This window comes from Mustela nivalis (genome assembly GCF_964662115.1).
Source record: "Mustela nivalis genome assembly, chromosome: 18".
NCBI lineage: Eukaryota > Metazoa > Chordata > Mammalia > Carnivora > Mustelidae > Mustela > Mustela nivalis.
The window spans coordinates 52,055,308-52,113,624 of NC_139037.1; the positions used below are offsets into that span (position 1 = coordinate 52,055,308).

Here is a 58,317-nt window from a genome sequence, read left to right on the forward strand (position 1 = left end):
GTTATTTTAACCATGTCATAATGTATACATATATTTCTATTTTGTTACTTGAGTAACTACTCCATCTTCAGGAATGGAAAACAGGATTCTAAGTGAAAGACTTGTGAAGCACAGGATTTAATGATAAAAACAGAAATGAAGGCACTAAGATACATAGTCCTTTGCTCCCATTTTTCTGATTCCCGGTTTTGGGAATTGTGAGTACCAGCCCTGGAGAGATGAAAGGAACAGCTGCTCAGAATCTGTTCTCTAATCTGTCCTGGGAAGGGAGGAGCTCCCAGAGCCAGAGAGACAGGGACCCAGACTCAGAAGAGGGTATATCTGGTTTGACCTAGGGAGGGAGTGGGCTGTAGGCCCTTATCTCCCTGCCTCAGGGATATTTCCATCTGTGTCATTCCTAAGCCTATCCAAAGAAGATTAACACACAGAATTCATATTATTTAAATCTATTTGGTCTCTTTACTTTCTATGTTAGAAAAAAAAAAAGCAACTTAACATGAACAGAATTTTCTGGGACAATTATATCAGAAAGCTTTTCTTAAGAAGAATGTCAAATCAATGCTACTGTTTCTGCTAATAAAAACTCTCTGGTCCATGGATGACCCATCAGGGGTAACACCAGAACACACACAACAACACAGACAAGGAACTGACCCCACTGAAACAAAGTTCCATGTAGACCACTCTTCCTCCTCACATTGACTCCACAATCCCGAATTCAACAATGTGCCCAATTATCCTAACCTAAAAATTCCTGGATGGTGTGGGTCATGACTCTTTATCTGTTTTTCTAATGATGGGATGCTATGGAAATAAAGTTTCTGTTTTCATCTCTATACTTTCTCAGTGTTCTTTACCATAGTATGAGGAACCCAGAGGGACTCCCAGCTGGGTACCACGAAGAAGATTCCCTCTATGGAGGGAGAAGAGGACCCTGAATAATTCATTCCTCTTTCTTGGAGATGAAAGCAGATTCAGATTCTGATGCCAACCTAACCCCAGTCTATAGAGGCCATCCCTATGTACTCCCAAGAGTCCCTGGTCCTGAAGAGTGTGTCCCCAGTGAGACTGTCCCCATAGGGATCCAGGGAGCAGAAACCTTGGGCTGAGTCTGGACCATCAGGTAGAGCACAGACCCGTCCTGGTGGAGCAGTGTCCTCTGATGCAGGTGTAATATTTCCCATGTCTGAGCAGGGCTCTCTGCAGTAAGTAGCCAACATGGGTTACAGGTAGCTGTAGTTGTGGTCATGATTTTAGAACTGCTGTGGATCTTAACTTTGCACTGTTAAAGAATCTACCCCCGCTCCTGAGGCTGCACTGAGGCAGAACCTAATGTGGCAGGTTTTAATGCCTATACTTGTTGCCATGTAGACATTCTGCTCTGACCATCAGGTGCACCAGTTTCTTGAAGGACCATCAAACTTGTTAACCACCTCTGTGGAGCTTTTCTTTATAACCCAACCCCCAGGTAAATGGTAGGCAAATATAACATCTCATATTGAAAGTTATACATTCAAAGACATTGGAGTATCTCTGCATTCTTTCAAGAGAAACTACTTCATCATTGATTGGACTCTGACCTTATCTCTTGGGACCCTCAATATAACATAATTGTATGGATAATTATATAATAATTATAAAAGGATTCATTCTATGGCTATAGTTTGTTATTTCTTACTATGAAATAGTAAGAATTTACAATTTTACCTACAATGTGACTGTCTTGTCATTGTATATGACACTCTTTGAGGCATGAATATGTAAATGACGTACATGGAGGAAAACAGACTACATTTTGCTCATGAGATGAGGAAGTTTTTTGATTTCTCCAGGATACAGAGAAGGACCTGGATACACAGTGGTCATCACTCAACAGAGTAAAGTTCTGGCAGGTTGGAAACATGCATTGATTAAGACCCAGTTGTTCCTTTCCCTCCATGTGGTTTAATAAAAAAGAGAAATTACAATGATGGCAGAGAGAATATAAAAATTTACAACAGTGCTCCCCAGGATGAGAATGTTTGGGGTCACAGCTGTTATCTCAGGGGAGAATCTAGGTGTGATATTTCCTATGAAGGTGTTGGCCCCTCAGCTTGTACATGAGCAGAATTAAAACCATAATGAGTCCTATGCACAAAACAGTTGAGATACATCTGAATGCTGCATAGAGTAACTATGTGTTCCTCACAAGGTAGAGTAGTAGAACAGGATCCAAAGCTTAATAATGTTTGTGATGTACTTGATCTTCTGGTCCTATACATACAAAGTAACTATGATATTGACCAGCTGAGGTAGAATTCAGCAGAGATTATTGGAGCAGCCAATGGAATGTGGAACCTTTCCTTAATGCTTTGCCTAGCTGGACTGATGGTGATGGCCTGGAAGATATTCAAGAGGTCAGAGTTGCCAGTGGGCAATCTCTGGACACTCTGTGAAACTAGAAAATGATGGAGAAGATGTTTTAAAGCAAAAGCTGCCAAGGTGTCTGGGATTCCACTAGAAGGATGACCAACACTTTCCTACATTCAAATGACTGAGAAATACCTCTCCAACTTGTCATGGTTGCACTGCAGTTAAGGAAAATGATGACACCCAATGTCTCCAAACCCATAGTTGCCCTTCACTTGATGGGCACATGTGCACCACATCATGGTGCACTCCAGAACCTGGCACCCTTTTCACATGTGGAAGATATATCCATCAATGTTTACCAGCTAACCAGAGAGGCCCATGTCCATGGATGCTTCCTACTCCACAGGTAGATATAGTCCCCCAAAATCAATCCCTCTCCATTCCCTTGTTGGCATATGCACGGCCCAAGAGGGCCATCCAAATCATCCCACTTTTGGTTGGATTAGGCATAATGATAGCCGTGGGCATAAGGATAGGAGGAATGGCCTCATCCTATTACTACAAGAAGCTGTCAGAAAATCTTGCAGAAGATATGGAGCAGGTGGCTAAGTCTATGATGACCATATAAGATAAGATTTACTCCTTAGAAGCAGGGGTACTACAGAATCAAAGGGGCTTAGACCTGCTCACTGCCAAAAAGGGGGGATCTCTGCCTCTTCCCAAAAGAGGAATGTTGTTTCTATATGAACCAGTCAGGGTTAGTCAGAGACATGATCTAATGACTACAAGATCAGATTGCACACAGGAGACAAGGGGCAATTGGTATGATGTCTGTGGCTGGGCTGTGTGGCTCCTTAGCCAGCCCTCTTCGCATCCTCCTGTTGGTACTCCTGTTCAGTCCATGTATTATTAATCTTATCACCCTATTCATCAGCTCTCAGTTGGAATCAATTAAATTGCAACTATTGGTAACTCAGTACAGGTCTCTAGATCAACAAAAATCCAATGGAAATTATCGATGTCCATTCTAAGTTTAAAAAGTCATTGAAAGCAGGGGATGAAGAGGAAAATCAGTCAGAGCAGGTCCACCCAGGGTAACCCCAGGCCAGCAAACCCCAGTAGATAGAGCAAGAGATAACTAGAAGTCCCACTAAGGAGCAAGAGAAAACCAGCTGTTTCTGCTTCTGTAAACAGACTTCCCACGACAAGCCCCCTCCACTGCCATAAGAGCCTAAAGCAACCTCCCACACCCCCGGTTTAAATGTACCTCCCAGCAGCTATCATAGCCCTTGGAACCTGACCCCTTATACCCCCCTATAAAAACTCTGTAATCCCACTACATAGGGCCCAGAGCTTTGAGCACTAGCTCGTCTGGGTCCACCAGCGTAAAATAAATTCAAGTTCTCCTACTACTCTGAGTGTCTCTTGGTCTCTTGCCAATCTGATTATTTTCTGTGACAATACAGCCATATCACAAATATCACCTGCCCCAGACTTTGCACAGTTGGTCTCAACCTACAAATATCTATGTAAGCAAAAATAACATTAAAAGCATTTGTTCTGTTTTATAGGTATAAAAAATAGAATTAAACTGTAATGAACAACAACAGAAAGGTTTAAAAGGATGTGCATATCAAAAACTTAGCTTTAAGAAAACTGAAGGAAAATGTGAAATGACTCCTGAGTATGGTGTTTTCATTTTGCAGTGGGAGAAGTAAGGCTTCTGGCTGGGAAGATCTCTCTTGGTAAATAACTTAGCATATGTAACAGCAGAGAAATTTCTTTTTGTGTCGTTGGAGTTTGATCATAAACTCATTTTGGTGAGGACTGGTCCTCTACTAGTTATAGTAATCTACGGAATCTGAGAAGCTTGATGGTTTTTGTTGTTGATGAGTGTGTGTGTGTGTGTGTGTTTAACAGAGAGAGAGAGACAGACAGACAGATGGGGGGGTTGGGTAGAAGGAGAGAGAAACTTAAACAGGCTCCATGCGCAGCATAACTCCACCAGAAGTCAATCACAGGACCCTGAGAACACAACAAGCCACCCAAGTGTCCCTGTTTAAATTGTTTTTTAGCTAGCCACGAGAAACTGTTTCTGATCTAGCTCCCCACTTATAGCCCAATAGGCTGCACGTTACAAAATTAGCTGCAGTTCAGTTATGACTTGACTAAAGGATGATGACTTCATCTTGCAATACCGCATGGCCACAATATGCTTTATGGTCAAGAGAAGCACAGATTGCAGGCCCAGATGCATCTGCCTCTTAGATATTTAAAATTCTTCACAACGCAGCCCATTTAAAGGCTTGATGCATTCTGTAGAGGAGATTCTGAATAAAGACAAAGGACCTTAGCTCTTCTTAGTAGAACCTGACAGAGTCACCTTCAGCACCCATCAGCCATGGCCCGGGGATGACATTCACAATACAAATAATTCAGATGCTCCATCCGGGGAAGCATAGAAAACTCACCACTTAGCACACTGAGTGCTCTGAATTTATGACTCCAGAGAAAACCAGCAGAAATATAATCAACCATCTACAGTGACACCAGAAGGAGCAAGAGGACTCTAATCAGCACATTCAGTCACAGCTAACTCCCCTGAGGTAGTGCTGAGAAATCAACCCACAAGGATGGAAAGTAACCATCACACCATGAAAGAAGTGATAGAGATCCACCTTCCAACAATCTGGTATGACTCATGTTCAATACACATTGGTGACATGTTTCCAAGTGTCTACATTAAATGAAAATTATACTAAGGATGATTTTAATGTTCAAGTGGCCTAAATAAGAAACATTGGAAATAAATAATTTGCATAATTAGGCACCTACCGTGAGAGAGACAACTATTAATCTAAACAAACTAAGTGGGACACATATTTTGACTGGGATTGAGAAGCATTAACGAACCACTGACAAGACAGCAACCACGCAGGAAACAACTAAGGAACCCTGAGAGACAGTGACAACAGCAGAGGTCAAAAATCTCAACTCCTGCAGAAGTATTTCCTACTACTCCACCTTCTTCACATACTTTTTTAAAAAGATTTTATTTATTTATTTGACAGAGAGAGAGCACAAGGAAGCAGAGCAGCAGGCAGAGGGAGAGAGGGAAGCAGGCTCTCCACTAAGCAGAGAGCCCAATGCGGGCCTTGATCCCAGGACGCTAAGATCATGAACTAAGCCGAAGGCAGAGGCTTAACCCACTGAGCCACCCAGGCATCCCTCTTTATATACCTTAAATAGAATGTCAGGAAATGAGGCATTAAAATCAAATCCTCTGTCAGAGAACAGGAATTCTTGTCACCTCAAAGATCCTTCTAGCTAGACTAAGAATCACAATGACATGAGCAGACTAACAAGAAAAAAATCATATTAAATCAGTGTACATATAGGGAATCTGCAGAGACTTGGAAATTCCAAAGACTGTCAAGCAAGATGAGGTACAAATGTCATCCTGAACTAAGACAAACGGGTCAGGGCCTGGAGCTTCTGAGGAAAGGAAAACCCCTCACAGGGTGATAAGAAGAGCACATATTTGGTAACTGGATATTTGTCCTACCTTACAGTTGGGTCATGGAGATAAACTTGGTCTCTGTGACTAACCTTTGTTCTGAGAAAGAGCCCCAATTTAGATTCCATTGTGTGGTTAAGGGAGCAGGGAAAAGCTTTCTTGAGGCTGCAGGTTCTCAAGTGCCTTGAACTCAAGTTACCTCCAGGACAAAGCAGCACATTCAGGCACTGGGGGGATGGACCGGCTGTCTAGAAGCCCTTCAGTTCCCTACCTGAAACTTCCTTATGAGTTTCATACATTAAAATTTCACCCGATAAATTGTTTCCTGTCACTGATCCAGCATTTTAGGCCTGACAATAAATAGGTCAGTAGAATCAAAGTCATTTCAGGAGGCAGTGATGCAGGTGTATTTTCAAAGTTAGCCCTGTGGCACAAGTAATGTAATTAATGAAGTATTTACACTTAATGATTAGAGCAAATGTTAAGCCAGTTTCTGTCTTCTAAGGGTAGCAGTTGACCAGACATCTGGTCAGATGTCAGACTTGAAGTATCTTGAGATAGAGGACAGGTAGCGACCACTGGATAGATCTTCCTGGTTTGTAGTTCAAATACATCTGGCAATGTTTGCAGTGGCCCATGGAGCCACAGCCCTAAAATTGTCTCTCCATGAATGTAAGGGTGATTTTGTTCCATCAAGTCATTTATATTAAGTTTCCAGAGCTTAAGGGAAAAGGACAGCTTTAGTTCTCACATAATTCCATATCAGAATGGGTGGGAGAAAAATAAAAATATTAGTTTAGTGATTTGTAGCCAGACATTGGAGAACCCTAGAAGAAATCAAGATCTAGTCCATTGTATATGAAAACTATTAAAACATTTTATGCATGGGGCACCTGGGTGGCTCAGTGGGTTAAAGCCTCTGCCTTTGGCTCAAGACATGATCCCAGGGTCCTGGGATCCAGCCCCACATCCAGCTCTCTGCTCAGTGGGGAGCCCGCTTCCCTTCTTCTCTCTCTGACTGCCTCTCTGCCTACTTGTGATCTCTGTCAAATAAATAAATAAAATCTTAAAAATATATATTTTATCAACTAAGATGTGTTATTAAAACACAGTTTTGGGGCACCTGGGTGGCTCAGTGGGTTAAAGCCTCTGCTTTCGGCTCAGGTCATGATCCCAGAGTCCTGGGATCAAGCCCCACATCGGGCTCTCTGCTCAGCAGAGAGCCTGCTTCCTCCTCTTTCTCTGCCTGCCTCTCTGCCTACTTGTGATCTCTGTCTGTCAAAAAAATAAATAAAATCTTTAAAAAAAAATAAAATAAAATAAAACACAGTTTTCTCTGGGTGCCTGGGTGGCTCAGGGGGTTAAAGCCTCTGCCTTTGGCCCAGGTCCTGGTCTCAGGGTCCTGGGATCAAGCTCCACATCAGGCTCTCTGCTCAGCAGGGAGCCTGCTTCCCCACCCCACACCCCACCCCCGCCTGCCTCTCTGCCTACTTATGATCTCTGTCTGTCAAATAAATAAAATCTTAAAAAAAAAAAACCTACATTTTTCTCTATAATTACCTGCATTTTTACCAGACATAGAAAAAAACATCAATTTCATCACAAAATAACTCTAGTTCAAGAAAGAAAACTCAGCCTGATTATTTACATAATTCCACCAAGAACAGAGATTTGATTTACAGACTTTAAAACCAGCTTTGCTGGCTGTTTCATAATGAATTTCTAGACTGAACTTTTTTTTAAAATTTATTTATTTGACAGAGATCACAAGTATGCAGAGAGGCAGGAAGAGAGAGAGAGGAGGGCAGGCTCCCCGCTGAGCAGAGAGCCCGATGTGGGGCTCGATCTCAGGACCCTAAGATCATGACCTGAGCCGAAGGCAGAGGCTTTAACCCACTGAGCCATCCAGGTGCCCCAAAACTGTGTTTTAATAACACATCTTAGTTGATAAAATATATATTTTTAAGATTTTATTTATTTATTTGACAGAGATCACAAGTAGGCAGAGAGGCAGTCAGAGAGAGAAGAAGGGAAGCAGGCTCCCCGCTGAGCAGAGAGCCAGATGTGGGGCTGGATCCCAGGACCCTGAGACCATGACCTGAGCTGAAGGCAGAGACTTGACCCACTGAGCCACCCAGGCACCCTAGAAAATGCTCCTCTTTACTGACATATTATGGCTGCTGAGAACTCTGTAAACAAGGTATCAGGCTGCTATTTCCAAGGGGGCATTAATGGCTCCATAAAGTCAATCTTAGTCCCTTAGAGCCGTCCGTCATACGTGGATCTATGCAGCTCTTTCTGCTATGACCTTCCAGTCCAAGCTTTTGTTATATAACCAGTGTTTTTTATCATGTCTTGTCATAAGCAGAAGTTTCCTACTGAAATTATGCAAATACATAAGTTGGCAAAAAAAATTATATATATATATACATACATATATATACATATATACATATATATAATTTATATATATATTTATATATATATATATATACACACACACACATATGCATATATATATGAGTGGTCACCAAGAGTTTCTGAATTTGGGAGGAATCAGAAAAGAAGAAAAGATAAAGATTCCAGTTTCTTTCTAAAGGAGTATTTTTGTGCCACTGCTACAAGTCGGTCAACTTAACACAAAAAGTTTTCTAAATCTGTAAAAACAAAACATTTTTCAAGGTTTTTGTATATATTCCAGTTAGTTAACATGGAAGGTAGCATTTGGTTCAGCAGTACCACAGCGGTTGTACAGTTCCATACAATGCCCCATGTGCATCACAAGTGCCCCCCATAAACTGCATCACCCACTTAATGCGAGCAGCTACCCAGCTCCTCTCTGGCAACATCAGGTTATGATCTATAGTCAAGGTTCTTTTCTTGGTTTGCCTCTCCCATTCTTTTATCTTCCCCACTGCACGCTTGTTTTTGTTTTGTTTTATTTTTAATTCCACATAGGAGTGAAATCATATGGTATTTGTCTTTCTCAGACTTACTTCACTTAGCATAATACTCTCCAGTCCATTCACGTTGCTGCAAGTGGCCAGATTTCATTCCTTTTTAGGGTGATTTAAATATTCCAAACTATATATATTCTATCATCTATCTTTTTTTTTTAAGATTTTATTTATTTTATTTGACAGACAGCACAAGCAGGCAGAGAGGCAAGCAGAGAGACAGGAGGGAAGCAGGCTCCCTGCTGAGCAGAGAGCCCAATGTGGGGCTCGATCCCAGGACCCTGGGATCATGACCTGAGCTGAAGGCAGAGGCTTTAACTCACTGAGCCACCCAGGCATACCTATTCTATCATTTATCTATCTATCATCGATCTCCAATCTATATCTATATCTATATACCCAGTCTTTATTCATTCAGGATTCAATGAACACTTGGGTCTGTTTGGGGGCAGAAAAGCCCACAGCCTCTCCCTGTTGAACAGCTCCTCCAACATCATAGAAAGGACAAAGCCAGAGCAGGGGATATACTCATCAAGGTGTTGACTAAAGGGAGGAAGGTCCCACACAGCAGGAAAGCAGCTTCCCTGAAAGGTCCCCCATCTGCAGTGGATCTGACCTATGCTGGCATTATATAACTGGGATACCAGTGCTCAGGAGCAACCACAGCACACGCCTTGCTGACCCTGCCTATTCCACTGTCTAGCAGGTTACTTCATGACCAACATCTACTCTGCCAAGTGCTATAAAGCTACGCCCAAATGGTTACGTCATCCAATATGCCTCCTCTATTCACTGCCACTGATCTAGGCCTAGGCCATCACAGTCATTATTGTCATCCAACAGCATCTGGTCCTCAGTAACACAGGAACTTGATTAAATCATGAAGACTAAGTAGGACTTCACTACTCCTCAGAAACCCACCATATCTGCCAATTCCTTTTCTCCATTACATGCATTCAACAGATGACCCCACCAAGAGCTGCCTGTGCCTTTGCAGTAACTAAAGGGAGCCCCTCCAGGCCCCTCCCCACATGGGAAAAGTTCTTCACATTTTCTTTTAATAAGACTGGACTCTCCAAGGTTAGTGCCTTCATTTTGTTTGAATTAACACCCATTGCTGATCCATCTCTCTAATCTCAATTAAGTGTTTAGTGAGGACACTCTTCCCACAACTCAGGCAAACAAGAATGGTTGTGGTGCCTACGTAGCTGGCAACAAAATGAGGAAAAATACAACTGGGGCTCTGGAGACAACTAGGAAATAAAAAGAGTAGGAGTCATTTTTTTTCCAATCCAGGGAGTCTGGTATCCAACTCAGGACAGTTGTCTTCCTCCACATGCTAATTCTTCATCTTTTTTTTTTTTTTTAAAGATTTTATTTCTTTATTTGACAGACAGAGATCACAAGTAGGCAGAGAGGCAGGCAGAGAGAGAGAGGGAAGCAGGCTCCCCACAGAGCAGAGAGCCCAATGTGGGGATCGATCCCAGGACTCTGGGATCATGACCTGAGCCGAAAGCAGACGCTTTAACCCACTGAGCCACCCAGGCGCCCCTAATTCTTCATCTTCTGTATTTTCTTTTTTTTATTTAAATTTTAATTGGCCAACATATACTACATCATGAGTTTCAGACATTGTGTTCAAGGATTTATCAGTTAAGTAGAACACCCGATGCTCATCATGTCAATCTCTTTTCTCTCCCCTGGGCTACAATATCACTCCTATTGGGATAGGTTTCTCCTACTTAGGAGGTACCTGTTACACACCCAGCACTGTTCAATGTGCAGGTTTACTTCAGAAACACACCCCAGCAACACCCCTACATGCAAAGAGAAGCACATATCTCTCTATCTGGGGCCGTGGTGCTTTAGAATCCCAGGAAGGAGTCTGCATTAGACTGTTCAGACCAAAACAGGCCTAGGTCAGCTCTGTGGGTGTCTTCTCCAAGGACCCTGGGAGGGGAAAGAATTGGGAAAAAGGAAAGATGGCGGCTCAGAAGGGTTTGCTGGGGCTGTCATATCAGCAGTTACGATTAGCTTGTGACTCTGCATCATGTTGTTTAGAGAACGCACTAGTGACAGGGACTGGAGCCCGTTCAGGGTCCCTGCAGAACGACTGGGCACGCACAGTGGATGCCGAGCAGCAGTATCATGGAGCACGTGAGCTAAAACACCAACAGTACCTCCACATGATCAGCAACATATCCGTCATAATACTGCAGCATTCACAAAGAGAAGAGGATACAATACTAGGGGGACAAAATAATCACACGTCATTTAAACCTTCAGAGCACTGAGAAAATGGGTTCTTGAAAATATTATCCCACTCCATTACCAAATAGGGAATAGATACCATCAGTTCCCTACAATCTTTGGTAAAATGAGATGCGTTCACCTTGGTGCTGGGATATGTCATTCATTACACATCCATGTTAACACTTTAAAAACCATTAAGTTTTACTAATTAAAATACATTAAGTTCACACATAGATTATGTTATGCATTTCAAATCCACTCTGTTGTCTTCAAAATACAGAATAGAAGTGGTTAAAAGCATTCAAGGGCTGTTAGAATGAAGTGGGAGTAGTAATTTCCATAAATTTTAGGACTGATGTCTTTTTAAAAAAATTTTTAAATGTGATTTTTTTTAAAGATTTTATTTCTTTATTTGACAGACAGAGATCACAAGTAGGCAGAGAGGCAGGCAGAGAGAGAGAGGGGAGCAGGCTTCCTGCTGAGCAGAGAGTCTGATGTGGGACTTGAACCCAGAACCCTGTGACCACCACCCAAATGGAAGGCAGAAGATTTAACCCACTGAGCCACCAAGGTGCCGCTCCCCATCCCCCAGGACTTGTTAATTCCATAACTGAAAGATTGTATTTCCCATTCCCATTTCCTCATTTTGCCAATCATCTTTCTCCATTCCACTCTGGTAACCAGCAGGTTATTCACGGTCTTTATGGGTCTCTTTCTGCTTTTTTCATTGTTTCTTGACATTTGTGATAGTGTGAATAGACCCAGAAGGTATTATGCTATTTGAAATAAGTTAAAAAAAGACAAATACCATATGAATTCACATATATATAAAATCAAATCTAAAAACAAGTAAATAAGAGTAGAAGCAGATACATAAATATCTATTTTGTTTTTAATAAAGTCCATGGACAATCTCGAGGACTATTAAAAACTCCAAATTACACACATTTTAAAATGTAACAAGCTGGCCACTCACAATTTTCCAAACCCAGCAGAAGACAGGAAGCTCCTTAAGCAATTAAAAATATAACTACCCTATGACCCTGCAATTGCACTACTGGGTATCTACCCCAGAGATGCAAATGTAGTGAAAAGAAGGGCCATCTGTACCCAAATGTTCATAGCAGCACTGGCCACAGTCGCCAAACTGTGGAGACAACCAAGATGCCCTTCAACAGACGAGTGGATAAGGAAGATGTGGTCCATATACACTATGGAGTCTTATGCCTTCATCAGAAAGGATGAATACCCAACTTTTGTAGCAACATGGGCGGGACTGGAAGAGATTATGCTGAGTGAAATAAGTCCAGCAAAGAGAGTCTATTATCATATGGTTTCAGTTACTTGTGGAACATAAGGAATAACACAGAGGACATTGGGAGATGGAGAGGAGAAGGGAATTGGGGGAAATCAGAGGGGGAGATGAACCATGAGAGACTGTGGACTCAGAAACAGAGGGTTTTGGCGGGGGGTTGGGGAGGAGGGATGGGTGAGCTTGGTGGTGGGTATTAAGGAGGACACGTATTGCATGGAGCACTGGGTATGGTGCATAAACAATGAATCTTGGAACACTAAAAATAAATAAATAAATAAATAGGGGTGTCTGGATGGCTCCATGGGTTAAAGCCTCTGCCTTCGGATCAGGTCATGATCCCGGGGTCCTGGGATCGAGCCCCACATCAGGCTATCTGCTCAGCAGGGACCCTGCTTCCCCCTCTCACTCTGCCTGCCTATCTGCTTACTTGTGATCTCTGTTTGTCAAATAAATAAATAAAATCTTTTATAAGTAAATAGATTAAAAAAAAAAAAAAGACAGGAAGCTCCTAGCAAAGTACAAAGTATGTTATGGCTCATGACACAGCGAAAACCATTAACTTCTCCATCACACTAATCTCACTTGTCAGCTCCGCCACCTACAACTGATACAGGCAGATGCTGCACATGCAGTGGTTTTCATTCACATCTGTAGACCATGAGCATAGGGAACTCCAAGAGCTTAAATGTATATCCAGTGTATCTACCCAAACCACTGCCATGGAAAAAGGCATCCATTAGTTTTCCTGAAATATATTGGGAGTGGAACTCTTTCAGAAAGGGTAGTGGGGAAGTTATTTTTTTTTATTTTAATTTTAATTTTTATTTAGAGACTTTTTTATATTTTAGAGAGAGGAGGCGAGGGGCAGGGGAAAGGGGGAAAGAATCTCACAGTCTCACCTCTGAGTGCAGAGCCAAAAATGGGGCTCCATTGTAGGACCCTGAGATGACAACAAGATCAGAAATCAAGAGTCCAAAACTAAACCGACTGAGCCACCCACATGCCTCTCTATCATATTTTTTATAATATTTTATTTATTTATTTGATAGAGAGAGAGAGAGACAGAGAGAGAGGAACAGAAGCTGGGGGAGTGGGAGAGGGAGAAGCAGGCCTCCCACTGAGCAGGGAGCCCAACGAGGGGCTCCATCCCAGGACCCTGGGATCATGAACTGAGCTGAAGGCAGATGCTTAATGACTGAGCCATGCCGGTGTCCCCTATCATATATTTTTTAAAAGATTTTATTTATTTATTTGACACATCACAAGTAGGCCGAGCAGCAGGCAGAGAGAGAGAGAAGGAGGAAGCAGGCTCCCTGCTGAGGAGAGAGCCCGATGTGGGGCTCAATCCCAGGACCCTGGGATCTTGAGCTGAGCTGAAGGCAGAGGCTTTAACCCACTGAGCCACCCAGGTGCCCCCCATCATATTTTTAGTAGAGCATCTTTTTCACATTCTCAAGAACAAGACTCACACTGACACCTATTTGCAGTCTGAAAACGTTGCCAGTTATTCTAGACCTCATATCCATCATGGGTATTTGTGTGTTTTTTTGCTTCTGGGCTAGAGAGAGCTGGTAAAGTATCCAGGTGGGACCTAGATGACGTTTTCCTTCCCCAAGATCCCAGGAACAGACTTTGGCAGCAATAGGAAACCTGGACTCACCACCTTCCCCTGCAGATCTGTCACCGAGGAGTATTTTCAACACACACAGGACTTTAATTCAGTGACAAACACTGATGGCCCTACTGGAAGCCTGGCTGGAGACACGGGAGAGAAGGATCTGGGATATAGGCGAGAAGTGTTCTAAAGACCTAGCCCTGAGTGTCATTTCTGGAGAGGTTTTATAAATAGGTGAAAACATGATGCAGAAACTTAAAAACCAGAGGAATCAACATATGCAAATTATTCTTTTTTTTTTTTTTTTTTTTTTTAAGATTCATTCATTTATTTGACAGAGAGAGAGAGACAGCCAGAGAGGGAACACAAGCTGGGAGAGTGAGAGGGAGAAGCAGGCTTCCCGCTGAGGAGGGAGCCCGACACGTGGCTCGATCCCGGGACCCTGGGATCAGGACCTGAGCCAAAGGCAGCTGCCTAACAACTAAGTCACCCAAGCACCCAACATTTGCAGTTTCTTTTTTTCTTTTAAGTCTTTTTTTTTTTTAAGGTTCTATTTATTTATTTGACAGAAATCAAAAGTAGTCAGAAAGGCAGACTGAGAGAGAGGAGAAAGCAGGCTCCCCACCGAGAAAATAGCCCAATGTGGGACCCGATCCCAGGACCCTGAGATCATGATCTAAGCCGAAGGCAGAGGCTTAACCCACTGAGACACCAAGGCACCCACATTTGCAATTTCTAATGCAAGGAATTTCAGGAGAAAAACATGACATGGTCTCTGACTTGGGACACAAGACTTACCCAAGAACTGGCCATTTCTTCTTTCCCCTCATCCTCTAGGATTTCTTTCTCACAAGGTATTTGTGGAGAAATCACAAGAATATCATGAAAAAAAAAAAATGCCCTTAAAGATACCAGCAGAGCCTCTTCACGTATAACCTGCTCACCTGAAGACCATGAAATGCAGAGAAGTCCTAGCTTCCTCGTCCATTTTGTCAGCAGCTCCTACTTGAAGACCAATCCCTAACTTTTTCTTCCCTGCTCTCAGGGACCCTCCCCTTCCACAGATGCCCACAAATTCCGCTACAGCATAAGAACTGTGTGCTGCATGGACATGACCCACCCCGACTCTTGTAGGAGAGTCCCTCAGACCTCTTCTTCAGCCAAAGCCTGCTCTCAATACTCAAAAAATAACAGGAAGCCCTCAAGTTTAACACAGGATCACCTAGTCTCATTGAGTATCACCTGGAGCCCCCAATTAACACAACACTGTTGTTTTCACCCAAACCAATTGATAGAACCAGAGAGGGAGGGCTCAGGTGATAATCATCTTTCAAACTCCACACCTGAGCCTATGGGGAAGCGTTTGGAGAGGTGACCAGGCACAGAACAGGAACCAAGTCGATGATTGTGAGCACATTTAGATCCATGCCTTCCTCACTGATCAGATATTTTAGGGTGACAAAATGCTCCTCTTTGGTAGATAAATAGTTATTTTCTTAAGTACCACTTAACAAAAAGTGAAGTTTTGCAAGGTGAATCTACTTTTTACCCTTTCATCAGCAATATGAGAATTCTAATTCATCCACATTCTCACTGAAATTTGGTGTTTTATCCTTTTTCTTTATTTTACCCATTCTAGAAAATGTGGACTGCCTTCTCACTGTAAAATATGAAGTTGTCTTCCTATGCTTGTCCTGGTGACTGAACCAGAACTGCTTCAAATCACGTTGAACAAAAACCAAAATGGCAGTGTGCCTGGGTGGCTCAGTTGGTTAAAGCCTCTGCCTTCAGCTCATGATCCCAGAGTCCTGGGCTTGAGCCCTGCATCGGGCTACGAGCTCCATGGGGAGTCTGCTTCTCCCTCTGACCTTCTCTCCTCTCATGCTGTCTCTCTCTCAAATAAACAAATCAAATCTTAAAGACCTGAATGACTTGGATTAGCTGTTCTCAATTAAAAAACCTGGTTCCATGCAAACTTTGGCATTATTTGTTCCAGCTCTGAGAAAAAAGTTGATGGTATTTTCATAGGGATTGCATTAAATATGTAGATTGCTCTAGGTAGCATAGACATTGTAACAATATTTGTTCTTCCAATCCATGGGCATGGACAGTTTTTCCATTTCTTCGTGGCTTTCTCAATTTCTTTCATGAGTGTTCTATAGTTTTCTCAGTACAGGCCCTTCACCTCTTTGGTTAGGTTTATTTCTAGGTATCCTAAGGTTTTTGGTGCTATTGTAAATGGCATAGAATCCTTAATTTCTCTTTCTTCTGTCTCATTGTTACTGTATGGAAATGCAACTAATATCTACAATGATTTTATATCCTGCCACTTTACTTCCTGATTCAATTCTAGCAATTTTTGGGTGGAGTCTTTTGGTTTTTCTTTTCCTTGAAGATTTATTTATTTGACAGAGATAGCAAGAGCAGGAACACAAGCAGGGGGAGTGGGAGAGGGAGAACAAGGCTTCCCACTTAGCAGAGAGCTCCATGCAGGGCTCGATCCCAGGACCCCAGGATCATGACCCAAGCTGAAGGTAGACACTTAACGACTGAGCCACCCAGAAGCCCCTCTTTTAGACTTTCTACATAAAATATTATGTCATTGGCAAAGAGTTTGATATCTTCTTTGCCAATTTAGATGCATTTTCTTTCTTTTCTTTTTGTGGTCTGATTGCTGAGGAGGGGACTTCTAATACTATGTTGAATAGCAGTGAGCATAGCAGGGCCTCCCTGCTGTGTTCCTGACCTTGGATGAAAGCTCTGTTTTTCATCATTGAGCATGATATTTGCTGTGGGATTTTCATATGTGGCTTTTATGATATTGAGGTACTTCCCTCTATCCCCACACTGCAAAGTGTTTATCAAGAAAGGATCCTATATTTTGTCAAATGCTTTTTCTGCATCAATTAAGAGGATCATATGGTTCTTATCCTTTCTTTTATTAATGTGGTATATCACACTGATGGGATATTGAACCATCTTTGCAGCCCAGGAATTAGGCCCACTTGGTGATGGTAAATAAAATTTTTAATGTATTGCTGGATTGTAGTGGGTAGTGTACTGGTGAGAATTTTTGCATTCATGTTCATCAGGGATATTGTCTGTAATTCTCATTTTTAGTGGGGTCTTTGTCTGACTTGGGGATTAAGGTAATATTGCTGGTTTCATAGAATGAGTTTGTAAGTTTTCCTTTCATTGCTATTTTTTGAAACAGGTTCAGAAGAAAACAAATTAATTCTTCTTGAAATGTTTGGTAAAATTCCACTGAGAGATCCTCTAGTCCTGGATTCCTGCTTGTTGGGAGATTTTAGATTACTGCTTCAATTTCTTTGCCAGTTATGGTGTTCTGTTTCTTCCTGTTCAGTTTTTTTTTTTTTTTTTTAAGATTTTATTTATTTACTTCACAGATCACAAGTAGGCAGAGACAGGCAGAGAAAGAGGAGGAAGCAGGCTCCCCATTGAGTAGAGATCCAGACCTGGGGACCCTGGGATCATGACCTGAGCCAAAGACAGAGGCTTTAACCTACTGAGTCACCCAGGCACCCTTCCTGTTCAGTTTTTTTTTTTTTAAGATTTTATTTATTTATTTGACAGACAGAGATCACAAGTAGGCAGAGAGGCAGGCAGAGAGAGAGAGAAAGGGAAGCAGGCTTCCTGTGGAGCAGGGAGCCCGATGCGGGGCTCAATCCCAGGACCCTGAGATCATGACCCGAGCCGAAGGCAGCAGCCCAAACCACTGAGCCACCCAGGTGCCCTTTCTGTTCAGTTTTGATAGGTTATGTGATTCTAGGATGCACGCATTTCTTCCAGATTGTCTAATTTTTTGACATATATTGCTCATAATATGTTCTTGTATTTATTCAGTTTTGGTTGTGATCTCTCCTCTTTCATTTATGATTTTATTTGGGTCCGTTAGCTTTTCTTTTTGCTCTTCAATTTTCTTTTTGAAAAGTCTGGCCTGGAGTTTATAGACCTTAGTAAATCTTTCAAGGAACCAACTCCTATTTTCATTAATCTGTTCTACTCTTCTTTTGCTTTCTATTTCATTGATTTCTGTTCTAATCTTTATTATTTCTCTTCTCCTGCTGGATTTGAGGTTTATTTGCTGTTCTTTCTCCAGCTCCTTAGGTGTAAGATTAAGCTGTGTGTTTGAGACTTGTCTTGTTTCTTGGGAATGTCTTGCATTACTATTTCCCTCTTAAGATTGTCTTTGCTACAACCCAAAGGTTCTGAATTGTTGTTGTTGTTGTTGTTTTTAATTTTCACTTGTGTCATGATTTTTAAAAAAGTATTTCTTTAATTTCCTGGTTAACCTATTCATTCTTTAGTAGGATGCTCTTTAACCTCCAAGTCTTTGTGTTCCTTCCAAGTTTTCTCTTGTGATTGAGTTCTAGTTTTAAAGCCTCTGAAAATATGCCTGGAATAATTCCAATATTTTGGTACCAGGTGAGACTGATTTTGACACAGTATGTGATCTATACTGCAGAATGTTCCATGCAAACACAGGAAGAATATGTATTCTGTTGCTTTAGGATGAAATGCTCTGAATTTATCTGTGAAGTCCATCTGGTCCAGTGTGTTGTTTAAAGCCCTCATTTCCTTGTTGATCTTCTGCTTAGATGATCTGTCCATTGCTGTGAGAGCAGTGTTGAAGTCCACTACTATTATTGTTTTATTATCCATGCGTTTCTTTTATTTTGTTATTAATTGGTTTATACAATTGGCTGCTTCCAAGTTAGGGGCATAAGTATTTACAGTTGTTGGGTCTTTTTATTGGATAGACCCTTTCATTATGATATAGTGTCCTACCTCACCTCTTACTAGTCTTTGGTTTAAATCTAGTTTGGTATAAGGATTGCTACTCTAGCTTTCTTTCAATGTCCCTTAGAATGATAAATGGTTCTTCAACCCCCCACTTTCAATCTGGAGGTGTGTTTGGCTCTCATATGAGTCTCTTCTAAGCAGCATATTGATGAGTCTTGTTTTGTTTTGAATTGAATTGGCTACCCTGTGTCTTCTAATTGGAACTTTTTAGTCCCTTTACACTTAGAGTGATTATTGAAAAATAGGAATTTAGCACCATCATATTACCTATAAAGTCACCTTTTTGTAAAGTGTCTCTGTTTCTTTTGAGTGTTTCTTCTTTTGGACTCCCTCGTTGGTCAGAGGATCCCCTTAATATTTCTTGCAGGCCTGGTTTAGTGATCACAAAGTCCTGTGGTTTTTGTTCCGCCTGGAAGCTCTTCATCTCTCCTATTCTTAATGTCAGGCTTGCTGTATAAAGTATTCTTAGCTGCATATTTTTCTCATTTAGTAAATTGACACTATCATGCCAGTCCTTTCTCACCTGCCAGATCTCTGTGGTTAGGTGTACTGACAACCTTCTCTTTTTACCCTGGTAGTTTACTCACCTCTTGACCTGAGCTGTTTTCTGGATTTTCTCTTTATCTCTGATTTTTGCAAGCTTCACTATTCTATGTTGTTGACTTATTTTTGTTGATTTTGCGGGGGGTTTCTCTGTGCCTCCTGGACTTGAATGTCTATTTCCTTCCTGAGATTAGGTAAGTTCTTAGCTATCATTTGCTCAAATAAACCTTCTCCTGCCCCCAACCCCGCCTCTTCCTCTAGGATCCCAATTATACTAACTCGTTTTACGTTGTGCTATGACTGATCTCTTGAATCCTCACTTTGTGATCCAATAGCTGTTTACCTTTTTCTCAGCTTCCTTATTCTCTATTTTGTTTTCTATGTCACTGATGCTCCCTTCTACCTCATTTACCATAGCAGTTAGAGCCTCCTTCCTAAATTGCATCTCAGTAATAGCCTTTTAGGTTTCAACTTGATTAGATTTTGATTATTGCTCCGGTTAAGAATTTTCTTGTGTCATTTTGCTTTTTTGAAGCCCAACTAGTATCTTTACAGTTGTTGATTTGAATTCTACTTCTGTGTACTTATATCCATATTGATTAAATCCATGGTAGTGAGTACTGTCCTTTCTTCTCTCTTTTGGGATGAGTTTTTCCATCTTGTCATTACATCCAGAAAAGAATAGATGAATGAGGGGAAAAAAATACAAAAACAGCAATAATGATGCCAGAAAAAAATGTACACTTCAAAAAAGGAACAAAAAAAAGGGGGGGGGGGGTGAGGAGAGAAAATAAAATCAAACAAAAATTAGAATAGAAGACAACTAGATCCAGAAACTAGACCCTGGGTTTATTTTGGTTGGCTTGGTAGAAGAAAATCCAAAATAAGAAATAAGAAAAGGATGGGGCCCCTGGGTGGCTCAGCGGGTTAAAGCCTCTGCCTTTGGCTCTGGTCATGATCCCAGGGTCCTGGGATCCAGCCCCGCATGAGGCACTCTGCTCAGCAGGGAGCCTGGTTCCTCTCTCTCCATCTGCCTGCCCCTCTGCCTACTTGTGACCTCTGCCTGTCAAATAAATAAAATCTAAAAAAAAAAAAAAGAAAGAAAGAAAGAAGAAAAGGATCCCAAAATAGGAAAGAAAAACACATATACACAAAAATAAAATTGAATACAATGAGAGGAATCAAAAAATGAAAACTATACATACATATATAAGATAAATGTAAAAAAGAAAATTTAAAATGACTTAAAGAAATAACTGGTAGCAGCACCTGGGTGGCTCAGTGGGTTAAGCCTCTGCCTTTGGCTCAGGGTTCTGGGATCAAGCCCCATATTGGGCTTTCTGCTCAGCAGGGAGTCTTCTTCCCCATCTCTCTCTGCCTGCTCTCTGCCTACTTGTGATCTCTCTCTGTGTCAAATAAATAAATAAAATCTTTAAAAAAAAATCAACTCCTGTAGAAATACTTCCTACTGTTCCACCTTGTTTTTATGCTTTAAAAAGTAAAATACCAGGAACTTAGGCCTTAGAATCAAACCATATCAGAGACCAAGAATTGTTGTCCCCTTAAAGATTCATTTAGGCTGGACTAAGAAACTGTCAGGAACAGATAAAGAGGAGAAAATAAAATTAAATCAGTGTACATACAGAGAATCCACATAGACATGGAAATTCTAGAGACTGTCAGGCTAGTTAAGCTGGGTGCCTGGGTGGCTCCATTGGTTAAGCCACTGCTTTCAGCTCATGTAATGATCCAGAGTCCTGGGATGGAGTCTTGCATCAGTCTCCAGCTCCACGAGGAGTCTGCTTCACCCTCTGACCTTCTCCCCTCTCATGCTCTGTCTCACTCTCTCTATAAAATAAATAAATAAATAAATAAATAAATAAATAAATAAATAATAAAATCTTTTCAAAAAAAAAGAGTTACAAGTGTGATCCTGAACTAAGGCAAAAGAACCAGGGCCTGAAGTTTCAGCACACAGGAAATCACTTTTATAGGCTGATAAGAGCACATAGTTTGTAATGAGATATTTGTCCTACCTTAAGGATCAGTCACTGAGACAAACTTTTCTCTAATAACCCTAATGCTGGGGAAGACCCCCAATAATTCTGTTGGGTGCTTAAGGGAGGGGGAGAATGTTCTCTTGAGCCTAGAGGTTCTCAAGTACCTTGAAGTCAAATAATCCATAAACCAAGGTGACACATTCGGGGGTTGGGAGGACAGAGATGCTGTCCTGACTCCCTTCAGTTCTCCCATCTGAAACTTCCTTGGGAGTTTCACATATTAAAAGTTGAACTTGTAGATTGTTTCATATCAATGATCCAGGCCTGACAATAGGTCAGTTGAGTCAAAGTCATTTCAGGAGGCAATGACACAGGTGTATTTTCAAATGTACCTTATGGTACAAGTAATGTAATAAAAGGAGGCTTTTAGGGTGCCTGGGTGGCTCAGTGGGTTAAGCCGCTGCCTTTGGCTAAGGTCCTGGGATCGAGTCCCGCATCGGGCTCTCTGCTCAGCAGGGAGCCTGCTTCCTCCTCTCTCTCTCGCTGTCTGCCTCTATGCCTACTTGTGATTTCTCTCTGTCAAATAAATAAATAAAATCTTTTAAAAAAAAAAGGGAGGCTTTTATATGAAAACAAAAGAACTGTGATTGATGATTGGATTGAAAGTTAAGGAGCGCCTGGGTGGCTCAGTCAATTAAGCACCACTTTTGGCTCATGTTATGATCCCAGGGTCCTGGGATCAAGCCCCGAGTTGGGCTCCTTGCTCAGTGGGAGCCTGCTTCTCCCTCTGCTTGTGCTCTCTGTGTCAAATAAATAAACTCTTTAAAAAAAAAAATGTGAAGCCAGATTCTGACTTTTAAGGCTAGCCCATTGAGCAGACATCTGGATGTCAGACTTGAACTATCTTTAGATAGACTGAGGGCAGGTAGTGACCACCAGTTGGATCTTCCTGGTTTACAGTTCAAATGCATCTGGTAATGTGTTTAGTGGCCCATGGAGGCACAGCCCTAAGGCTGTTTCTACATGAGCTATTAGGACCATTTTGTTACATTGAGTCCTTTGTACTAAGTCTACAGAGCTTCAGGAAAAAAGGCAGTTTTCATCCTCAAATGATTAAAGTTAGAAACTTGACAGAAAGATCAAAATACTTGGGGATTTGGACCCTGGCATTGGATGACACTAGGAAAAAAAAAAAAAATCAGGATCTATTCCACTTTATAATGAATGTTATTAGAATCTTTTATCTAGACACATGTATTACTGAGACATATTTTTCTCTATAATCACTCTCATTGTTACCAAAAAACACAACCAAATGAACACAAATTTTATTGGAAAATAAGGCTAGTTCAAGAAAGAAAACTTGGCCTGGTTATTTACGTAAGTGCCCCAAGAACAGATGTTTGACTTAAAGACTTTAAGAGCAGCTTTGCTGAATGTTTCATATTGAATCTCTAGATGAAACTCTTTTTTTTTTTTTCAAAGATTTATTTGACACACACACACAGAGCACAAGCAGGGGGAGCAGCAGCAGGCAGAGAAAAAGGGAGAAGCACGCTCCCAGCCAAGCAAGGTGTCCTCTGTGGGTCTCAATCCCAGGGCCCTGGGACCTGAGCTGAAGGCAGATGCTTAACTGACTGAGCCACCCAGGCACCCCTAGACAGAACTCTTAACAGCCTCTCCAGGCCAGAAGACAAGCCAAATCCTTGCCACCGCACAATGTGTGGAACACCTATGGATTTGGGTGAGCTCCTCTCTTCTTGGAGTCCCTCAAATACTAGGTTCCTGTAGCTGTTAGGAAACGATCTTCTTGACTCACACAGTAAGTCTGCTGGGATCTCTGTCAAGAAGGTCTCATGATGCTCCTTCCAAGGGGGCTTTATTTGTTTCATAAAGTGAATCTTAATCCCTTATAGTTTTCGAGTCATGCCTAAGTCTATGCAGCTCTTTCCAACTAGGACATCCTACAGAAAGCATTGGTAATATAACCAGGGTTTCTTAAATTGTTTGTTGTAGCATTTTATTTGTTTGGGAAAGAGAGAAAGAGTGAGCATCCAGCAGGGGAAGGGGCAACTCCCCAGTAAGTAGGGAGATGAACACTGGCCTGAATCGTGGGATGCTGTGATCATGACATGAATCGAGGGCAGATGCCTAACCCACTGGGCCACTAGGAACTCCTAAAAGCAGCATTGGTCAGTGTGTCTTGTCATAAGCAGAACAATTGCTAATTGAAATTATGCAAATATATACATGTTGGCTGAAAAATATAAGAATAGTTGGGGCACCGGGGTGGCTCAGGGGGTTAGGGCCTCTGCCTTCTGCTCAGGTCATGACCTCAGGGTCCTAGAATGGAGCCATGCATCAGGCTCTCTGCTCTGCAGAGGGCCTGCTTCCTCCACTCTCTCTGCCTTCCTCCCTGCCTACTTGTGATCTCTGTCAGTCAAATAAACAAATTAAACCTTTAAAAAATACATATAAATAAGAATAGTGAAAAGGAGTCTCCAAACTTGATAGCATCAGCAAGGGAAAAAGGATAAATGTTTCAATTTCTTTCCAAAAGTATATTTTGGTGACCTAAGACACAAAGTTTCTCCCATCTGTAAAAAGCGTTTTTTAAAGGTTTTTCTTTACATTCCTGCTAGTTAACATACAAGGCAATATTCCTTTCGGGAGTACAAAAGTGTACAATTCCATACGACACCCAGTGCGCCTTGCAGGTGCACTCCTTATCCCATCACTCATTTAACGCATCCGCCTTCCCACCTCTGTTCTGGCAACCACCAGCCTGCTTGCTATAGTTAAGAGTCTGTTTCGTACTTTGTCTTTCCTTTTCTTGTTCTCTTTCTCATTGCTCACTTGTTTTGTTTGTTGGAATCTACATAGGAGTGAAATCATCCGGTATTTGTCTTTCTCTTATTTCACTTAGCATAATACTCTCTAATTCACCCATGTTGAGGCAAATGGCAGGTAAGGCAGATTAATATCCCATGTTGAACTGTTCCTCCAACAAATCCATGTCATGGACATGATGAGGGACCAGAAGGCAAGCTGAGGACAAAGCAAAAGCTGACACCCTCAACTCCCCCTCCATGGGATGCATGTGACATTCCTCAGGGGCTCCTGGCTGAAGGAAAAAACAAATAGTTAACTTATGGAGATCACAATCCTGCAAGACATGGGTGTCCTGTTCTACAAATGTCCTAGAAATTTACAAAAACAAAGCATTTCTATCAATTACCCAGCATCCAGAAGGGAATGTACATATGTTTAAGTGACCTTAGAGTCTGCAGCCCATTGACAGATGCTTGAAGAGGGCAAAATGTAATGTTCCTCCAGAAAACCCCCAACTGTCTTCATGGTAATGCCTTCCGAAGAGGGAAAAACAACATTAACTTGACAATGGCAAGGCTTCCAGTATCCTGTGAGTCTTCGACATATGAAAATCATTTTGAAAACTCCCTTATTCCTCACATTTCCCCAACCCCATAGTATAAAATCAGCCACCCCTCATGACCCTGGTGGCAGCAACTCTTTCTGCCCTCCTCTCCCCATGCTTTAATAAAACAACATTTTGCACCAAAGATGCCTCAACAATTTTTTCTTGGTCATCAGCTTCAGACTCCACCCCACTGAAGCTCACCTACATTCTAAAACTACAGCAGACAGAGCCAGAGCCAGGGAGGGTATTGAACATGGCACTGAGTATAGACAGGAAGTTCCCATAATGCACAGCAGCAGCTTCCCTGAGTGGTCCCCTATCTACAGTGGCTCAAATCTTGATTGGGCTTTTATCCCTGGGAGAGCAGTGCTTGAGTTCAACCACAGCACACACCTTGCTGATCCTGCCTACCCCAGTGTCCAGAAGGCTCCTTCACTGCCAACAGCTTCTCTACCACGTGACTTTTGAAAGCTATGCCCACATGAGCGCATCACCAATACCCCTCTTTATCCAGTGCTACCGAATTAGGTTTGGGCAATTTCGGTAAATATGATCCAACAGCATCCGATCATCAGTAATAAATAGGAATTCAGTAAAATCATGAAGATAAAGTAGGACTTCCCTACTTCTCAGAAACCCACCATATTTGCCAATTCCTTTCTCCCATTACATGTATTTATCACATGACACCACCAAGAGCTGCCTGTGCCTTTTCAGTGACTGAAGAGAGCCACCTCTGGGCCCCTACCCACAGTAGACACAATTTTTACATTTTCTTTTAATAGGGCTTATGCTTCTAAGGATGGTGATTTCATCAAATTCTACATAGATTCACATGCGACATCCCAGGGTTTAATGTCTGAATTAATACCCATTGGCCTTCCAGCTCTCTAGTCTCAAGTGTTCAGTGAAGACACTCCTGCACAACCCAGGCAAAAAAGATGTTTGTGATGCCTATTAGCTGGGAGAAAAAATGAGCAAAAATATAGCTATAAATCCGGAGATAACTAGGATATAAAACAAATAGAAATTCTTTTTCTAAATCCATGGAGTCCACTGTGCAAATTGAGACATTTGCAGTCTACATGCTCACTTTTTTATTTTATGTATTTTCGATCTGTGACCTGGGCTACAGTGTCACTCCATTTGGGAGGTTTCTCCTACTTCCAGGTTATCGATGACCTATACAGCATGGTCACATGGGCACGTGATTCAAACCAAGACCCCCACCAATAAATGGAGAACATACCTTTATTATGGGTCATGGTGGAGTGCTTGAGAGTCCCAGTTCAAGTCCACTTTTGGCCATTCAAACAAATGCCAGCTTGGGTAAGCTCTGTGGGCATCTTCTCTAGGAGAACACAGTATGGGAAATGTTTGGGAAAAGGGACAGAGGATTGCCCACAGAGGTGGATCTGATTGCCATGTCTCAAGGTGGATCTGATTGCCATGTGACTCTACAGAGTGTTGTCTAGGTGATGAGAGAACAGAAGGCAAGCTGAGGATGAAGCAGAAACTGACACCCCATGAACCCCCACCCCCCATGGGATATATGGGACATTCCTCATGCACTCCTAGGTGCCCTAAAGGAGAAACAAATAGTTACCTGGTAGAGATCACAATCCTGCAAGACCTGAGTATTCCTCGGTTTACAAATGTCCTAGTGATTTGCAAGGAAGAAGCCTTCTTTTATCTATAGCCGAACTTCCAGCGACCCATAACTCAGATTCCTGAAGCCCTAACATCACCCTCTTCTCCTTAAAATTGAGGGAGGTTGAGGCAGAAGGAAATGTAAATAAAATTGAATTTCTTTTAAACCTACACCCTACTAAAAAGGATGGGGTTGAATAGGAGGAATGTAATACTGCTTCCGGAATATCCCAACTATCTTATCGTTAATGCTTTACGAGAGGGGTAAACAACCTTGACAACAGCAAGGCCCCCAGGATCCCCTGAATCTTCTTTAATATATGAATGTTCTTTCTCAAAACCTCCCTTTTTCCTTACCTCCCCCAAGCCCATACTATAGAGAGAAATCAGCCATGCCTCACAACCCCAGGGGAGCAGCGCTTTCTGCCCATGAGTCCTGTCCCTGGACTTTAACAAACCACCATCTAGCACCAAAGACATCTCAAGAATTCTTTCGTGGTCATAGGCTCCAGACTCCACCCCACAGAACCTCTCCTATATTCCAAAACCACATCATAGGAAACACACTAGCGAGCAGGGCAGGTGTCCACTCAAGGTCCCTGCAAAAGTGCTGAGTACACAAAGTGGATGGCGAGTAGCAGCACCACAGGTGAGCTAAAATGTCAACAATACCCCCCACAAAACCTGTAATATATCAGTAATATCACAGTCAGCACAAGGAGGAGAAAATGATACACTAAATTAACTAGGCGGGGAAATCACCCATCATTTCAACCTTAAGGTCACTGAGGGAATGGATTCATAAGAATATTATTCTCTTCCATTACCAAATAGGTAACAGATAACACCAGTTGTGTACAACTTTCAGTAAAATGATATAGGGGCTGCCTGGGTGGCTCAGTAGTTAAGCATCTGCCTTCAGCTCAGGTCGTGGCCCCAGTCCTGGGATCTACCCCTGCATCAGGCTCCCTGGTCAGTGGGGAACCTCCTTATCCCTCTCTCTCTCCCCCTGCTTGTGTTCCCTGTCAAATAAAATCTTAAAAAAAAAAAATGAGATAGGTTCAGCTTGGTGGTAGAATAACACACCACTCATCACAAATTCATGTTAACATATTAAAAACCATTATGTTTGATTAATTGATGTACATGAAATTCACACATAGACTATGTTATGCATTTCAAATCCACTGTTACACTTGTTCAAAATACGGAATACAAGCATTAACCCCCATAGCTGATATCATGATGTGGAAGTGACTTCCTTAAGTTCCATTGCTGCTGACAGTCGCAACAGATGTGTATGTCCAGCTATATGGCATGGTAGGGAAGAGTTAGATAACCTCTTTCTGTTATCGGGGAGGATTTCTTCATTTCAATCGCATCCACTCCTATTCTCTAAAGATCGCTATTACGACGATACATCAGTAGTTAGCTGGTGCGCCACCTTTTTTTCCTTAAAGAGCAATCAGGAAAACGTGGTATGTCTAATATTCAGGAAGTTCTTTAGTTTTAGTAAATGGAGAAAAATATTGTTCTGAACACCTATTTCATGGCAGCTTACATCAATGCTATAACCCTAAGCAGTGTCTCCATTTAGATTTTCTTCGTTCATGTTTTGTATTACACCGTTCTCATCTTCCAAGGAAAATGTGGGATGCGTGAGTCCCCCCGAGGGCAGCAGGGCATCAAATGTCGTTGAAGGAGCACAAATCAGGCTCATGGATTCATGCACCCAGTACAAGTAAGTCAATCTCCAGAAGTGATTTGAGAATAAAGTACATTAATATTTGTTGGTGAAAAACATCAAAAAGGCTCAATATAACAAAAAGCACATCAAAACTAATTGTACCCTTGTAAAAACTCCCCCAATGAATCTTTCCAACGTAACAGCATATGCATTTTCCAAGTGTTTAACTTATCTTTTCCCTTGGACTAATAAGTACTGTCTGAATAGAGGGACTGATACACTCCTTTTACATGATATTTGTGACTTTTATTGACATTAGATGCTCAATCAGAGAGTTTTCTAATTATTTGTATGATTCAATTTACCTTCTTTAGCACTTTCTATGTTTGCAAATGTGTATATTAAAAAGAGGGTCTTTCCACAATCATCATCTTTCTAGTGTTTGAATCTAGTGTGCATTTTGGGACACTGAGTATAGACTGAATTCCAGTTAAAGGTCTCACCACATTCATCACATTTTACCATGTTGCTCCCATATGACTACGATGTGAGTTTCAGGGAGAGAGAGGGTGGACTTCTTTAGATGTGTATAGATATTTCCAGTTATATTGGATGCAAGGTCTGTGATGTAAGGGTTTTACAGTCCTTACTCCTAGTCTTTACATTTTTAAAGTTTCTTGCCAGTATGATTTCTGTGATGTACAGTAAGCGATGAGCTCTGGTGAAAGGCCTTGCCACATTCTTGGCATTTGTAAGGTCTCTCTCCAGTATGAATTCTGAGATGATTACTAAGGTTTGAGTGACACTTAAAGGCCTTGTTACATACTTGACATTTGTAAGGTCTCTCTCCAGTATGAACTCTGTGATGTTGAGTAAGGTGTGAGCGCTGTTTAAAGGCTTTGCCACATTCCTTACATTTGTAAGGTTTCTCTCCAGTATGAAATCTGAGATGATTACTAAGGGTTGAGTGACACTTAAAGTTCTTGTCACATTCTTGACATCTGTAAGGTTTCTCTCCAGTATGAATTCTGTGATGTCGAGTAAGGACTGAGTGCTGTTTAAAGGCCTTGCCACATTCCTTACATTTGTAAGGTTTCTCTCCAGTATGAATTCGGTGATGTTTACTAAGCAATGACCTCAGTGAAAAGGCCTTGTCACATTCTTGACATATGTAAGGCTTCTCTCCAGTATGAATTCTGTGATGTCGAGTAAGGTATGCCTGCTGGTTAAAGGACCTACCACATTCCTTACATTTGTAAGGTTTCTCTCCAGTATGAATTCTGTGATGTCGAGTAAGGTATGCCTGCTGTTTAAAGGACCTACCACATTCCTGACATTTGTAAGGTTTCTCTCCAGTATGAATTCTGTGATGTCGAGTAAGGTATGCCTGCAGGCTAAAGGACCTACCACATTCATTACATTTATAAGGTTTCTCTCCAGTATGAATTCTGTGATGTTGATCAAGGCGTGAGCTCTCCTTAAAGGCCTTGCCACATTCCTGACATTTGTAAGGTTTCTCTCCAGTATGAATTCTGTGATGTCGAGTAAGGTGTGCCTGCTTGTTAAAGGACCTACCACATTCCTTACATTTGTAAGGCTTCTCTCCAGTATGAATTCTGTGATGTTGAGTAAGGTTTGACTGCTGACTAAAGGACCTACCACATTCCTTACATTTGTAAGGTTTCTCTCCAGTATGAATTCTGTGATGTTGAACAAGTGTTGAGCAAATTTTAAAAACTTTGCCACACTCTTTACATTCATAGAGTTTCTTTCCAGTATGGATTTGCCTATGTTTCCTTAGAGATGAGCGGTACTTGAAGGTTTTACAACATTCTTCACATTTGTATGGTTTCACTTCAGTACTCATTTGCTGATGCTGAGATTGGGTTGAGTGCCAGTCAAAGACTTTACCATATCCCTTAAAAATGGGTGTTTTCTCTCCACTAGGGATCATCTTCTTTCTACTTAGTCTTGATGACTGACTAAATGTGGGACCACGTTTAGCGTATCTGAATGGGTTTTTGGCCTCAAGAATTCTCTGATCATCACCAATATTGGAGGACTGCTGAGGACCATTCTCACACTGACTGGATTCATCAGGATTTTCTCCCAAATGGATACTCTCATGTGTAATAAGGTTAGACCTCTGATGAAAGACTTCCCCACATTTATAACATTCATACTGGTTCTCTGAAAACTGAGTCCTCACACGTCTCTGAACACTGCAGCCCTGGTTAAGTGTTTTCTCAGATTCAGGGCACTGAGCATTGCTGTCTCCATTGGAAGGGCTCTGGTCATTCTGGAGGGTCGACTCCTCAGTGAAGCCTCTCTCATATGGATCCCGCTTAACATTTTGTTCTTCATTATTCAATCTCTGATTTTCAGAAGTATCTGATGGGGTCAGTCCAATCCCGTTTTGAAAATGGTTCCAATCATTGTTTTCAGCACAGACTAGATAACTTTCCAGATTGTCCAAACTGTCTTTCTGCAAAGAGCTGTGTTGGAATACTTGAATGGAGCTCTTGCTGACAGAAACACACTGCTTTGTGGAAGCAGCTGACTTAAAAAGGGAGGTTTTCCACGATGTTTTATATCTTTCACTATTCGGGTCATTTTGAGTCTTATTAGATGCCGTTGCCTCAGATGGGCTATGTCCTTCATGGTATCCTTGATGCCCTTCCCTCTCCCTATTACCATCCCAGTCTGTCATTAAGTATACATTTTCAAGAGCACTATTTTTGTATCTACTCATCGTCACTTTTTGGAAAGAAGCTTCTATGCTCGGCTTTTGCAGGAAATTCTGAATGTCATGTGAAGATTTGGCTGAAAGATATCAAATAAGAAAAAAGGAAACTCATTGAACTTACTACTTTCAGATGAATATACTGATGATTTGTAACATACAAGCTTCCAGTCAATCAGAGAGTGTCACAAAGATGGCTGGGAAGGAATCATCAGAATTTCCTTCTTCCATGGACACCCTACCTTGGAACACAACATACTGACCACATACCCTAATAGATAATTCTGTGATACTGTCATGTTTTAGCACAAGTCCCTTCCTGCATCTCAAATAATCTGAAAAAGTGCCACATGAGCGTAAAATTAGAAGGATGGTTATTTAAACATAAAACTGAAATGAACCGGGATGCCTGGGTGGCTCAGTTGGTTAGGCAGCTGCCTTCGGCTCAGGTCATGATCCCAGCGTCCCGGGATCGAGTCCCACATCGGGCTCCTTGCTCCTCAGGGAGCCTGTTTCTCCCTCTGACTCTGCCTTCCTCTCTGTCTGCCTGTGCTCGCTCTCGCTCGCTCTCTCTCTGACAAATAAATAAATAAAATCTTAAAAAAAATAAAAAAATAAAAAACTGAAATGAACCAAATAGAAAAAAATCCAACATATTCAATAGGTCAAGATTGTAAGCTTCTCCTCTATGATCAGAAATGAGGTAATGAAGTAACACTACCACTGCCTTTCAACATGGTACTGGACATTCTAGTCAGAACTGGGGAAGAAAAACCCCATGAAAAGAATCCAAACTAAAAAAAGAAAAAGTAAAATTATCTGTGTTCACAGATGACATGATCTATAAAAGACCCTAAAGAATCTTAATTTAATTTTTCTGTGCTCTTTTTCTATTGTTTGTATTGTTTATTTCTGCTAAACGTTGTCTACAACACTTTCCATTTTCAATTCTTTTTTTATGCAATACATAGCTGAGTTTAAAAAAAAGAAAAAAAAAGAGCTGGAAGGGTGCTTGAGGGGCTTGGTGGGTTAAGCCTCTGCCTCCAGCTCAGGTCATGATCTCAGGGTCCTGGGATCAAGTCACGCATTGGGCTCTCTGCTTGGCAGGGAACCTGCTTCCTCCTCTCCTCTCTCTACCTACTTGTGATCTCTGTCTCTCAAATAAATAAACAAAATCTTTAAAAAAAGAAAAAAAAAAAAAAGAAAAACTTATCTTTCCATGAGAAACAAGGAAAGGAAAAAACTTAGATGAAATTTAGCAGTACAAGGAAGTAACAAAGATAAATCTGAAATAAATAAAATAGAGACAAGAATAGTAACAGAACAATGAATGAAATGCCCAGTTTACCTGAAATACTAAAACTGGCTGTGCTTTAACTTGGTCAGCATTTATATACTACCAAATCAGATAATTTAGGAATAAAAACAATAACAATAGATAATTCCTAAAATTGCACAAGTCACTAAGACTGAATTATCTACCCTCTACCAAATAAATGGGAACTCTTCTTACACCAGAAACAGGAATTTAAGTTATATTTGGAAACAAAACTCTCCCAGCACAGAAAAGCCCAAGACCTAGGGATGTTACAACATTTGATGCAGTCACTGAGTTCCCTAAGTCAAATCTCTCTCTTGCTCAGATTATTTTCCTTTTTTGTGTCCTTGAGGTCAGAAAGTCCTTCCCCTGTTGCCTCCAGCTAGCTGTTTATTGCATCAATCCTGTATTCAATCTCATTTATTGCATTGATTTTTAAATTTTTTTATTATTTTTTAAATTTTTTTAAAGATTTTATTTATTTATTTGACAGAGAGAGAGATCACAAGTAGGCAGAGAGGTAGGCCGAGAGAGAGAGGAGGAAGCAGGCTCCCCGCTGAGCAGAGAGCCTGATACGGGACTCGATTCCAGGACCCTGAGATCATGACCTGAGCCAAAGGCAGCGGCTTAACCCACTGAGCCACCCAGGCGCCCCTCATTTATTGCATTGTTAATCTCATTTATTTTTTAAAAAATTTATTTATTTGAGAGAGAAAGAGGATGAGTAGGAGCTACCGAGGGAGAGGGAGAGTATCAAGTAGCACACTGAATGTCGACACTGACACTGGATCCTAGGATCCTGAAATCACTACCTAAGCTTAAACCAAGAATCAGATATAATTGAGACACCCATATGCTCCATTTTTTCCCCTCTTAACTCTTGCCTCTGTGGTAAAGTTCTCAGCACTCTTTTCTCACCTGTGAGTATCCCTATGATTGTTGCCTTTAATTCTCCATTGCGTATGTTACTGACAACCGCTTCCCTCGATCTCTGACCATGGCCGTATTTTTTTGTTTCTTTTGGGATAAATTCTTCCATCATGGCATTTTGTCTAAGTCTGCCTTCCTCTCTGTGTTAGAAAAGCCAGTGATGTGTCCTGCTACATCCTTCTAGTCAGTGGTCTGCAGAGGCTCTCCTTGCCTTCTGTAGACAGTATTTGCTCCCTGGTCTGAATGTGGTCAGTTTTACCTAGGTGAGCTCTGGTCTGCTTGTGAAATGAGACCTGAAATCACCTTCACCAGAATGGAGGTTGTGCAGAACTCTCTGCTCAGGAGATGTGGTGTGGGCAGGGGCCCACCTTTCTGGGCCTGAGGTAAGCTAGACTGAGATGGTCAGTCCAACCAGAGCACAGGGGACTGGGGCTTAGGAAGCAAGCCAGACAGCCAATGTCCTCACTGACTGGGACACTGGGACACTGCTCTGAGATTATGCTACAGGGCAGGAGAAGGAAATGCTGCCATCTAACTCCTGTGTTCTTAGACAGATATCCCACTGAACGTTTCCTCACAGGGAAACACTCCTAGACTAGTGAATACTCTTCCCACTGTGTCCCCCAGTCATTCTTCTGATCTCTGTCTGCAGGTTGTCTGTACCCAGGTTGCTTGCCTTCCTTCTCTCCAGGAGTAGCACAGCACCTTCTTGGCTCTATCCCAGCCAAGTCTGCTGACCTTTAGAACTCTAGGCAAGGGATTGCTGTGCTAGTTCCAAGAACTCATGAAATTCAACCCCTCTTGTTTTGCACACCAGGGGCTTTGGAGAAACATCCTCCTGTGCTTTCCCTCTGTCATACCACTTTCCCCACAACCAGGGATGCCTGCCTTCCATAGCACTGTAATTCTTCCCTCCCTCAACCATGTCTCCAAACTTTCTGCCATCTATGATGTGGCGTCTTCTCTCCTGTAACTTGGGGAGTATGATCTGTCAGTCTTCATGGCCATCTCTGGAGTACCGAGGGTGATTTGGTTTTATCTAATTGTGTTCCTGAGATGTGATGTGTCTAGTGCCCCCTATTACAAGGCCATTTTCCTCTCCTGGGAATCCTTGTTAGAGCGCTGTGAAAAGAAGTGCCTGGGTGGCTCAGTGGGTTAAAGCCTCTGCCTTTGGCTCAGGTCATGATCCCAGGGTCCTGGGATTGAGCACTGCATTGGGCTCAGTAGGGAGCCTGCTTCCCCCTCTCTCTCTGCCTGCCTCTCTGCCTACTTGTGATCTCTGTCTGTCAAATAAATAAATAAGATCTTTAAAAAAATTAAAAAAGGGTGCCTGGGTGGCTCAGTGGGTTAAGCCACTGCCTTCGGCTCAGGTCATGATCTCAGGGTCCTGGGATTGAGTCCCGCATAGGGCTCTCTGCTCAGGAGGGAGTCTGCTTCCCTCTCTCTCTCTGCCTGCCTCTCTGTCTACTTGTGATCTCTCTCTGTTAAATAAATTAATAAAATCTTTTAAAAAAAAAGAAAAAGAAAAAGAAACCTGTGTAAACTTAAAAAATTTAAAACACTGAAGAATACAAACCCAACACATAAAAAATTTGTTGTTTCTACATAAAAAAGAATTCCAAAAGTAAAGACATAATACATTCAGAGGAACATCCCCCCAAATAAAATGCTTATAATTCAACATAATGATATCAAATCTGGAACAATGAAAACTATAAAATAGTGTGCAGGAATTGAAAGAAGAAATAAGTGGAAACACATCGATGTTCCTCCACTCAAATACTTAAGACTATTGACCTATCAATAAAACTTCAATTGACCTGCAGATTTAATGTGCTCTCTATCAAATTCCCAATGCTATTTTTTGCAGAAAGAACAAAATGCACCCTAACTTTACATGGATGTCACAGGATAACACATACCCAGAATAATCTGGAAAATGAACAGCACACATCATGATTTAAGGCATACTGTAAAGTCACAGTTATCAAAATAATATACTACAGATATAAAGATAAGCACAGAATAAGGGATGAGTGTAGATGATCTAGATATATATTTCTCCAATGTTACTGTGTATGACAATCAACTGAGGCCTTGTTAAAATTCATATTCTGATTCCGTTTTCTGGGTTGGGTCTAAGTTTCTATATTTTTCACAAGTGTGCAACTGATGCCCATATTTTCAATTCCACAGTTCTAAATTCCATAAATGAATGAATGAATAAATGATGGATGGATGGATGAATGAATGAATGAATAAATAAAATAAAAATAAAAAGTAAAATAAAATAAATATCATGGGTGGGACTGCATCAGTGGCTCAGTTGGGTAAGCATCTATTTTGGCTTAGGTCGTGATCTCAGGGTTTTGGGACTGAGCCCCACAGCACGCTTTGTGCCTCTTTAGAGACACATGAAGAATGGAGAGAAATCAAAGAGTAGTTAGGTCTAAGATCATGGCAATGGGAATCCGTCACAAGAAACGACTTGTGTAAGCAACTGCAAAGAAAGTATAGTACATTTTCAGAATACATTTCAATATGTTAGTGATGTTGTGGGGGGAAAAAAGAATAGAAAACCTCAGTAACTGCAGAAACCATATAGCACATTGATTTTTAATACACTTCTGATTGAAATTGTAAAAATAATAAGGTGTTTAGAGAAACACAAATCATTCTATCTCTCTGGGCTTGCTATAAGAAGAAAATTCTGAAACCAATAAAAAAAAAAACTAACCATGAAGGATGAAATGATGAATTAGATTCCAAAAATATTAATAATTTCTTTGCATCACAATCTTAAGAGATAGAAATAGGAGTACAGTGATAGAGGAGACAAAGAACTCATTCTCATAATATATGCAGAACTACAAAGACTAAAGAAAAAAATACCATAACAGAAAAAAAGGGGCACAGTAAGTAAGACACTTTGACAAAGAGATTATCCATAGGTTAATACCCAACTTCATACTAGTAGAGAGTAACAACAAAACAAAAAAGCAAATAAAACCACAACTTAGTAACATCACTTGCTAACCCAAAGCCCGACACCAAAATCACATAAGCTACCAAGTTTTAGAAGGCACACAGATAAGCCAGAAATCCTAGGAATCACTGCTGGTGTGTGTGAACAATGGTACAAGTTTTGGGGGGAAGGGTTTGGTAGTATCTATTAAAACTGAACATATCTAACCTAAGTACCCGGATTCCAGTCCCACATCAAACAGCCAGCAGATATGTATACATCTTCCACTGAAAGACAAATCATAAGATTTTACACGTCAGTACTAGTCATGACAGGCCTGCACAGAGAACCATCCCCCTCCTGTTAACAATAGAATGAGGCAGCTGGTATCCACATAACGGAACGGGATTGCTCCACTCTAATGAATGATGCACAGTAACATGCAGGAAAACCAACCAATTCACAAATACTGAGAAAGAAAAAAAAGCCGAATACAAGAGTCCCCATTGCCTGATGATATTTCCACAAAGTAAAAAAGGGAGCACAGCAATCCCTTGCCTTAGTCACTGAAATGGTGCTGAGATTAGGGGGAAAGTTACTGAGACCTCAACAGGGATTCAGAGGACAATATTGTGTTTCATGACCTCAAAGGCTTATACAGATGAGATCAGTCTGTGATATTCCATGAAGCTGTTTGCTTGTGATCTGCACACGTGACGTGACCTTTCTTTTTTTTTTTTTTTAAGATTTTGTTTATTGGGACACCTGGGTGGCTCAGTTGGTTAAGCAGCTGCCTTCGGCTCAGGTCATGATCCCAGCGTCCCGGGATCGAGTCCCACATCGGGCTCCTTGCTCCGCAGGGAGCCTGCTTCTCCCTCTGCCTCTGCCTGCCATTCTGTCCGCCTGTGCTCGCTCTCTCTCCCTCTCTCTCTGATAAATAAATAAATTAAAAAAAAAAAAAGATTTTGTTTATTTATTTGACAGAGATCAGAAACAAGCAGAGAGGCAGGCAGAGAGAGGGGGGAAGCAGGCTCCCCACCAAGCAGAGAACCCAATGTGGGGCTTGATCCCAGGACCCCGAGACCATGACCTGGGCTGAAGGCAGAGGCTTAACCAACTCAGCCAACCAGATGCCCCAATAAATAATTTGTTAAAAATTAAATTAAAAATAGAAACAAAAGCCATATCATCAAAAACATAGATGTAAGTATGAAAAATATACATATACTGACAAACTGAAATTAAAGTAGGAAGGAATTTCACACTGTGACTAGATTTCAAATGCATGCTTTAAAAAAAATGCATGCTTTTATTTCTAGCTGAAGCAGTATGTTACTGGAAACAGAATGGTCACAAAGAATGAACTGTAGAATTTTTATTTTAAATATGAACACAAGGAAACACAAGAAACAAAGAGTTAAAAAAATAGATAAAGTCTAAGGAAAAACATAAAACAACTCAGTAAATGCAAACCCAACCTCCACTGGAACACTGGACATAAATAAAAAAAAATATTAACGGTAACAGTAAACTCTGCTTGAATGTATTTCACTGGAGTTTTCCTGGAGCATTAACTAGAACACAAGATAAAATCAAAAAACAACACAGAACAAAAATATATTCCACAACCAATCAAATAACCCGCATCACAATATGCATATTGTATAATCTTTAGCATGAAAGGAGTTTATCCCTGTTACTATTAGTTTAATCTTTCAATATCAAATGTTACACTATGTAAATATTCTACTTCATGGATGACAAACATTTGTGTGCATATTTATATACAGAAACGTAAAAATATACACACATAAACACTGGCATATAGAGAAATATGTTTAGCTTGAAACACAAAACCGTCCATCACAGAGGGATGACGACATCAAACTAGCACCTGTCTGCATCAGACCTCCATGGCAACTCTCAGTACTCAGTGGTGAGGCCAAAGTAGCCCCTGAATCCCAGAGACCAAGAGGGTCATTAAAAAAGTAAGAGGAGTGATTTCACTTTGATTACAAGGCTCCTCCTTATGGCCAGCACAGCCCTACCATGAAGGACCAAAACGAACTACAATTGCTCCACCAAGAAAAACCCCCCGTGGGCATCCAGCATTCCCCAAATGGCAGGCCCCTTTCTGGGTGGCCAAATGAGATCTCACGTCATGGGGAACCCTGGGAGGAATCTGGTGCTGGACCAGAGGACCACAGAGACACGGGCAAGGTGGGCAGGGCTACAACGACCAGTGATCAAGGGCACCTCGGGCTCAGTCAGTTAACTGTCTGCCTTCATTTGGCTAAGGTCGTCATGATCCCGGGGTCGTGGGATGGAGCCCTGCCTCAGGCTCCCTGCTCAGCGGGAAGCCTGCTTCTCCCTCTCCCTCTGCCTAGCTCCTCCCACCTATGCTCCTTCTGACAAATAAATAAACCTTAAAAGAATAAAAAGGTGATCAGATCTTGGAATACTGCCAGACTAGACTGTGTCCCGCCGTGCAGTCACACCGAGAGACCCCAGGGACTCTGCTCATGTGCAGGGCTAGATGGAACTTCCTGGTCAAGGTTTGTCACCAGCTAGGCTTGTGTTTGGTCATTGCCAACACACTGCACTAGAGCATTAAGGACATTCTATCCCTCTGTCTGGGCAGGCCTGCAAACAGGCAGTCACTTTCTACTGCTGACCATAGCTTCCGCTGCTATCATATCAGGATGCCTGAACATAGGCCCTGGGCGAGCACAGAGCCCAATTCATATGGCTACTGAGGAGAGCAGTGAGCCAGTAGCATGGCCCAAGTGTGGAGCATAACGTCTCTCTGCAGGATGACCAGTGAACTTGTGTTGAACAGTGAACTGGGGCGGTCTCAGAGCCCAACCTACTGTACTCTTTCTGCAACAGAGAATGGACTTCAGTCCTGCCAATGTCTGTACATAACCTGGGGATCTACCTGACCGGGGACATGCCAGCACTGGCTTGGAAAACACTCGGGCCCACAGCTGCCAATGGGTACATATCTGACCCTCTGTGAACACAGAAAATAACATTAGCAACCAAATTACTGCAAATGTTTAAACTAAAAGTTGCCATGGTCCCTGGGATACCTCTAGAATGAATGACAGATGACTGAGGCTAAAACTTCTCAAATGTGCCTTCATTCCATTCCAGTAAAGGGAAAGGTACAGATAGCAGTGTGAGCAATTCCGCAGGATTCCAGGGACCATCTGAAGCAGACAGACCACTGTAGTTTTCACACGCATGCAGGCTACTCAGCTTTCTTCTGAGGTTCAAAAGCTACATTCAAATGGAGAGCATTCAGCATGGAACAGGACTGCTGGGCTACCTTTTTCATGGAAAATAAAATCTAAAATATTCACCAAAGTCTCACATATTCCTCTGCATAATACCTACAATGTATGTCCCATGGTTACTAATGCTTTATCTATATGTTTTTTTAAGATTTTATTTATTTATTTGATAGAGAAAGAGAGATCACAAGTGGGCAGAGAGGAAGAGGGGGTGGGGACCAGGCCCCCTGCTGAGCAGAGAGCCCAATGCAAGGCTTGATCCCAGGACCCTGAAATCATGACCTGAGCTGAAGGCACAGGCTTACCCCACTGAGCCACTCAGGTGCCAGTTGCTTTATCTATTTTAATGTATTTAATATCCTTAATTCTGTGTGTTAGTGCTAATGTTATTGTCCTTTTACTGGCAGAAATGGTTTAGATACAAGAAGCTTGAGTGAATGTCTCAATATTTGTAGACTCAGGGTTTGACCCTGGATACCCTGCACATCAACACGAGGCACCCCGGTCCAATGCTCTTCCAGAAGGTGACTCATGCTTGCATTCTTTTTCATCTTCAACATGTAGCGGTTGAACCAGAAGCCCTCACATGGAGCAGGTTCCCTAAACTGCGACTTCAAAGTGAAAATTCCAGCTCAAACCACACACATGTAGCCTGAGTGGCTTTCCGGTTGACTACTTAAGACTCAGAGGTCAGGTGTCCAAAGTCAAAACACAGGGAAGGCCCAGCACACACAGGAGTCCACTTTCACACGTGGAGATTATGGACCTGTCCCCTGACTACATTTTGCATAGGCTAATACCCTTTCTGAGGAAGTGAGCTCTAAATGTGTCCCCAGACACTGGTTCTCAACATCTGTTCCCTGGACAGGGACCTGAGAATGCGTAAGAAAAGAAATTCAGGAGTTACACCCCAGACTTATTGACATGGTAATATAGGAATAGGCAAAGCAATCCAAGATTTCCAACTGTCCTGGTGATTCTGATGCAGGCAAAATCTGATTACCTCTGAAGGAAATGTCATGGGTCCTCCCAGAGTTGTCCACAGATAAGTCACTCTCAGAATCCCTCTATGCTTGTGATCATGCTACTGTTGTGACATACACTTAGACAACTCACACACAACATACACAACACACACTTTCTTTTTTCATAAATTAATCTGACTCTAACAAAGACTATCTTGGCTTCCTTCTTTTCCATCTCTGCTTTCTCTCAATACTCTCCTTGAGCTTTCTGGGATCACCCCAAACACACCTCTGGTCCCATTCTTGTATAAAGGCAACATAATTAAAATGAAGGGGCACTTATGTAAATATTTTATCAACTAAGTTATGACATACACACGAGACATTGATACATGTCATGTATTATATTGAGATGGCATCCACCATTTTCACTGTAAATCTGTTGATGATGATTTTTACTGTTAGACCATAAATAATTGCAGGCTTAAGGAGCTCATCAGCATTCAATTTGCATGCAGCATAAAATCCATGTGCATTAAGATTAAGGATACTCTAAATTTTAGCATATTTTTAAAAAACAGTTTCAGTGCAAAGTGTGATTACCTTTCTCTCAGATGCTGTGAACCAGTTCACAGAGCAAGAGCCATTTGCAAACATCTCTATGTCCACCTCTGCTACACTTCCACATTTCTACTTAGACTGACTCCTATGACAGAGTTCTGGTCAACGGCATAGAGGGATTCTGAGAGTGACTTATCTGTGGACAACTCTGGGAGGACCCATGACATTTCCTTCAGAGGTAATCAGATTTTGCCTGCATCAGAATGCAGGCATGGTGGAGTAGGCCTTGGGGAGGATGGCCTTCCCTGAATGAACACGAAGAGGCATGTATGTATACATGCATGTATGTATACATAACACAAAATACACATCTTCTTTTCTATGCATACACATCAGTCTTTTCTTTTTTTTTTTTTAATTTTTTTCAACTTTTTAAAAAAGATTTTATTTATTTATTTGACAGAGAGAGCGATCACAAGTAGGTAGAGAAGCAGGCAGAGAGAGAGGGGGATGCAGGCTCCCTGCAGAGGACCCTGAAATCATGACCGGAGCTGACGGCAGAGGCTTCACCCACTGAGCCACCCAGGTGCCCCACACATCAGTCTTTTCTTGGTAGACCTGACCACAAAGTAACAGGTATTGAAAAATGCATTATTATCCCTCCAATGTTAAATGTGAGGATAACATGTACTTAATCTGATTAGTTTCTACAACTGATGCAAGTCCTCTTTCCACTCAGGTTAGGAGGACTGTAGGGACAGCATGGGCTGTGAAACAACATAGGGACAGCTAGCCCCCAAATTGGGTAGGCTGTCTGAAGCAGAAATGGTCACTGCTGATGATTCCCTTATAACCAAGTGATTCATGAATCCGTGAAGAAAGCATCTTACTTCTCTGAATCCTAGAACACCCTCACCATTCTCAAGTCCCCATCTCTGTCACATTTGCTCATCACAAGTAGCTTCCTAAGGCCTTGCAGTGACCAAAGGGAGCTCCCTACAGAACTTGCCCACATCAAGAATTCTCCATATTTGGTGTTTTGTAGGACTTTTCTTCCTCTCAAACTAGGTCATCATCATGTTTTATCTGTCCTCACAACTCTCTCAGTGCCAAGTGTCTAAATCAATCCTGTGGCCCACTGATGGTGTTTTCCAAAGCTTCCAATGAAGCGGTAATGACAATGTATTTAAATCTGAGATATGGCCTCAAATTATCTTGTTACCAATGATTTACTAATAAACTAGAAAATTCCATGGTACTTCTAAGGAGCTACAAGAGCCTGTGTGACTTGGGGGAGGAAAGAGCAGTGACGATGGTGCCTCCATAGCATAGAAAGGAAGGTCAGCTCTGATGCCTACACATCACCAGAATGGAAATAAGGAGACAGAAGAACTGGAGATGATTTGGAAAGGAAACGAGAAAAATTTACATTTCTAAATTCAGTCAGTAGCACAGCCTTGTTCAAGGGTCCTCTCCCACATGAAGAATTCGTGCCAAAGCTCTAGCCTAGATGTGTTTCATCTCTTACCCTGAGCTACATCATCACTCCCCCCCCCCCATTTTTTAAAGACTTGATTCATTTATTTAACAGAGAGAGAAGGAGAGGGTGAGAGCACAAGCAGATGGAGTGACAGGCAGAGGGAGAAGCAAAGCTCCCTGTTGAGCAAGGAGCCCGATACGGGACTCGATCTTGGGACTCTGGGATCATGATCTGAGCAGAAGACAGAGGTTTAACCCACTGAGCCACCCAGGCGTCCTGAAGTCTCTACGTTTTCACCTAATCAAACTGTTACAGTGAAGTGAGCAACCTGGATGATGTCACTTCCAAGAAAGGAAGATTACTTCTCCAATCACAAAGGAAAGAATGAATGTTATCAATTAAACTACATGGAATATCATATGCTCCCTGGAGAATTACTCCCATGTGCACATTAAATTCTGAACACCAAGTCATTTCATGCAAACTGTTCTTAAAATCCTTGAGATTTTAAGATTATGCAGATTGGAAGAGAAGCAGAGTGGATCCTGCAAGAGTTAACACTCAGGTACACAAGATAGGATTTACATGCAGAGAGTCTCAAACCAAGATACTCGAGATTTAGGAACTATAAGTTCCGTACTATTCCTTTTTTTTTTTATAAAGATTTTTATTTATTTATTTGACAGAGAGAGAGATCATAAGTAGACAGAGAGGCAGGCAGAGAGAGGAAGGGAAGCAGCCTCCCTGCTGAGCAAAGAGCCCAATTCGGGGCTCAATCCCAGGACCCTGAGATCATGACCTGAGCTGAAGGCAGAGGCTTTAACCCACTGAGCCACCCAGGCGCCCCAGTTCTGTACTATTCCTAACATGAATATATAATACTTTTGCTTGCTAGGATATCATCAGTTTTGAAACCTGGAAATGTGCTCCTCAGAACCAATATTCCTTTTCCTTCTGAAGACACAGGTGTGATACATACCTATATGTGCTTCCTCTTAGTTGGTGCTGTTACTCGAAAATCTATCTTTAGGGAGCCTGGGTGGCTCAGAGGGTTAACCCTCTGCTTTTGACTCAGGTGGTGATCTCAGGGTCTTGGGATCCAGCCCTGTGTCGGGCTCTCTGTTCAGTGGGGAGCCTGCTTCCCTCTCTCTCTCTGCCTGACTCTCTCCCTACTTGTGATCTCTCTCTCTCTGTCAAATAAATAAAATCTTTACAAAAATTACTTTCAGTTCAAGAAAGTGTTTCTCTCATGCAAGGAAAATATAATTTCACCAATAGATGATGAAATGAATTCTATTGTTATGACAACTCCACAGACATGATACAACATACACTGACCACTGACCAATGAACTACGCAAGAGGAGTAACATAGTATGTATGCGTAATATTGATACAGACCAATACATACATAATTTTTTGGCAAAGGGCCTAAAAGTGATTTAGATTTGAGGAAAACACATTGTCTTAAAATCTATTGAGTTAAAAATTGTCACCCTATAATAATATAATAAAATAAAACAGGTAAAAAGGAAACCCAGACGACTTTGTGATATGGGAAGTCCAAGACAAAAAGAAGCACATGATCATGGAATTGCAAAACCAGAGTAAGTCCAAATTTAATCCAAAACATTTTACTTAAAAAGGATGAGTTATTTAAAAAGAAAACCACCGTGTAACTGTATTTTTAGACTGTGACTGTGACCCCATAAAAAACAAGCAGTGGAATTATTGGCATGTCTTCATGGACAGTCAAATTGCAATGAATAGTCATTAATATCAACCAGAAAAACATCTAATGAAAAATTTTACCAATAAGGACTTACAAGACATTAAAAATATATCATGTTATTAACAGAGTCCTCTTTTGATGCAGAATGTATAATTCATTCTGTAGAACAGCAAGCAAAATCATTTCATTTCCAGATGAAAAATACCTAAAATATACTGACAAAGACTTTACATAAGTATTTGGATGAATTCACGTATATTCTGAAGAAAGCAGAACAAAAATCTAATGACTGACCTTCCCTGATGTAAAACTACATTTATAAACAGAAGTTTTTCTTAAACATGGGGACTATACTAATGATCTACCTCACTTCTTATAAAGCAAATGCCCATGTCCTATCAGGATTTGGGATTTAAGAAACATCAGAAATAAATCTCGGGGTGCCTGGGTGGCTCAGTGGGTTAAGCCTCTGCCATTGGCTCAGGTCATGATCTCAGGGTCGTGGGATTGAGCCCTGTATTGGGCTCTCTGCTAGGTGGGGAGCCTGCTTCCTCCTCTCTCTCTCTGCCTACGTGTGATCTCTGTCTGCCAAATAAATAAATACAGTCTTAAAAAAAAAAAAAAAGAAATGAATCTCAACTACAACTAATTAAAAAATAAAAACACATGGCAAAGTCACAATAACTATATTTATTTATATTTGTATATATATAAATATATATATATTTATATAAAATAGTCATTTTATATAAAATGAAATTATGAAATGATGCAATTATTAATAAATAAAGCAACAACTGAGACTGTATTATAGGCTACAAATGTTGAGTTCCAAATGTTCTAGCCCCCCATGGCATTATTTAGGTATGAATTCTAGGAAACAAACATACATTACATTACTTCACCACTGAGGAATGGAATACAGAGTGGAAAAATTTCTACTATTAGTTCATACAGAACTTACCTGGCAGGGGAGATACCAGGATCAAGTTCATATGAAGTAAAACCAACTTTTGAAAGGGAGTAAAGGATCAGACCTTGTCATTTCAGGGACGTACTTTCTGATCTGATAATGCTACTGAGTCTCAATTTTGTATAGTTCAGATTAAAGCCTCCATAACATTGGAAAGCATAAATCAAGAAAACATGGGATGTCTGTCTCCAGTGCTCCCAGCATTCCTGCACCAAATCCCATTATGCCCACCACTACCCTCACATGTACCTCCCATGAGGCAAAACAGAACTTACAAAGGACTCAACACTAAGGTTTTTAGAAATAAAGTGACTTCCCTGGGTCCCTCATGGCAATGGAGAAGCTCTCAGATCATGGAGGCCCTCCCACTCCCAGGGCAGTTGCCTCGCCCTCACTACAGCACTCGAGCTGAAGGAGAATCCCTAGAGAATGTAACAGCCTGATAATCTTGGATAGCAGATGTCCCTCAGTGACAGGGAGACCAGCACCACCAGGCTTCCTAAACTAATCTCCATTCAAGGAAATCTCCTCCTTCACGTTTGGATGTCACCTCTGTCACCCACTTCATTCATTCCCACCTACCTGGATGGATGACTACTGTCTCCTTTCTTATCACATCCCAGAGCTGCTGCTTTTGTTCTAAAAAGGAGACAAAGTCTGGATTGGATGTAATGAGGCCTGTTTTTTATAAAAAAAGAAAGTGAGTATCACTGGAGATTCTTTCAATCACAGTTGTGCTTGGTAGAGAAGAGAGGAAACTGCAGAATTCTAGAAAAACATTTCCCACATCCTGTTGCTCAACAGCCCCTTTCGAACACACGGGAAGTACTTCCAACATTCACGTCCTGACCTCCACTTCCACGTACTACCTACACAACAGTGAGTGGAAACTGGAGTAGAAGACGTGGGCAGAACCATTTTATGCCACTCAGTGTTTAGAATGACCAGGAATCTACAGAAGTGATGAAGAAGGGGAAGCTAGAGCTGAAAAGGACACATCAGGAAGATTTCTCTCTCCATCTACAAATCCCAACTTATTTCCCTTTTTGCCTGGATCTGAATTCCAGTCACTCACACAGGAATCTTCCAAGACACAGTCTTCACAAGAAGGAACAAAACCCAGAGTGGGGTTTGGAAATCTGGAAGGATTTATTCTCACCCAAGAAGACAAGGTGTCCATAATTCTCTAACATCACATCCCTTTACAGTTGCCACTAAGTGTGGGTCAGGCATCCCCACTCCTCCTCAGAGAATTCTATGGCCACATTTCTGAAGGTCAGCTGTCCCTGCAATAAATACCACAGTCACCAAGTGGCCACTGGCAGACTTCACGATGGTCCCCAAGATGAAAGGAGTTAACGTCACCAGCCAGACCCAAGACCTGACCTTCTCTGGTTACATGTTTGTACCCTCTAACCTCTAACCCAGATTTTACTTACCCTCATGTTTCCACCTTATCTTTTACCTCATTCAACCCCCCTCCCCCACCGTCTCCTGCAAAACAAACGGAAACTATCCAACAAAAGTACAAACTGTCCTGAGGAAGAGCTTAGGCTGGCCCAGTTTAAGCTTAAGCCCAGACTCACACCTAAGCAGATGTACCAAGGGGTAACCCATGGAGTGATTTATAGAGCTCCCTTTATTTTAGTATTAAAATCTCCACCCAAAAAGGAACTCAAAGATCATGTACATAACATACAAAGTATGTGCAGAAGTGGTTTGTGGTTTTTTTTTCTTTAAGTTTTATTTATTTGACAGAGACAGCGAGAGAGGGAACACAAGCAGGGGGAGTGAGAGAGGGAGAAGCAGGCTCCACATGGAGCAGGGAGCCCGATGTGGGGCTCGATCCCAGGACCCTGGGATCGTGACCTGAGATGAAGGCAGATGCTTAATGACTGAGCCCCCCAGAGGCCTGAGAAGTTTTTTTCTTGAGACTCTTGTGTCACCTTTTGCCCAGCTCTACACAAGACCAGACTCCACTTTCTGAACATCCACCCTAACCCCAAGTAACAGGAAATCCTTCCCACTTGCTCTGTCAGTGTCTTATTTGGAACTTATTCCCAGTGAAGCACCCCGCCTTTTTTTTTTTTAAAAGGCAAATCAAGTTTCCATTGTGTGACCACCATCACCCCATCCCTGTGTACTTTCTGTGACTCACCAAGCAGTGAACCCATGTTAGTCCCATTTTATTAGGACAACTTGTTCTGCCCTCAAGACTATCCTCCTTTGTACAGGAAGATAATTATTAACTCAGTAAGAGTCGCTAATGTATTCTCTGGCTTTGAGGTAAGAGGACGACACAGAATCCACAAAATCAGTATAATACTGTGTGTTCATCCAAAACAACTTGTTAAACAAAGGCATCAACACAGGCATACGAAGGCATCAACAGAGGCATACACATTTTTTATACCATGTTAACATCATACAGTGTAAGTAGTGTCTGCTTCTTAGGTGGGATGGCTTAGTGGGTTACAAATGTACTTATTAAATTCTAAGAGGGCAGGGAAGATCTTATATACATACAAATTCTGTTCTGGAGTACTGGGTTGGGATGCGAGTCTGCATTTCTAAGAGAGCAATAGCCCAACCACCAAGGGATACGTTTTGGAGTAAGAAAGAGGTAGAACTCTGAGGAGGAATTCTTGGAGGACTTGGAACAGAAATGTGTGTTTGTTTGTTTAAACTGGTTTTTTTTTTTTTTTTATTTGAGAGAGACAGAGAGCGCATGCTCACACAAGAAATAACAAGGCTGAGGGGAGAATAGAGGGCCGGTAGCAAAGGGAGAGAGATAAGCAGACTCCCACCTGAGCAGGGAACCCAACACAGGGCTCCATCCCAGGACTCATGGCACCATGACCCAAGCCAAAGTCGGACAGTTCACCAACTGAGCCACCCAAGCATGCCTGAGTGGGTTTTATACCAATTATAGATTCTACTGGCAAAGCCAGAAAGACAAAAACAAACCTTTCTCACCATTTCCTAGTTTCTAGAGAACTCCTAACACTTGATCATAAATTAAGGGAAAATGTGTAATAACCATCTCAGAGAACAAACACATTATTCTATTTTCATAGGAATATTTTGTCAAACATCCAGTGACATGCAAGGGATCAAGTTTTCACCAAGGTGTTGTGACCTAGAGTCACTCTAAAATGACACAGAGGCCGTTATGCAGAGAGACCCTAAAGCAGTGTTCATAGCAGAGGTCAAATCTGAGAAGAACGAGGGAAACAAGAACTGATTCACCCAGCACGGATCTGCCATTGTACATTCAAGGACACACCCAGAGATTTAGAAAGTGGTTACCCCCAAAAGAAAAGTGACAGAATAGAAACTTGTCATGACGACTACTTTAAGAAACATTTTCAATGATAGGGTACATAAATCTTTTTACCCATGATTTTTGTCTTTTATTCACATTGTCAACACAAACACACAGAATGACAGAAAGGGAACAGCTCTTATTTCTGAGTCTACTATGATGAGGGATAGAAGCAAAAAATGTTCACCTGGAGCCCAGAAGTCTGACCTATCTATGGTCTCTATGGTCTCTATGGATGGTTCTAGAACCATCACATAAGGGCAAACTGCTGCATTCAGGTTAGATCTCATGACTGCCTGTACATCTCAGCTACAATTAATACAGAACTCATTAGCACCAGAGAAATCTTGCAAAAGTAGTACAAGTGATGAGGGAGCAGGAGGTTGGCTGAGGACAAAGCAAAAGCTGGCGCCTTGCACCCCCTCTCCACCTGCCCCCCTCCCTATGTATAGCATTCCTCAGGCACCCCTGACTGCCATAAAACGATAAATAGTTAACTTGCAGGGATCGCAATCCTACAGAACAGAAATCTCCCTTGCTCTACAGATGTCCTAGAGACCTAAACAGGGAGGTTACCTTATCAATAGCACAAATTTCCAGAGGCAAATAACTCTCGGTTCCTGAAGCCCTAATGTCTCTCTCCCACCATAAACTGGAGGAGACTGAGGTAGAAGAGAATGTAAATGACAGCAGGATCATAATACCCCACCAAGAATCTCCCAACTATCTTGATGTTAGTGCCTGACCTAAAGACGACATTGATCAAGCCATAAGGTCAAGGCCTCCCCCCCCCCCCCCCCGCACCTTGTGGGCCCTCCCTAACATGTGAGAACTCTGTTGAAACCTCCCATCCCTTCACCACCTCCCCCCAGCCGCAGGGTATATAACATGCCCACCCTCACAACCCGGGCAGCAGCTCTTCCTGCCCACGGGTCCTGTCCCCATGCTTTAATAAACCACCATTTTGCACCAACGACGTCTTAAGAATTCTTTCTTTAGTCGTCGGCTCCGAACCTCCTCACCCCATCGAACCTGACTTAGGTTCTGGGACTTCATCACAAGTACACATTCGAAGAAACAGCGATGATCTTACACTCCCTGCACACCCCCAGGAACACTAAGTAGAGAACCACCAGGTTCATCACCATCAGAAATCAAGAGCACAGAGCTTAACCCACTGAGCCACCCAGGCGCCCCTGTTTTTCACATTTTAGGGAGCACGACTCACTCCCTGGGATTACCCTGCGAACTCTCTGAGTGATTCTGGATCTCCTATCCATCCTGTTTATTTATGCATTTTCTTAACCCTGGGATGCACAGAGCTGATAAAGCATTCGCATGGGACATAAATGAAAATGCTTTCCTCCGCTGATGTCCCAAGGAAATATTTTCAATACTTACCGGACTTTACTTAATTCAAAGTGACAACGGTTGGTGTCCTATTGGAACGCAGGTTCTAAGAAGGCAGAGAAGGATCTGGGATTCTGGGGAGAAGGGTTTTAAAGACCTAACTTTGAGTATTATTTCTGAAAAGGTTTTAAAAATAGGTACAAATATAAGGAAGAAACATCAGAGCTACAGAAATCAAGATTCACAATTTCTAAACACAAGGAATTTTCAGGGAAAAGGATGACATGACCACTGGGACTCACGACTTACGGAGCACCCAGCCATTTCTGCTCTCGCATCGTCCTCTAGATTTCTTTCTCAAAAGGTTTCTGCGGAGAAACCACAGATGCATCACAAGAACTGCTTTTAACATCGCCAACAGAGCCTCTTCACCGGAAAACGGCTCAGCTACCAGCAGGATCCTAAAATGCAGAAAAGGCCCAAATTCCTAGCCTTTGTGTCAGGAGCTAATCAGAAACCGTGAGCTCCTGCAGGAAGAGCAATCCCTGCCTTTTCCTTTTCTGCTTTCAGGGGCGTATCCCCTCCCACAGAGCCCACAAATTCGGCTTCAGTGTAGGAATCCTGTTCTCCATGGACCTAACCCTGCAGACTCGCAAAGCAGAGACCCTCTTACCCCTCCAGGAGCCAAAGCCCCCTCTCCACTAGTAAAATAAGCCGAAAAACCTCCTGCTCATCGCTGGCTTCACTGAGAATCACCTGGAGCCCGTAATTAACACAACAATGATGTCTCCACCCAAACCGACAGACAGACTCTGAGGGGGAGGCCAACAGATCGGAACCTTTTGAATCTTCCAACCTCATCCTATATGGAAGCATCTGGGAGGACACCATGCAAAGCAGGGAAACCAAGGCTGGAGCTGGGAGCACAGTTCGAGCCCTGCCTTCTCCACGAACACAGTTTCCAGAGATTGCCTCCTTCTCCCTCTATCTGCTACCAGAGGGAGACACCAGACAGACCGAACTTTCCCATAGAAATGCAAATGTCTCTTTCAAAGTAAACACAGGATTTCAGAGCTTTTCCTTTATCTACTGTTTCTTTAAAATACTAGTCTGAAATAATCTTTAGACCAAGGAGACACATTTTAGGGTGACAAATTGCTCCGTTTCCATAGGTAAATGTTTATTTCCATAACTACCTGCCACACAATTTCCCAAAGTGAATGTATTTACCCTCCAATCAGCAATATGAGAATTCTTTTTTCTTTTTTTTTTATATGACAGATTCCAAGTAGGCAGAGCAGCAGGCAGAGACAGGAGGAAGCAGGCTCCCCACTGAGTAGAGAGCCTGATGCAGGACCCTGGGATCATGACCTGAGCTGAAGGCAGAGGCTTCACCCACTGAGCCACCCAGGCACCCTCAATATGAGAATTCTAATTCTTAGCATTCTCACTGAAAGTTGGGGCTATACTTTTTATTTTATTCATTCTAGAAAATATTGAGTGCTTTCTCAACTGTAAAAAAGGAAAAGGTCTTACTACAGTTGTTCTGGTTCCTGAAATGGAAGCCACTTAAAAACATCAAGTGGTGTTGGAGGCAGGCCCCTGGCCAGGGCGGCCTCCTCCATTAAAAGATGGCGCCTGGCTAGTTGCCAGGTTAGGATTGCCTCGTGAGACTAAGCAGAATGCCCAAAGAGGAAGTAAACAGCATTGGTTGCTAGCGAAGTTGTTCGTTTAGGTGCACAGACTGATTTGCTCCCTCCTGTACCCTGCTCGCTGATTGGTCATGTAAGCGTATATAAGTGTGTAAACTTGTGGAAATAAGGAGAGAGAAGATGCATCCGAACCAGGGTTCTTGTCGTCCTTGCAGGCCGAGGGCGATAAATGGCGCCGGCACCCAGGAACTAAAAAAAGGAATCTTGCAAGGTAATCCACAGGAAAGCGGGGAGTAAAGGTCCGCAGGTAAGCGGGGACAGTAGCCACGTTCAAAAGTGGGAATTCCATGGTAAAGCGGGGAGTAGAAATAGAAAAACCTTGCAAGGGAGAAGTCCGCAGGTATGCGGGGTAAAACCAAGACAAAGGTGGTGGGAAACTTGTACAAGACCACAACAAGAAGCGGGGCGGCCATAGAGCCGGGATTAACTTGTACAAGTCCGCAATAAGAAGTGGGGTGGCCTTAGAGCCGGAATTTAGCAGCGAGTCTTTAACGTCTGCGTCTGTTGTCTGTGTGTTCATAATGGGATCTGAAGTATCTAAAGTGCGGTTGGAAGGGTCTTTTTAGAAGACCTGCTGAAAGCCAATGGAACTCCACTAAAAGCAAAAACTGCTCGGGCCTTTTTGAATACAATGGAAAAGGCGGCTCCATGGTTCCTAGATGAAGACTTGCTAAACATACCTCAATGGGACCACTTAGGGGAGGATTTGAAGAAACAGGATGCTTTAACTCTTCGCCTCAAATTTAACATAACAAAAGCACAGGTATGGGACATAGTAGTCTCCTGCAGAAATTGCGTGATCTTACTATCTGCACCATCCTTGGGGGTTAATCCTAAGGGTTTGTTACCTAATCATATATGGCAAATGGATGTCACACATGTTTCAGAATTTGGAAAGTTAAGATATATTCATGTCTCTGTAGATACCTGCTCTGGAATAATTTTCGCCTCAATGCATACAGGGGGGGGGGGGGGGAATCCAGAGACGTTATCGCCCATTGCCTACAGGCTTTTGCGGCATGGGGAAAGCCACGCCAATTAAAGACAGATAATGGTCCAGCCTATAGCCCACAACCCTTTAAAGCCTTCCTACAACAACCTGACATTCACTTGATACATGGAATACCCTATAACCCACAAGGACAAGGTGTTGTGGAGCGCGCGCATCTTACAATAAAAAATGCGCTTTATAAACAAAAAGGGGGAATAGGGGACACCTTCAGGTCCCCTAAAGATAAGCTCAACACCATTCTCTTTATTTTGAATTTTTTAATGTTGGACAAAACGGGTAAATCAGCTGCAGACAGACATGCAAGTGATGCTGCTGCTTCCCCTAAGCCTTTAGTACTTTGGAGAGACATCCTCACAGGAAAGTGGAATGGACCAGATCCAGTGTTAGTATGGAGTAGGGGGTCTGTATGTGTTTTTTCACAGGAAAAGGAGGCTCCAATTTGGATCCCAGAGTGGCTGGTGCGTGCAGCCTTGCCTCCAAACACCAGTCATGATGCTGAAGATGCTGATGATAACTGGGGATGCTACACCTCCTGCGGCAGACTCAAGGCAGAGAGCTGTAAGCAGTGGTTAAAGCATGGCCATATCCTTTACCAGTGACTAACTCTTCTCTCATATTCCCTCCTCTCCCTTTGATGCATGGCAGGTCTGTAACTTGCTAGGAGCATGTACTGATATCTCAGCAGTGTCCATGTTAACAAGTGGACATATGGGGGGCCCTATTGGGACTGGGATGTATAGTACCCTTCTCGGCAATTTATGTAACTCCCATAGCCTATACTAATATGAGTGACTTACAGAATGTCTCCCGACAGCTCTCCCAATACTTGCGGGGGAATTAGTCCGCAGAATTCCAAAACTATACTCAGCACCTGCTACTAGGCATAACAAGGGTAAATAACACCAGAGGTGAGCTTGCAACCCTCCCAGAGATAATCAAAACATTGCAAGATGTGTTAACCTTTATGAAACAATGCGCTAGCGTAATTGGTCTGATGATAATCCTCGTAGTGGGCTTGATTCTGATAGTAAGGAAACTGCAAATTTGGAGGCGAAAGCAACCTAGGCAACAGCAAGCCATGGTGCAGGCCTTGTTAGCCATCGAGGCTGGAACATCGCCCCAAGTGTGGCTAAGTATGCTGGATCGGTAGTCAACGACAGGTAAGATTGGTGGGGGAAATATACCAACCAAAGACAGGACGTAGATCATTGATATCTGCCGTCTGATGACGGGTAAGGATATTCCCCGCCACTGACAACCTAAGACAGGCATTGAAGGACCCCAGGTCAGAACTATAGTACAGCCTATAAGTTTTAACATTCTTTTTATAACCAGCTTATGCTAACTAAGAAACTGTGGCCAGCTGACCATAGATAAGGGAGTCAGCAAGCAGCATAACAGGATAACGAATAGCAAAAATCTGTGTTTAACCCAGCTGTTTCTGGCTTCTGTATAATAATGCTTCTAATGCTTTGCTAAGAAATGAAAAATTGCTTAAACCCTCGCTCACTGTGTAATCAAATAAAGTTATACCCTTCCCCTATTAAGAATTTCCCCTACTACTAAGTAAAATTGATAAGGGTTGCCTCCCGTACCAAGGCCGGAGACGTACGGTTCAGCACGTACGCTAGCTGGAGACGTGCGGTTCAGCACGTATACAGATAAAGGTTAGAAACGTGCAATTCAACACGTACCCTCTACTGTACACTACCTGAACGGTGACTGGCCAGAATGTATGGTTGGTTTTAAAGGATTGGCTACCTATGTGTAGGCCTTACTGTAATGCTTTGAAATTACTGGCTAGAAAAGTGAGGGCTCTGATGTAATGGACTGTAAAATTCTATATTAAGGGACTCCCGAAACAGATCAGGGCTCTCAGACACTGACCCATCCCTCGCGAATTTCATGGTCAAGTGTCCCTGGGAGTCCGAGCATGCCCAAATAAAATCCTCTTGCTTATTGCATCCAGTGGTCTGTGAGTGTGTCCTTGGGTGCGGGTCCTCTAGGGTCTTTCAGCATGATCCCTGCCATAAAATAAAAAAGGGGGAGATGTCGGAGGCAGGCCCCTGGCCAGGGCGGCCTCCTCCATTAAAAGATGGCGCCTGGCTAGTTGCCAGGTTAGGATTGCCTCGAGAGACTAAGCGGAACGCCCAAAGAGGAAGTAAACAGCATTGGTTGCTAGCGAAGTTGTTCGTTTAGGTGCACAGCCTAATTCGCTCCCTCCTGTACCCTGCTCGCTGATTGGTCATGTAAGCGTATATAAGTGTGTAGACTTGCGGAAATAAGGAGAGAGAAGATGCATCCGAACCAGGGTTCTTGTCGTCCTTGCGGGCCGAGGGCGATAAAGTGGAACAAATATCCAAATGGCTGCATCAATGTTTCAGCGAACTCCGGGATAAGCTAAGCAACTTTCTTTCCCTCTCTTAGGTAAACCTCCCCTCTTCTCATCTCATCCCCTCATTTCAGGAACCTGGTTCCACCCTGACAGCATGATCAACATGGCTGGCAGCACAGACACAATTCCTCTGGAAATCGGCCATTATCCAGCATCTCCCTACAGAATCTCAGCCCCTCACTCTAGGTGGGATGCAGTCTTCATGGCCCCAACCTACTGAGGCCTCCTTGGCTGGCAAAGCAATGAAGCTCCGGCTGCCCGTGATCCCCAGCTCTGTCTGCATGTTCTGTATTGGGGCTTGTTAGGCGCCCCCCAAAAAATGGTTCCATGATTAAAGGAGTGAGACTGATATAAAGCCAAGGTCAAGCAAAGCTTTATTCCATGCCAAGTATCAAGAATCAGACCGAACATTTGGGGACACACCTCTTAAAAGAGAGGGCAACCTTTCTCTGTTGCACATACTAGCTTTTAAGGGCAAAGGCCATGCGGTTGGGCCTGGCCATGCAGAGGTGGCCAATGAAACTGTAACACAGAGAAAGCTGCACAGTCATGCTAGGTGACCAATTGAATGACAACTTACTCTAGCAGACATTGGAACCAGCCTATCACCTTGGTCAGAATTGGTGCCCAAAAGGTGCCCAAAGGGCAGGGCCCATACTCCTTGGTAACTAGGAAGAAAGTACGCATCCCCCACTGATCGGATGTCTCCACCTGGCCTGACCCATTCTAGTATTTGAGCTTTGGTACCTGGGGCTGGTTTCCAGGACTTGTTTTTAAGTAAGTCCCCTGGGGGAAGGGGAGCAGGGACAGTTTAAGGGTTAAACAACAAGGTTATTGTTTAACCTTAATGGAAGCCTCTTGCTAAATAGGTCCTTACAGGCTGAAGTGTGGAGGTCAGTTAACAGAATGAATGTGAGGAGAGGAAAATTTGTTTTCCTCACTCCATTCTCCATTCGTTGCTTTGCTGAATACTTAAAATGAGGTAAGACAGATTCATGAAGAAAAAAAAAATTCTTAATTATGAGAGCCTGAAAGACATGAGGCTCAAACACAGGCAATGGAAGCTTGCATGCCACAGTGACTTAAAAAAGGGACGGAGGGATTTAGAATTGCAAACACGGGTCATAAACTCACAGGAGAATGGAAAGATGAAATTGACATCGAATAATGCTTTGCCCCTCCAGGTAGACAACTCTTGAGGATGTAAAAAGTTAATCTTTGGTGTCAGCAGTCTTTCAGATTGAGGTCCACCATCTAATCATTTCTTGGTATGTATCACAGACAAAGAGGGTAATTTATACCCTCCTATTTCCGCATACTTGGTATTTTTGGTGCCTGCGGGAAGCAGGGAACAGAAAAGAACCCAGAAGAGCCCCAGGGCAGGAGTTGGGACTCCTTAGCTCCCTAGGTCAGCCATCTTGGAACACAGGTTTTCCTTATCACTACAAGACAGTTTTCTTCCTCACTTTACTCATGTCCTACTGATTTACAAGGAAGAAGCTTTCTTATCGTATCTATAGCCTACCTTCCATTAACTCAGACACATGAACTCAGTTTCCTGAGGCCCTAACATCACCATCCCCTCCACAAAATTGAGGGAGGCTGAGGCAGAAGGAAAGGTATATAAAATTAAATCCCTTCTAAACCTGAAACCAAACCACAAGGAGGTGTGATAGAAGAATACAACAGTCCTCCAGGAAGCTGGCAAATGTCTTCATATCCTTAGCTCACTGGAGGGAAAAACAGCCTTTGCTTGACAATAACTAGGTCCCCATTCTCAAGAGTCTTCTTTCCCATATGACAGTCCTTCTGGACACCCCGTTTGTCCTCAACTCCCCAGCTCCCAATTATATAATCAGTGACACATCAGGAAAATGAGCAGCTCTTTCTGCCTAGGGGTCCTGTCCCAGTACTTTAAGAAACCACTGATTTACACCAAAGACATCTCAATAATTCTTTCTTGGTCATCAGCTGCAGATTCCACCCCACTGAACCTCACCTATATTCCAAAACTCCATCAAGTTCCATGTTGCTTATTGGTGGATGGACAGAGTCATGGGAGCCTATAAGAACATAGCAACCAGCACTTATCAGCACTTGCTAGATCCTTATCCTAACTATGCAGGCTGTAAGTCAGCCTTTTGGGCTAAAAGTGAATGTTTTGTTTCTATGTCTCATCTTTTCACCAAGTAACAATTTTCTCTCCTTAAGTTACTTTTTTGTAGCTCCAAGTTTTCTTTAGATTCCACTGCATTTGCACATAGTATTAGTTTCAGCAGGAGAATTTCTATTCTCCACTTATATACAACACCCAGCAGTCATCACGGTGTGCTACTTAACCCATCACCAGTTGCATCCACCCCTCCCACCTATCCAACCCTATCCAACCACCCTTAGGTTGTTCTCGACAGTTAAAAGAGTCTGTTCTGTGAGAGCACCTGTGTGACTCAGTCATTGAGCATCTCCCCTCAGCTCAGGTCATTATCCCAGGGTCCTGGGATCAAGACCAACATTGGGATACTTGCTAAGTGGAAAGCCTACTGCTCCCTCTCCCCCTGCTTGTGTTTCCTGACAAATAAAATCTTTTTAAGATATATATATATTTTTTTTAAGATTATTTATTTATTTATTTGAGAGAGAGACAATGAGAGAGAGCATGAGCAAGGAGAAGGTCAGAGAGAGAAGCAGATTCCCCGTGGAGCTGGGAGCCCGATGTGGGACTCAATTCCGAAACTCTGGGATCATGACCTGAGCGGAAGGCAGTTGTCCAACCAACTGAGCCACCCAGGCGTCCCTAAGATTTTATTTATTTATCTGACAGACCTCACAAGTAGGCAGGGAGGCAGGCAAAGAGAGAAGGAAAAAGCGAAATCCTTATTGAATATGGTGCTTTCAGTTTGCGGTGTAGAGAAATAAGGCATCTGACTGGGAAGATCTCACAGTAAGTAACATGACATGTGATGAAACCAAAGAAATTTGTTACTTGAATTGTATTGTAACATTATTTTGGTGAGGACTAGTCCTCTTCTGGTTATAAGTCACGGACTCTGAGAGGGGGTATGATCCTGCTTCTGTTTGTGTGCCTGAAGTTGTTTTTTGGCCACCAATGGTAATCAGTGCTTCTGACCTGCACCCCAACTTGCAACACTTGGGCTGGACTGTTTCAGGCAGAAATGCTCACTGCCTCTCACTGCTGAACTGCTACTCTAACAAATCTATGCCATGGAAAGAGGTAGAGCCTAGAACTACACTTATTACCATGCTGAGGAAAGGGAGGAAGGTACCGCACAGCAGTGTATCAGCTTCCCTGAAGGATTACCCAACCACACTGGATCTGACCTTGACTAGGTGATCTACATAGGAAATCAGGGAGCAACCACATGCCTTGCTTATCTGGCCTATTTCACTG

At 42.3% G+C, this 58,317-nt stretch overlaps 1 protein-coding gene and 1 long non-coding RNA gene across 2 annotated transcripts; one reads left to right on the forward strand and one right to left on the reverse strand.

Annotated features, from left to right (window-relative positions):
• Positions 1-27,567: 27,567 nt before the first annotated feature.
• Positions 27,568-46,327, reverse strand: LOC309852750 (uncharacterized protein). Its single transcript, XM_082709977.1, has 2 exons — positions 45,697-46,327; positions 27,568-30,975 (listed from the first exon to the last, which is right to left on the reverse strand). Exon 2 carries the CDS (start codon positions 30,902-30,904, stop codon positions 28,820-28,822), a length of 2,085 nt encoding a protein of 694 aa, XP_082566103.1. The 5' UTR covers positions 30,905-30,975; positions 45,697-46,327; the 3' UTR covers positions 27,568-28,819.
• A 5,283-nt stretch (positions 46,328-51,610) lies between these two features.
• On the forward strand, positions 51,611-55,263 carry LOC309852824. Its single transcript, XR_014305406.1, has 3 exons — positions 51,611-51,748; positions 52,936-53,071; positions 54,980-55,263. It is a non-coding gene; the product is annotated as an uncharacterized lncRNA (long non-coding RNA).
• The last annotated feature ends 3,054 nt before the right edge of the window (positions 55,264-58,317 follow it).

Excerpts from the sequence above, each read along its gene's own strand:
- LOC309852750 (XM_082709977.1), bottom strand. The coding sequence starts at position 30,904 with ATGAGTAGATACAAAAATAGTGCTCTTGAAAATGTATACTTAATGACA.